This window comes from Meleagris gallopavo, chromosome 8 (genome assembly GCF_905368555.1).
Source record: "Meleagris gallopavo chromosome 8, MGAL_WU_HG_1.1, whole genome shotgun sequence".
NCBI lineage: Eukaryota > Metazoa > Chordata > Aves > Galliformes > Phasianidae > Meleagris > Meleagris gallopavo.
In genome coordinates this window covers 28,781,242-28,832,023 of record NC_139411.1, presented here as the reverse complement: position 1 = coordinate 28,832,023, position 50,782 = coordinate 28,781,242, and the positions used below count along the sequence as shown (strand labels likewise).

Below are 50,782 nucleotides of genomic sequence, written 5' to 3'. Positions count from 1 at the left end.
TTTCTTAACGGGTGAGTGGACAAGGAATGAGGATGGAGGAAGAAGGGAGGTTTCTGAAAGCACCGTGCTGCATACTGAAAGCCAGTTTGCATCTGTAATTCGCAGATGGTGACTTCATTCTCAGGTCCATTGGCCATTTGAAAATGGATCCAATGCGATTTCTGTGCCTCAGAAGTATGATATTGCTTAGTTGATACCAACTGTACTTCTATTGACGGCGTAAGATCCCAGCTTGATTAGATAGTTTCCCATTTTCCAGCATGGACTTGGTTTTCAAGTTTTAACATTTATATTTAACATTTCTAATCCGAGATAACAGCTTTTGAAGGATATTTTAAATGTAAGCTAGCAGTTAAAAAGCAATTGTAATACTTAGACATAAACAAAGAGGGACCATTAAAAACAATTTGTCTCTCTTCGGATACATAAATATTAAACTTATTTAGTTAATTCCTTATGGAAACGTACAGACTAAAAGTCAGGATTTCTTTTTCTTATTTTGTTTAATCTGTTGTTAGGGGAGTGCTGTGCAAGGTCTGGCTGAAGCTCACTTGGGATACATTGCCCTTTTGTATAACACTGGATGTGTTAGTAAAGCTATAAATAATGATGATGAAGAACAAATCTCATCTCTCATTCCACATTAATAAATTAAACGTTGGATTATTTTGCATTAGTGCTGTTTTGTGGGAGAGGAGTAAGACTATCTTTTAAAGGAAGCTATAACTCTCTTGTCTGTTCTGTATATTGAATAGTGATGATGGAAGGCTACCACGCTCAGCACAGTCCAAGTGAGGACATTGTCTGTGCAATGCTTATGTAAGTATCAGTACATTCCATCCTGTGTACCAATGTCTAGTCTGCGGAGATTTTTGTAGTGGGTTTACAATGAGATTTATAGCATAGAATAATGTAACTGTTTGAGTTGGAAGAGACCTTTAAGGGCCAACGGATCCAACTCCCTTGTAGTGAACACGGATGTCTACAGCTCCATCAGGTCCTCAGAGACACATCCAGATCACTCCCTCAACCTGCTGACCATGCTTCTAATGCAGCCCAAGCAGCAGCCCACGTGGCAACACAGATCAGGCTTTGCTATTCACAGCAGAGAAGTACTCTCCATAGCTAAATGCTGGTAAGTTTAAAAGTAAGCTTCTTAAAAATCTTCTGGGCACATTACATTTAAAGAAAGCCCAACATTTCAAAGGGAAGGAACTTCCTTGGGATGGTTCTTGCCTTCAGCCTTAGAAGCAGGAGGTGTGGTGGTTGCTATGTGGTTGTCTCCTGGGGACACCCACGCCAGGCTGGATGGGGCTCCGAGCACCTGATGGAGCCATGGGTGTCCTTGTTCACTGGATGGGGGCTTGGACCAGATGGCCTTTTAATGTCCCTTTCAACTCATGATTCTATAAGTCTATGATTCTATATTTCTGCTGTGTGGTGAAGAGGAACCAATTAGAATGAAAGCTGGGTAGATTTCATTGCTGAAATAGAAAGAAAAAGAGAGAGAAAAAAAAAGAAAAAAAAGCCTGCAACACAGAAACAACCCAACAGCAGAAAGCTGACGTTGGTAGGACAGGATTCTGATTTTAAAGGATCTGTTTGCCCAGCATGCTGTAGATCCTTTTTGTAATAGGATGCTTTGTTCACTTCTCCTTTGCAAGCAGGAGCAGTGTCAGGGTGAAATGGAGGGAAAAAAAAGAAAAAAAAAGAAAATGGGAGTTTAACAGATGGATTAGCTACTGTTAGGTGTGAGACAGATGTCAGGCAGAAGCCAAGAGCTTCAGGCTCTTGTCACCTCTGCTCTTTCAGTCCCTCTAACGTTGTAGCATTAACTTCAAGGATTAAACTAAGCGCTTCCATTGGAAAGTGCCTGAGGAAATGCAGTGCCTGCAGCACGTGGCTGCACAGGTTGCCTCTCTTGTTATTGGGGTGTGTGTCTGGCACAGGGCCTTGTGGAGACCATAAGGAAAATGCCAAAATGTGTCATGCCACCTCTTTCTCCAAATGATTCATTTGGTGCCTTCCGAGGTGATGAATGTCTCCTCCGATAACTTGTTGCTTACATTATGAATTCCTTGAAAATTGACTCCCTGGGACATCTTTACAGAAAACATCAAGTGTCTCCATTTAAATGTAATGAATATTATGTCATTTGCCAAGGACTTCTACAACACATTATGAAAATCTGTCTCTTTGGGGCCAGAGGTTTGTCTAAAAAGCCAGGAGCCTCGTGGCATCCTTGGAGAACTGCTCCCAACTCTCCAGCTATGAGTGTTTTCCCTAATAAGAAGTTTTTTCCCATTAAAGCAGCTTATACATAAACTTACAATTCATAGCTTAAATATATTTTGCTAACTGTGGATTACTTGGTGTTTACTTTTAAAGAACGCGGAAGCACAACATACAAAATGGCAATCCTTTTTTTAAAAGAGAAGTCTCCTGCATAGCAATTGCATTTCAATAAGCATTCTTCCATGCACTGTTTTTAAGGAGGGTTTACATGTTGTTGTAAAGGAAGTCATTAAACTTGTGCAACAGAAAGCAATTTAAAGTCTTTATGCAGTTTACAGTTTTGATTCCTTTTAGATACCTGCTCCAATATTTTAGGATTCAAAAGGTACCACAATTTGATATTTTAATTTGTAAGGTAGCATGGTGAGATCACAAATTATTTTCCAAGGTATGCGAGGTCAAAGTATATACTCTTTTGTTCATGACAGACATTAAAAAAGGGTTCTGGCAGGAATGAGTGTTCCCTAAAAACAAATAAAATAGCTCAAACCTTTGTATGGAACAGCAATGCAGCTACACTTGGTCATAGAGCCTCAAGCACTCCTTTATCAAACAGGTGAGCACCAAATTCACTTTTATTTCTTTATAACATGGAGGACAAGAGAATGGGAATGGTATTCTAACAGATGCTGTGTGCTATGAATGTGGAAAAAAATACTGACCCAATGAGAGATATGGTCTTGACTTCTTTTGTGCATATGAACTACCTGACATGTGAGTGCCAGCTTTGTGTAATTCCAGAATTAGATATTTCTTACACTTTCCTATTTAAAGACTTGAGTAAATAACTATTTCTTAATTTGTTAAGGGCCCAGTTATTGTTGCTTGATGTTACTGAAGTTTGAGACTGAAGTTTGTAATTGGCCTCAAATCAGTACACAGAATACTGTGAAATAGCATGGATTTTGAGAGACCACCTGAAAACAGCATCCAACAGCAGCAGGGAGAAATAAAAGTCCATGAACAAAAAAAATTCTGTGATTTGGTTTAAGATTCAGTTGATGGATTCTGAAAATGTTTTTTCCTGCAAGTCAGTGTCCAGTGTGATTGAAAAAACTCATTGTTCATTTTTGATGGCATAAATTGACTATCTCTTAATAAACTAAATATTATGGTAGGGACTTATGCTTTAAAACTTTGTTTTATTGGAAATGATTTCACAGAGTTAAAGCATACTTTTGATGCTAGAATCATGCATGATAGGGCTATATTTACTAATGAGCTGTTAGTTGTTTGGTTTTTTTTTAATCCATTTCACAATTTTCTGTAGTAGTTGGAAGTTCTGAACATTTCACCACATTCTATTTGGAGCATTTTTTTAACACTTGTTCCAGTTCTCTTCATTCTTACGCATGCCAATGTGCTGAACTTCTCCACAAACCAGCGTGACTCTCCATATTTGGAGGCTGCTCCTCTTCTTCACTTTTTGGCTGTTTGGGATGGGGACTTCTGACCAAAGTAACGAAGTATGTGACGAGCTGTCTGCCAAAACTGGGATCACAGCAAGTTTTTGAAGGCTCATTTGAAAACTTGAAATCTTGAGCTTTGGGAGGATGAGTACAAGCCTGAGCAGAGCAGATGCAGTGATGGAATGTCAAGATGGGAACAGAGTTTGTGAGTGTGGGTGAGGGTTTGGAACTACGTTGTCACTCTGATCTTGGAGAAAGGGAAGGAAATAAACGGATTTCCAAATACATATCCATCAGGATGGAATAGGCAGGATGCTTTTCATCTGCAAGTGCTTGAAGCTGTGCATTTCCTGCTTGAGCTTAATATGCACAATTTGTTCAACATCTTAGCAGAAGAGCGTTAAACTTGTAGTTCTTATTGATAATGTCATGCGAGACATTAACTTGTCTGAAAAGCTCCTAGGTTTGGAGATGAAAAAGTTAAAAAACTGTGCATTCCCTGTGTCCTTCTAAGAAGCTTATCATAGAATGGCCTGGGTTGGAAAGAACCACAATGCTCATCGAGTTTCAATCCCTCTGCTGTGTGCAGGGTCACCAACCACCAGACCAGGCTGCCCAGAGCCACATCAGGCCTGGTCTTGAATGCCTCCAGGGATGGAGCATCCACAACCTCCTTGGGCAACCTGTTCCAGTGTGACACCACCCTCATCTTGCAAATGCAAAATACAAATGATGTAGCAGAGTAGATAGCTGTGTTTTGCAGTTGTACATGTGTATTAATTAATAAAAGCTAGTGCTTGTGTTGGAGAAAAGAATATTTCTGTGAAAAACCTAACCCAAAGCCCCTCTCACACACAGCACCTGTCAAAATCCCAGGGCTCTAAGGTGTTCAGAAACAATGAAGTAGAAGAAACCCATTCAGCACTGATGATCTTTAGCATCTGGGAGTTACGCATTTAGGTAACAAAATGAAATGCTGATTTTAGAAGGAGAGGAAATAGGACAGTTTTTAGATTGATCAAATACTAGTAGTATACAGGGCAGCTGCAGACAGGAACAGCATTTGCTGTTCCTCGCATATAAAAGGTGAGGAATGAGTGTGCTGTGTTGCTGTGGCAGGCATGAGAAGCAATAACCAGTGACTTATTCAGGAGGCAATAGATGGCTAAGCATCACAGTGCTAGGTGCTGTGAACACAAATGGGAACAGATTTCTCAAATTTTTCAAGTGCCTGGAAAAAGAGTACACAGATCTTTCCCCCAGACAAGTTACTTGAATTATAAGCCCTTGATTTTATACATATATATGTATGTATACATATTTACCCAAAGGAAAATTCACAGGTATGTAAATTAATAAACCTTTCACTGCTTTACTCGATTCTTCCTTTGACTCAGCTCCAAAAGACAGACTGTGGATTTTAGTCTGACCAATGGCCGATGGAGTCAGTGCTTTGTTGAAGGACTGTCACGGAAATGGGGAGTGATGCAGCTCCGGAGGAGGCACATTAGGCTGGTAAAGTTTTTTCTACAATCAGAACCTTTTTTTGTGAAGTGGTAATCATCAGGAAGGAACACTTGTTGCAATATGTTTTGATGTCGTGGGAAATACCTTCCCCTGTTTTCTTCACCTTAAAATGTTGCTGGGAAGAGAGCACACTAATGCCCAGCTGAAATATTTGCTGCAAGCCCAAACGCAAAGTGATGCTTTTCAACACTGAGGGGTAAGAGCATCACTGACAAAATTTCCAGAATTTTACCTTTTTTTCCCATCGCTAACCTAGGAGTGGTACTGGGGGAGCTGGGTCAGTCTGACAACCTAGGAGCAAGCTGGCCATCTCTCAAATGCTGGATATTAATTATTTAGACCATAGGAAAACTGAACCCCGTGCTTCCTTCTGGCATGAAATCTCTTTATTTTAGATGTGGCTCTGGAGTTTTCACTGTCTATTGCTGCATGTGAGGAAAGATGGCAGGGTATCTGCCAACAGCCCCAAATCTCTGGTTTCCAGAGCACTTGTGATGTGGGCTTTTGTTTTGTCTATAGGCTTTTACTAAATGGAAAGTTATGGAATTCTCAATAACCTTTTTTTTTTCTTTTTTCCCCTAAAGTTTGATATTAATGCCAGACTTTGCAATTATACTAGGTCAGACTAAGAACTAAGCTTAAAAGATTTTTAAACTCTGATATTAGGAGTTATTCCCATTTTGGACTGGTCTTAATGCATATCTTAGATCCAGTGCAGCAGACCCTTACCAGACCTGTTTTCAAAGTAGCTATTAGCTTTGTTGACAAAGGAAAATTTAGGGCTGAGTATAAATCCTGTTCCATAGGAAGGAAATATTTTGGTTTTCCTAACAGTAAAGTTACACCAAAAATGTGCAAGATCTCTGAGAGATGGCTGCAGCATCAGTCTTTTTTCTGAATCCTACCCCTCCCATGGCTCACAGGTAAGCAGGTGGATATATTGATTTCTCTTCAATTATTGGAATACTCTCAGGTGCTGGTGCACCTGTACTTCCAGTTTGGCTTCAAACCAAGATAGAATGTGCATTTTTGCAAGCTGTAAACTGAAGAACAATGTGCTTGTGCAATACGCCATTCTATTTTCTTTACTAATATCATAGCTCATTGAACATATTTTCCAGATACACTCACGGATAGTTAAGTGTGTGACTCGATAACTGTGCTTCTTAAATTCAAGAGTCAAGTAGCTACTTGGTATGCCACACTTATCTTAAGTAGAATTTGATTTTAAACATTTATCTTCCCTAGTATCACCTCCTATGTCAAGGCACGTTTAAATCACACACTGTTCCTAAATCCCCTTGTGTTTAACATGGTGTCAGAGTATGAAAGAGTTTGACTAGCACTCTGTTGTTTGCTCACTTTTGTCATTTCCAGCTGCTCTGGCATTGTTTTGAACACATCAGTGAAGCTGAGAAGGAGACATTTTAGCAAAGTAAACTTTTAATTTTTAAAAGCAAGGTCAGACTCCAGGGTTAGCAATGCTAGAAGACTGCAACCTAAGATGGATCCAGTTATGCGAAATCATGTGTTGAGTTACAGCCTCATGTCTCCATTAGGCTCTGTGAGGTTGTGCAAGTAGAAATACAGAAGAAAAACCATCCTGAAATGTCTTTGATTTCTCCCTTAGTCAATACAGTGGAAGATGCAGTGCTGGTAGAAGTGCTCATTTTTACATCAGTAATTCAAAAGGAAAACCCTTTTTCCAGGAACATATCATTTTGGTGAAAGCAGCAGACTCAGCACGGGGCTTTGGAGGGATTTGACATCTTGCAGCATTGAATTGGTTTTACAGGTAGAACGTTTAGGCACTACCTCTAGATGGAGAAAGAATTCCCATTGAGAGACAAGAGGTGACCCACTAAGGCTGAGCAGATTTTACTGATTTTGTGTTAGTATTTAAATGCCATCACAATTAAGGTATTTGTTTGTTTTTATTTTTGTTTTTGTTTTTTCCAAAATCCTCACTTATCTTTATTTTTTCTTTATCTTTTCCTTCAGATAATTGGAAAGCATGAATTGATGCCAAACAGTGGTTCCCAGAATAGCTAGTGCATTTGAGGTCAGGTTGTGTTTACTTGGTGAGGAAGTCAAGTAATAAATTTGCCAAAAAACCTACTTGACTTTTCTGGGTGAAGGAAAAAGATGTGATGCTATGCTGTTAATGTCTTTGTTCTCAAGCCAAAGCACTGTGCAGTTATTTTGTATTCTTCCTCATTTCAGAGCACATCAGAACTTACTGCCAATGTAAGTTCTCAACTTCTGAGTGAACCTGAGGTGTACAGTTTCATAACCCTGATCATTTATTTATGTTAAAGCATTCTAAATAAGAGAAATGGACATTCTGTTCCATGAAGACAGGAACATAGAAATCTAGTTCTGAGTATGTTCAAACAAGTTTTGGAATTGATAAACAAAACTACTGAGAATTTTCTTCACTCACACAGACACAGACAGTCATCAGCAGTTGCTAAAGAATTTCTACAACACTTGGGGCAAGTTGTGGCTGGATCCTCTTAGAAACTTCAATCTCTTCTAGTAAAACTACTGTAGCAAGGAAGCTTTAACATTTCCATAATGAAATGGGAACTTCACCATTTGAACAAAATATTAGGCTGTGGTAAATATATTTTTGTACTACGAGGAAGAGAACATATGTTGGCTTTTGCAAAGCATTTCTCTTTCAAGCAGCCCAGAATTTCTGTTTCAAAGCTGACAAATTTACCACAGTTGTTCAAATGGTTTTGAAAGAGTGACGCTTCCTACGGGCAGAACTAAGGCACTTGTATGTAGGCTTTGTGCTATTCCTTTGTGTAATTAGCAGAGTACAAGGGAATTCACTGTCAAACTAACTCTCAAACAGCCTAATATTACTCCTGTATTTCTGCTTGTAAATATTATTCAAATATCATTGAATCACTGATGAAGGAATTCAGTTCTAAACCCTAAATTCCATCCCTCTCCAAGATCAGCTCTCATCTTTTCACGATGTTTAGCTCCCAGGATATCTGCTTGACGTCCCACCACTCGCAGGTGAACTCCTGCTGCAAGCTCTCCCTTCCATCAGTAGCATCTCCCATCTGGAAAGCATTCCACTCTGCCTCTTGGTGGTCAGTGCCCATGTTGGGTGAGAATATCTAATATATTGACTGACAATATTGTTTTGCAATATAAAAAGGATACTGTTGTCAAAACCTGGCTTGAGACACTGAATTTACTGTGGGCAAATGGAAAACAAAATGTATGGGAACTGCTGAATCACGGCCTGAACCTCTGATTGATCACCTGAGGCGAGCAATGACTCGGCCCTGAGTCAGCCCTGGGAGCACAGGTGAAGGCAATCCTCCTGTGCTGCCAGGAGGCGCAGTGCTTGGCTCCACCTCTCCTAGACCCCGTTTAAGAGGTGACTACTAGTAGGGAACAATCTCTTTGTGGAGATTCCTCCTTTTGGAATTTTCCAGTGAGCCCAGGACAAGGGTAAGCCCTCTATTTACTCTTTTTTGGTGTAATAACCTGCTTAGCCAAACTCTCTCGTATATTTCTTAATTATAACTTCTGTTTATTCATTGATTATACGCAAAACAGAAGGCATTCAGTGTAAGAAGTCCAATACCAGACTGAAACTGGGGAAGTTCCCAACCAGTTGTGGAGTCCAGTCCGAAGCCTGCTGAAGCAGAAACTAGAGGACTGAGCACAACAAAAGCTGGATGGGGGAAGACGTGAACGAAGCTTGAGAAGAGCACAAACTGTGCTCTGATTTCCATATAAGCAAAATCTTGTTTTTCATAATATTGAATGAAAGTAAGTAAAAAGTATTTTATTTTGGTTTAAAAGAGCAGAGTTTGGTCACAGTATCAGTGGTCATTAAATATTTTTAATCCTTACGTATTATCTTGAATCTATCATTATTTAACCGCTCTGAACTCCCATAAAGTAAACTGATACAGGCTTAGGCTATAACTTGTAACTTATGTTTAAAATCTCAAGTCACTGAACTGAAGCAAAACTCGTGGTTTGAAAAGACGCAATATTTTCACACGAGGAAAGCAAAACAAAAAGAGAAGAACAAATCTCCTTTTGCAATAGACTTCATTATTTGGTTTTTCTGGACTTATGTTTTTTTCTCAGGGAGACTTAGGGTACTTAATGTACAATAATTAAAAAATTGAGGATTTATTATGATACTTCAAAATATCATTAAAGCTTATATAAACCAGAGTTCAAATTGCAGTTGATCTAGATCCTTGGAGCTATTTAAGCTAGAAAGAACTCATGAGTTTTACAGCCTACGTTTTTATAAAGCATATTATCCCAAATGGGCCAATCTGAAAATCACCATAGTGAGAGTTTGTTATATTTGGCTGGGATCTGCAATTGTTAGGAGTCAATCCAAAATTCGGTGAAGTCATGGATTTTCATCAAGTCAGTATAGATTAATACGGACTAGGTCTGTTACACTTCATCTAACAATGACCTTTCTTTACATGTATGTGCATTCACTTTCTACATTCGGTTGCCAATATACGTATTTCTTAAGCCCTACAGAGCACTTTACTTGGGAAAAATACCTTGCCTGTCAGTCGTTCAACCAGTGGTTATAAGTAGTCATGGTAAATTCTGTTCTCTGAGACTAATCCAGGCAGAGAAGTGCAAGTATTGAGGCATCCAGTTTTTCCAAATAAACTTAAGTTTATTTAGCTATTTAAATCATATGTGAATTTTGGAAAAAAAAAAAAAAAAGTGCAAATAAGCTTAGGCAGTTTCTTAGCACTACTTTTTCTGAGAAACTATCGAGCTAATTTCCACCAGAATTTATCATCACGTGCAAAATTGCTGCAGTTAAGTAAATTGCTGTTTGATGTATAAAGGGGTGAATTGTTCTTCTGAAAGCAAGGTAGTATCGAGTTTGGCAGTTGTTATACCAGGTTATATGAACTGTGAATGTTCTACAATGTTCTCCCGTACCTAATCGGCTCTAACTGTTGATACGCCTCTGAATGAGGCTTGTAAATGGCGGTCCCAGGAGTACCAGCCAGCTCTGGAATAGAAGTTCTGATAATCAAGTAACGTATATGCTCCCTGTTGCATTTAAATTACACCACTTCTGTTTCTCTAGATTCCCTTTAGAAATAGTTGATTGGCACCACACACTTTGTGTACAGCTATAGAGTTTTAGATCCAGCGGAGAAGTTTTTTTTGCAACTACTGCAGATTATTCATAATGCAAGTGAGCGTGAGGACAGTACTGGGGTATTTAAGATGGCATTTTGATTGACTGGGCTGAAATAACATGTAGCCTATACTGCTTTTATATATAATTAATTCTTTCATTACACACAAAGAATTTTCCTGTTTTGTCCTTGTTCGGATAAAGGGGTATTGCTTGCTTTTGCCTCTCACCTCAGTCAGTGTGGCCTGTACTAAAGGATGGAGAAAGCCATCACATCATCCCCCACCCCCATGACTTGCGTCAGCTATATATGATTTATCTTTTAATGTGCTGAGGCCCTGCTCAAGGTAATCTTTCATTGATTTCACTGGCAGATTTTCTTACAGCAAGAACATTAATGGGAGGAATATTAAACAGAACATCCTTTTTTTTTTTTTTTTAAATTTTATTTTGTATCTCTTCTTTAATTTTCATTTCTGTCTCAGTGAGACCGTAGACATAATTTATTGAGATACAGTTTATACACTCGTTCCAATTCCACTTTAATACCTATCATGAATGATAAATAGATAGGCTGGCAACTGGTGTAAATTACAGGAGCACAAGTATTGCATTATCCTTTCTTAAATATTGCCAGCCCCAAATTACTTAATGGTACCTGGGGTTAGCAGGACACTAAGTGCTACTGTGGTCTGTAAGGAACGTACGACTGAAAGTGGGGCAGGTCTTCGCACCATAGGTGTGTAACATGATGTGCATTATATCATGAAATGTGATTCTTCTTCCTGTGCTTTGCTTCTGACTTTATTTATGGTAGAAGCTTTTGCACTTAGGCACTGGGTTGAGTCATTTTTTTTATGGTAGGGTCACTGTTATCAATGGTTATTTTTCATGCACATTGATACTTGTAATATTTTCTGTTAACTTCAAGTATTCATCCTTTTTTGCTACAGAGGGACGTTGATAGTGTGTGACTTTAAGAAACTGAAAGTCAACATAAATCTTGCCTTAATACTGTGGTCTGTGGAAGGTAAAAAGTTAGTATACTCTTTTCTTTTTGTACCTTAGAAAGCGTTCTAATTTTATCATGTGTCCACAAACTTGATGTACACTCTTGAAAATGCTTGTATTCACAATTATCCTTAATAACAGAAAAGGGCATGTGAAATCAATCAGTGCTGCTGTTTTTGCTATTTGAGTTAAATGTCTAGAAAATGAGGACCTGAATTAGGATGCTATAGAGAAATCAGATCTTTATAGGTATTTCTTATTTATTGTGATAGTTGACATGATTAAATACTTTAATTAAAAAATATTTTTTGTTTACTTTCTGGGAACAGGCATTGTTTTTTGTTTGTGCTGTATGACCTTTGCTTGAACTTCCTTACCAAATTCCTATCTCTGGAGTAGCTCTCTTAATGGTTTTACAAATTTTTGAACCTTTTTCCTCGTTATGTGTGGTTATTGAGCGCAAAATCAAAAGGCAGTTTTGCTTGTCGTACATGTTATGAAGCAAGATGACCTTTTCCTTTTGGATTTTTTGCTAAAATGCTTGGGATTTGTATCTGCCAACTCATGCCAGTTCCGGTGTGAACTTTGCCAAATTTCCTGAATGAAAAAAAGCTGAGGATAGGAGAGTAACTCACAGAATCAGAATGGCTTGGGTTGGAAGCCCAACCTTAAAGCCCATCCAACCCCAACTCCTTACCATGGGCAGGGACTCCTTCAACCAGACCAAGCTGCCCAAAGCCCCATCCAACCTGGCCTTGAGCACTTGAGGGATGGACCATCTGCAACTTCTGGGGATTTGCAGATGTTTGTTTGCTTTGGGACCCAGTCCTGCTGAGTTTTTCAGCTCTCAACCAACTGTAACCCTAAGAAAATACAACAGAAGGCTGAATTTCAGCTCTACAGCTGAACCTGAATCTTCACCCAGTCTGGCTAGGGGATGAGGCCTTGCTGTGGGATCAGTCCCTATGGCACTGCATGGCTCTGAAGAACGTACCAGGTAATTCTGCACCAATCTCAGGATCTCACTTCAGAGCCATCTGCTCCATTTGTGTTTTATCTGCACGTTGACCATCACTATATCCAACTTTCCTGGTAGCAGGAATGGCTGCTTGGGGAATGTGGAGGCCGAAAGTAAATTTTGACGAGCAGCCAGGAAAAGCAAAAGAGACTTATCCCTGGGATCTCTGTCCATCTTGCAGGGAGGTAGTGCCTGCCAGAGTATCAGGCCTTAATTATACTGATAGAAATATGGTAATGCTGATAAAAATACGGTAATACAGAAAGAAAAGCTCAATATTCTGTGGGTTCAAGTTCAAAAAATCACCTTGTCCTGGGGAAGATGGCTTTCCTCAGACAGAAGTATTTCCACAGTTCAGTATCCTCATGTGAGGCTCACCTATAAAGCAGTCATTTCTGGCCCGTTCACAGTCATTGCCTTGAAGAAGGTGGGTTCTTATTGTCTGTGCTGCGCTCATTGCCATGCAGACTGAATGCCTCTGCATCAACAATGGATCTGACTTCCTCACATCAGGTGCCCTTTTGATAAATACTGCTGTTGCAGTGTGTTTGCACAAGGTGAAGACCTATCACTTAAAAACATTTACTTGATATATTTACATATAATTCTGCATTCTCCCAAGACCTGTTGGCAGCATTATGTTATTCTCCAATGTCAGCTGTTACAAGGTTGTGAGCCCCGTGGCTTTTCAGTTCTGCGTAGAAACAAAGTACTTGCAGTTGCTTTGCCATTTGGCTGTCTTGTTGCTTCCCATCAAACAAAAAAAGCATTTTTTAGATGTCATATGTGCGTCACCATCAGATTTCAGAGCTATTAGATTGGTGCTACAGGTAGATTTAAAATTGTTGCTCCTGCTGGTGTGTACTAAACCATTAGTGAGGCCTTTGATGTTCTACCTGACTGCTTACAAACTGTTGCCACCTCAGTCTGTCCGCATTTTTGATGTTCCAAAATGCGGAAAAGATAACCACGTATCATTAGCAACCTGTTGCTTTCAAAGATTAAAAAGCTGTGATGGCAAAAGCGACTTTCCTATCTGCACTGTTATCTTAGAGGCATGTTAGCTGTGCTGTGCACTAAGATTTGTCTTGCCAGCCATTAAAATAATTAATCAGCAAAATGGCATGTTAATGAGGACTGTGGAGATGCCTAAATGGGTTCATAGAAATGGTCCTCTATGTCTGAGCGTGTTTTTTCTCTGTTCTTCCTTGCAAGAAAGAAGCTCTGTGCGTTATTCCACTTACATTAGTGTTTGAATAAAATCAGAAGCAGATCCTTTAAACTGAGGCAAAGTGTAATATGAATGAACAGTTTTTAGAATGATTGTTTTATTTGTCTGAGAGGGGAAAAAAAACACTTGTGAAAATCCTGAAATATTTCCAAAGATTGCTTTGGTTTTGGTGTTTTTGGTGTTTTGTTTGTTTTTTGTTAAATTAGAAGTGACTCAGATAGGGCTGTGGTTGCAACTAAATCATCTGTCTCTGAAATGCATGCAGGACTGGATGATAGTTTGGGAAAGAAAACCCCCCTAAACGCTGATAGGAAAGTGCTTGGAAGCAAAGTGCTTAGTAACAATCAGAAGAGATGACAGATTGTATTATTGCACAACAATAAGTCTTCAAGGTATTAGAGGTATCAGTTTACAGCCCTTTCTATACCATCATTACCTGCCACAGTCTGACTCTAATCACAGCAATAGAAACTGGGGTAGCTCCGTGGGTGTTTGTGACTTTCTCTGAATATTTATGAAGGTTATAAATGAAATCAGGATCTTGCTCTCTGTTCTTAGCCCATCTGTATAACTATGAAGGCCAAATGAAGCTTTTAGTCATTATACTTAATTGGATGAATGGCCTTCAAAGCTGTCAATAAGTGGTGTGTTCACAGTAAGGTAATTAATAACGCTATTTCCTTTTGGAAGGCATATCATTAGCCATTATTTCTCGAGATACAACACTGATGTCTATTCAAAGAGGTAATTGCAGGTTACCCACCAATTCCCCACCAGTGACATCATCTTTGCAAACTGAATCTCACAATCTGTCACTTTTGAATTCATAATTAGGATATTTTTCTAATGACAAGTGAATGTTATTGAAAGAAATACCTACTTTTACAGGAACAAGCGCAGACTTTCTGAGGGTGAGGGCTTGCGACACGCAAGGCTTGTGAGCTGTTAGACCAAACATCTGGGACCTCCAGAATGGCCGCATTGATGGATCCAGTGAAAGTCACAAAGGCAAACTGGCAGCTGTATCACTACCAGTTGGTCACCAGCAATTGTGACTGCATACTTGAACAGACATGCCAAAAATATTCTCTGCTGTAGAATTTATTTGCTAGTTCAGAAGCATTTTATAATAGAAGATAAAGAAAGTCGTTGGATTGTCCCCATTCGTTCCCCTAGAAAAAAAAAACAAACTACAGAGTGCAAATGATATTTGTCACCCTTTTTTAATTAGCTAATATGCTATGCGTCATGGTTTACTTCTGACCCCATTCTGGAAGGTTAGAAACATAGACAGCAATGGGATACTTTGGTTCTTTTAATTTGTTCATCTTATTTTTAAATATATGTATACAAATAGCAAGGATCTTTCACCTGGAGATGAACAGCGCTTGCAAGTACTGTAAAACTATACAGATAAAATATGTTGCATTTATGTCACTGCAAAATCCTAGAGTACATCCACTGTTTTCAGATGTCTCAGAGTTACTCTTCCTCTTGCATTGGCTGTTAGGCCGTCTTCAGTGTCTTGGGAGCTTCACGAAGGTATAAGCAACAGCATGCTTTGTGCACTGACTTTGATCTGCAGACTTCAAACAAATGTGCTATGCAAACGTTTGTCACAGACCCAACAGTCTAGCAGGAGCTGGAACCCATTTTACAACCAAACCTAGCTATTATGATTCTTTTCTTGTATCCTCACCTTAGCAGGAGCAGGAACAATTTAAATGGCATTGACCCTATGTCAATGCATGTTCAGGTGAATCAGACCAGATTTTGGAGAGTTAACAGCATGGGTAGTCGCCAAGCAGGGTGTACCACTGCGGTCAGGTCCCAGCCAGAAATAGCATTCAAATTCTTGACCCAGGATGGGGAGATTATTTTTTCTGTCAGAAGGCTGTAATGTAGTGGAAACTACAGTTTCTTTCTTAGTGGTTGAAGATTTTGGTGCTAAGCAGTTTCTTCTGGTAAAATATTTTAAGTAGTGACATAATTTCCTTTGAATAACTATCATTTTCAAGCCCAGTAAAAGTGAGAGCTTTATGGGCTGTATTAACTCAAACAGCCCTTTGGAGAACATCTAACGTTTTATGAATGCTTATTGTCTGCTTTTTCTCCCTGCTTTTAAATAATGAAATACCTAACACCTGCAAATGAGTAATGATGTCGAGAAAGAAGATCTAACACTTAGTGCTGCCTGGAATATCAGGCATCAGAATTTCTCATTTGTAAACAAGGCTTCTCACAGGGGTTGCAAATATCAGTCGTCATCTCCGAAGCTGCTGCAGGAAGCATTCAGACCGTCAGTGGGTGAGTGCACTGTGACTGATGGCATGCTGGAAGAATTTGCCTCAGTTTCAGGCCTCGTGAACCGTAGGGAGCACGTCTGCAAATGGATCTTACAGAAGTACAATGTGAAAGAACTTAGAGATCATATAAACTTTTCTCATGGGAGCAAAGAGATGTGGTGTTTCAAATTTAACACAATAAAAATTGTGTTTGGTGCCTGATCTCTTTTTTCCTTACCTGACTATATTTGCTGTCTAACTTGCTGTGTGGAGCTTGCTATGGCACTTTTCTTCGCCCCAGTGATCTTATCGCTCTTTAATCTTATTCTTTCCTTTCACACATCCCCTGGTAGTATTTACCTATTTACAAATCTGTGGAGAATGCTACTGCACAGCTGCATTGAAAAAGCAGCATTAAAAATAAAAGTTCTTGACTTACTCAGCAAAAGGAAGATGGATTTTTCTCTGTCCTAATCCCTTGAATATATGACAAATTATAATGCGGACTAGTAAAACAATTAAGGCATACTTATTGAGAAGTGAAAGTGTGGCAATAAAAGCTTCTTTGAATCTTGCATTTTAAATAGAGAGAGCTGAATCCTAGAACTCTTTCTTTGGTGGAAATACTTGTGTAAGAACAGATTGTGCCATACCTATCTCTATCAAAATGCATTTTCTAAGTGATAGGATAGATAAATAAAGTAACGAAGACAACGAAGCTTGACTTTTCTGGAATGAAGCGACTGTTGGATGATGGAGGTTCCCACAGCCCTATGGGAGGAGCTGAAGCCCATGCTGATGATGGTGGATGAAACACAATGCCAGAGCATGCCCCATACAGCAGCTGACTTGGCCAGTCCTTGCACAACTCCTCCCTTTTTGCTATAGGAAGAGAGCACATCATAGGCAAAACGCAGGACCAAGGCTGTCAATGCAGGGCCATCCTTCCTTTTTTTGCCCAGCTGAATTAGCAGGATAGAAACAGGGTTGTGTTGATTTCCCTAGAGGAGGACTTGTGTTTGGGCAGCTATGAAAGCTTTTTCCAACTCCTTCAGCAGAGATTGTCACAGGACACTGGAGTACTGACGTGGTAAGCTGTTGAGAGATTCTGCCATGATGCAATGAGCTATGGATAAAGGACCTTGAGAGCTGTCTGAAAATCAAGGTACTGTAACACATATCTGTCCCTGCTGCTCAGTCTACTGATTATACAATAGAGCCACTTACAAAGTTGTAAAGCACAAGCAATATCAGCATTGCAAAATGAAATAGTTATATAATGCATATTTAATTATATATTGCACAAATAATGACGCTGCCAAATGTTAACTGTATTACTCACTAGAGGGCAGATTATAATCCACTCTTGGTGCTTTCCTGCTCGCTGCCTGTGTCACAAGGAGGCAACAGCTCTCAGTGTCTTGCAGGCAGGTAGAGGCACAGAGAAGCAATCTGAGGCCAGTGAGTCTGGTGGCAGTCGCATTGTCTTGTTGGAGCAAAGGAGAATCATCGACTGCCCTGGCTTTAAGTAATAATCTGGTTGGTTGCTCCTTCTGGAATTGCACATCTGTGATTTTTTTTATTTTTTTTAATGTTTTGTATTTATGGCAAAATTGAAACATAGAAAGCTAAGTCCACCTAAGGCATAATGAGAGCAATTGTGATGCTTACACTTATATGCAAAAATGTTTGCAGAATCAGGATATTCATGATGATTTTATAAGCTCATAGGTATTTAATATGCACTATATTTCCACGCCCTCTTTTTTTTTTTCTTTGGAGTTTATGTAAAAGTATATTTTACTGTAAGGCTTAATACATTTTTTCCCAGTAGAAATTTACAGGAATCTATATTTTAAGCTTACTTGAAGTACAGACCCACTTCCAAAATATTCAGTCAGCTTTGGCATTAACATAAATTTCTGCCTATTTATGTCCAGAACCACCATGGGGGATCTGCTCTGTGCTATGTAACTTAAACAAACCAAAAAGACTTGAATGAAGTTCTGAGATCAAGGCAGTTCTTGTCTTTTCTTCCTAAGTACAGCATACTGATAAAAATCAGTAATGTTTCAATCCCTTGAATTTTTAAAGTAGAGAGAGACTAAATATAGTCATGGAGGCCTCTCGCTCAACCTGCTGACCCTGAACCAAGTGACTGTAGGTTGCACTGACAAGAGTCCCTTTGTCCTTTTCAATAATCAGACCCACTGAGCCAGGTAAATCTTTAAACAAGATGAATGGGCATCATTTTTAAAAAGTAAAATAATTCACTAGGCTTCGGGTGTGTTTCTCTTTAATTAGTTTGATGAGCACAAAGGCTGAGGCCTTGTCAAATACCCAGTATTAACTTTTGATATTGACCCATAAGTGGAGCATTGCAGAGGTAAGAGCACGGGCAGGTGAAAATAAGTAAGATGTTTTCTGTAAAAGACTTTTGCCAGATGAGAGGAATCATTACCGTGATGATACTTCTAATTATAACATCATTAGGGCACTACTGCAGGTTCCCATGGCACGTGAAGTTTTTCAGCATCTTGATCCAAAATGGGTAAAATGTAGGCATTAACCCTTTCATTGGAAGTAGAGTTGAATATCCAGGCGAGCTGAAAGAACACAATTTGTTTTGTTTTAAAGTTAAGTCACAGTATTTTTTTTGAGAGTTCTGGAAAATTTAGCGGTAGTAAAGAATACTGAAAAGTAATTCACCTGGTCCTTCTGCATTCTCGCCAGAGGTCACAAATGGAGAACTGATGATGTGCGTTTCTCAAGACACCAAAAAGGGAGAGATAACGTACTTTGTTGTTGATCTAATTTTTGTCTGACTGGAAAACAGGAGGCGAAGTTTCTGGCACAAAGTTGTTGCCAAAACCTTTGAAGAATAGCCAAAAGCAGATAACAAACAGGCCTGCACACAATATTGCTCAAAGTCGCATTCAACTCCTTAAGCAGCTGTTCAATCTATGAAGTGAAAAATTCTTCTATTTTTGTGTAATTTTCAAACTGCTGATGATGCTGTAATATATCCTCTAGGTTTTTCTCTTTGTTTAGGCAGCCTGGATTTATACATTCAAATCTTGGCTCTAGAATGGTTCCAAGAGAACAATCATGCATGCAGATGCCACCAAATTAATATGCTATTAAATTCTATGATAAAACTACTTAGTGCTACAATGCTTCTAGAATTTGTCTTGCAGGTCCAAGTTGATCTTGTATGTAACTGACCTGGAAAGGAACAACATTTCCTGGTTTTGTGCGGTGCTGTCACTGTGTTTGTGTTGCTCTGAACTGAGTCTAGCTCCTGGTTTGCTCTTTAGGAGCCAGACAGTTAAACCACAACCCAATTCTGCCACTCTGGAACAAAATGACATCATCTTCAGTGTTTCAGAAGCAGAGGAATTGAACCTTGAGAGTTCCACAGATTCAGATTTACAGAATGTTAAATGAGCACAACCCCCCCCCAGGATCCCAACCCAGTAGGGTGTTCCCAGGCAGGGGCTACTCCAAGCTTAGGCGTGCATAGAAGATCCCACATGAGAAGCCTACTGCCAGAGATACCTAAAGGAAGGGGATTTTGAGCAATGCATTATACTTGAGGCAGACTGTGAATGATGAGTTTTCCATTGGACGAAATTGCACAGGGCAGGTAGATCAGAGTAACAGATAGAACAACAACCAAATATGTTCAAAGCAAAAGGACAAAAAGGGCATGAGAGAAATTTTAAAGGAGGAGGAGGCAGCAATAACATTATTAATATATCCCAGTGTTCTGAAGGAGTGGCTTTTTTTGTGAAACCCAGCAAGTTGTGACACTGAACAATGCCACTGCCGCAGCACAATCTGTATGATGCAAAGTGGGGATGTGGCTTGAAGATTTTGTGAATTCCAGAAGCTCCTCTTTGATGACTAAATAGTTATTAGCTCTTTGAGACTGAGTACCATTTGGGTAATTGGCAAGTGGACTGTGACCTGAAGGACTGATTAAACTGGAGGGAAATAATTCAAAATTCTTTTCAGTTTTCCTCCATACTGCTTTTGTTTCATGTTCAGACAACTCAATCTAAAACATGAAACATTATTTTCATAAGAGCAATCATAATTGGCATAATTTGAAGAAAAAAAAAAACTAGTAGCACTTGCTAATATGGGCAGAATTCAATTAATAAAACACCAAACCACATACTGTGGCTGATTTGTTTCTAAAATACACTTGTGTAATTTAATAGACAAATGTGTTGTCTGTAGTGGTCATTATTCTAAAAACAGCAGGGTTTATTCCTTACATTCCATTTTTTAATCTTTGGCTTTATTGACGCTTTGAAAACTAGCAGCCTAACTGGTTGTTCCTAGGTAGGAATTCTGCCCAAAAGCACAGTTTGTAGAACTGTGCTCATTTAAGTGATGTTACAAGGTTGTCTGACACATGCAAAAAAAAAAAAAAAAGAACTTCTCACATGACATGAGAAACATTCTCCACCTGTGACTTCCCATTAGCAATGTAAGTATGTAGATTTGTCATTATTCAGAAATCAGCCTGCAGACCCAAGATGACCTGTGCTTCACCTCACCAATCCTGCTCCTGGGGCGTCTCGCATGAGGGTAGGTGCACTTCCATTTCAACCCTAAAAGTGGGACTGTTCATCTTTCTGAATCAGCTACATGGGCTGAGTCCCTGTCTTCCACTGCACCAAATCAGTTTTCAGCTGAGCTTTGTTATTCAGTGTGCACCTTTATCATGTTCTGGAAGACAAAGTGCTCAGGCCATGTTACGTGCACGTTTTTGTGTAGTACCAAATAGTGTTTTGTGAAAGCCTTTTAGAATCAGCTTTTTTCTTGGAGTGGTGTCAATCTTCAAGAATTTTTAAATATTTTACCTAACCAACTACTATTTATTCCTTTTGAAAGAAAAGCAAATGGTTACGTGAAGCCCTGGCCATTTTACACTTGCGTATCCCTACACGATCTCTGCTCCATAATGCACACAGAAGACGTGTGTGGGCTTTGCTCTGCTCCTCCCCTTCACTGCCCACTGAGGGAATTCAAGCATGAAAGAGCTGTCCTGGTGCACACCCACCTCCCGACATGGAGAGGAAATCCCAGGTGAGTACTTTGGGATAAGAGCCCTGAGGAGGTCTTTGGTTGGCTTTGGTTTTCATACGTTTGTGACGTGAAATAACCTGAAAACATAACTTAGCAGTTTAGATAGATCTTTGGTGGAAAAATGCTTCAGTTAACATCACATATAATAATGGGTAAATATCTCAGTGAAAATCTCTTTTTAATCCATTTTTTGTCGTATTGTTTTGGGCTGCAAAGTAATTTGTGTGGTATTTTTTCAACTTCCCCGTTTGTCCCTCCTTCTCACCACTGTTCACCTAAACTTATTTCCAGGTGGAGAATCTGTGATACTGCCTTCTTCCTGGGCTACAAAATGACAGCACTTATTATCTGTCCACTCGTCTGTTCCTGTTTAGTCAGTAAGTGGAACATTGCCTACGACTTTCTTCAGATAATGTTCCTCTTTTTCCACATTTAGGGGGCCTCTATTGTGTGTAATCTCGCTGCAAGATAAGAGCTTAATAAATAACTCTTTTTATAGTTGTTTTTTTTTAATTCTGTATGTGTAGAACACCTGTTCTGCTGATGCTTGTAGATTTTTTAGGTAATTTGACTTTAAATTTTATATAAAAAGGAGATATTAAACTTCCTCCTGACATAATTAGAAAACTAAAATGTAAGTTTGCTCGCTGAAAACTATATCTTGGAGTTCTTTTGCAATACAAGTTAATTAACTGGATTTAGATATTTGCAAGACGATATATTTAATGGGATTACTGCTCATATAATGTTCTCAGTGACTGATTTGGAATCTAAGCTCAGGGAACAGAATACTGAATTTCCAGCTCTTTGAGAGTTAATGTTGTGTTAAGGAAAAGTACAATTTGAACCTCATTGTTCATGAATAGCGAAGTTATTCCGGTGAAATGGAGCCGGTGCCTACAAGGGCTACACGAGGCAGATGCTTGAGCGGCAGCGCAGACAGCGGCATTCCTGCGAGCGCTTGGCTACAGATATCCCCGCACCTGAACTCCTGGCAAGTTCAAGGCAATTGCGTATCTCATCACAACATAATGGCCCTTTATTCAGCCCCTGTCTCCCAAGTGGGATCAATTAGATGCTTTGGTCTGCAGGCCTGAGAATAAACATTTGTGTTTTCATTTATATTTAGAGTGAAAATGAAGACGCGTGGCCGTTCTGCCCGCGTCCGTTGTGTTTTGAAACAAAGGTTTAATTTGTTCTGTCAAGATATTGATTGTCTTTTTAATAGGAAAAGGTAGAAAGTTAAATGACAGCAAGCCCTTGGGAAAAATACAATAGCCCTGCACCAATAAATCTCGCATTAGCGTCTATCTTTTTATTAAGGCAAATATATTTCTATGTGTCAATTTGGTTCACTACAATGTTAGAGTTTCACTCCTAACACAGGTTTTCTCTAATGAATACGGTAATTTAAATCTTATGATCAGAGTACTACTTTTAAAGAAACTTGAACATTTTTTGTTTAAATGCTATTAACCGTTTCAATATTAGCTCAGCCAAATAGCTATTAGATTGGGAAATTTATATTCTCACTTTAAGGAATGAATGTGTAATTCTACAATGCTCCTACTTTCTAAAACTTTTTTAAAGTACTTGGCAAGTAGAATGGTGATTTTTGTTGAACCTGTTAGATTTTAAAATTTAACCAGCATTCCAAAGCTCTGGTGAGTTCAAATGCCTTAACGTTTTTATTTGTGGTTGTAATTTTATTTTTAAGCATTGATAAAGTGAAGTCTTAAAAATCTAACTGGATAAAAACATCTAGATGACAGTGGTTCACCCGGTCACAAGTTGGAAAGGGAAAGAAAATTCCATGGAGAGAAGGAAACTCTTATATACCTGCATACGCCTTCCTAAGATACAACATAAAATATTTCTGAAGTGATACTTGCCTTGTTGTTTCGATCTTGATTTCTGGGGGAGGTTGTTTGGTTTTGGATATGACTGTATGCTCTGATCAGAGGGCTTTGGTGACATGAAACAGAAGAAGAAAGAAATTACTGGTATGTGACAGTGTCAAAACTGACCTGCCAAGTGAGAATTTGACATCTGATGTTTTACATGGCTGCTAAGTTACAAGTATCTCATTCTAGATATTTTTAGTCCTTGAATAAATTGCTTTTATTAAGATAATTTTGGATCCATTCTGTTTATGTGACTGTTTTCCAGGCTTTTCAAGACAACTATGAGATGTACCCTATGATGTGAGGAATCACTAAACAGACCACAATAGACTAATAGTTCACAGAAACCTCTTAAAACATCCTCAACTCATATATTTGTGAAGAGTTTGTGATCTTGGGTTATGATATTCTATGATTTTCCAGCGAAGGAATTTGAATCGTGCCTTTATTTTCTGTCCTGTAGCAAAATGTGCTTGTTTCCAGCCAGGACTTTCACTGATGTAAACTCAGATACTGGTGTTCCTGGATTGAACAGCAATGCAACCCTATGAGGGGGAATTCCATAGCTGAGATAGAGCTTTTTTTTCTCAGTATGTGTCATGGAAAAGAAAAACACGATTATTTAACAGCTTTCTTCCAAATGTGAGTGCATCTTTGAGTTTACAATGTCATAGTATTTGTTTTTAAATCCATAGGTATTTAAAAAAAAAAAAAAAATACAACCAATTGTGGAACTAGCAAGATGATGGTTATGAGTGCACAGCAATATCCCATGTCCAGGAACTGCATCTGCAGCATCAGCATGAGAGGATGAAGAGATTTCCGGAAGGTAGGATTCAATGAACCCACTGCAGTTTGTCAGAACTCTACAACAAGCAGTCCCGGTGCTTTTCTTTCATATTGCATACATGAAATTAGTGCTCTTAGTGCACACAGAGAGCAGGGAGATAACAAACTACTGCTTGGATAAAGCAGATTTGGTCTATATATATGAATGAACTCAGCCAAGCATGGATCTTCTGATTGAATGGTGTTGGCATCAGTTGTGCTTGGGAAGTTTGCAAACAGTTACAACAGCAGTGAAGAACTTATTACAAATAAGTCCTGTAAGTCTGGGTATTCTGCTGTTCACAAGAAATATAAAATGAGTGCAGACTGGAGGAACTTAGATGAAATCATGCCCAAGACATAAGAACACACCGTCTGTCAGAACTGAAGTACTTTACAAGTCAAGCATTGCCAGCCAGAACATCTGAAAATGTTTTGACAGTATCAAAATGTATCTTTTGGAATGAACTGATAATGCTGTTTTGTCTTTCAATCCAACTTTATTTTTTTCTCTTTCAGCTCTCTGTTTTATTGAAAGAATAAGTGGAACTGAAGCTAAGTGTGGCAGAGCATGTGTATAAGTTAGATTAATCTTTCTCCTAGTTGCAGAAAGCAGAATAGTTTCCAGTTTATCTTGACAGATGTATTTTACAACTATCTTCTATCTTATGCCTTAAATCTAGAGGGAGGTGAGAAAAATACAGCATTCTGCTATTGAAAAGGCAATATCTAAAACTACTCAACAGTTTGTTGCTCCATTAGTCCAGGAATAATTTAGTTCTGTACTAAAGCAATTTAGAAAGCACAAAAATGAAGCTAGAACATTTCTAAAATCACTGTCCACTACACGCGTTGATTAACAGTGCTCTGCAGGAATTAATTGATATAAGGGCAGGCCCTGGCACTATGGCACAGTGGCAGCAACACTCTTCTCTAAGGGGGAAATTGCAGTGCTCACATGAGTTGACTGCGCTCGCAGCTCCTCAAGTTGTGCTACAAATTGTTTTTCAGATGCATCATCTGTCCTTGCAGAGAGCCACTGGAGATCCTTAGACCAGGCCTGAGCACAGCTAGGTGTTGGCTGTTTCAATTACAGCTCAAATACACCATGCAGATGGAGGAGTGCATTGGGCATGCATTTGGCATCCCAGGGTGGATGGCTTTTCCCAAAATGAGAGCCTGTGGAAAGCTGTTTTCATCTTCCCAAGCTTCTGACCTGATGGACTTCAGCACAAATGCGTTTTCAAATAATGAAACTGCAGTTCACTTTCTGGCCAAGGTGAACGAGCACACGTTAACTCATTCAGAAAGGAGATGAAAAGCTCACATTCAGGATGCATTAATCTGAAAACAAGTGTACTTTTGTGTCTGGGGAGTATTATTTTCATTGCCATCAATTTAGAACATAGATAGACTGTGATTCTAGCTTCACTATCAGGTTGCCCCACAGGCTGAGACCCCTCACCAGGCCATTCTGTTTAATTTAGACTAATCTAAAGCTAAGTGAAACTTTGTAACCTCTCTGATTTCTCCCTATAATCAAGAACACTCTGATTTCCCCTTCCCCCATGACCCAGTCTGAGTGGCTGGGAGATGGGGGAGAGGTACGCAGCAAAGCGAACTCCAGGTAAAGGCAGCAGCTATTTGTGCCAGCCTGTCTGCCTGCAAGGTGTTTGCAGGTGGCAAACACGTCCAACCACATCATCCCTAGCTCTTGTTCTGTTTGAATTTCTCTTTGTTTTTACACAATTCTTGTGAAGGCAAAACCCTTTACACTTTTGCATGTGAGTTTTTCAAGGCATTGTATATGTCAGGGGAGATAAATGTCCCATGGAAGTGACTGAAATCCTAATGCTGCTCTTCCACCATTCTTGTCCTCCTAAGTTTGGGTGGAATTTGATGGAGCAGAGGCTGTGCCCTATAATTTTAATGTTGAGGTGTTTTTGGTTGGCGTTGTTTTGTCTGAGGCATCAGTATGAACAAGAGAATCCGTTTTGGACAGAATCCAATGTCAAAAAGAATTTAGCAGCTTTGGCAAAATGTTCCATTCTGTCTGTGGTTTACAGATTCATCCATATGTGAGACCTTAAAGAAGTATCTTTTACTCTCTGTTGCTATCACCTCTGATAATTAGACTTGGCTTTGCTGTTTTTTCTCTCTCCCCATCTTTCTTCTTTTTAAACATCTCATGACTGCTTTCAGCAGATAAGTCAAGTGGAGGAAAAAAAAAAGATCCAGTAGTGGCCCTCAACTGATAGGCACTCAGCAAGCAAATCAACAGGTTCCCTTGCTAACGAACCAAGCTGACATCTTGTTAATGTTCTTAACCTCTTGTTTGCTAAAGTGAGTCAACCTGCCTGTGACTCAATCTTTTACAAAGCAAAATTTGTAGTCCTATCTCATAGGCAAGAAAAAAAATGATCTGCAGCAGCCCCAAGTTTAAATCAGCAAATTTGTTTCATGACAGCAGAAGTACTCAGGTGCAGTTATCCAGGGGGAGCTCAGGTGTGCAGGGCTTTCAGTCCACTCCTCTTCTGGCAGTTGTTCAGTTTGTCACTTACTTAAATACACCAAGTGTAAGCAACATCAGGAGGAGGTTATCAGAGGACAAATATAATTTTTACTGCCCTCTCTGATGTAACTGTGAGTCAGTCATCTCATGGTCCTCATAGATGATTGGTTCACCAGTATTACTGATCTCATTTTGGTCTAATGACAGAGACCATAGAAAGACTCTCAAAACTTCCCCTTGAAGCAACCATTCTACTAATTAAAATGAAAAGGGCCTGATTCTGTTTCTCCTAAAAATATAATTCTTTTTCTGATTAGAGATTAAAAAAAAAGGCAAAAATGAATATCTTATTTTTGACTGTTGGCTCACAAAACCTACATGAACTTGAGTTTTATGTGTGTGAAACTGCCAAATTGGAACCAGGGTAGAAACTCTCAAGGGTCTGAATGTTGAGCAAAAAGAGACAGATGAAACAGCTGAGTTACTGAACTGAGAAACATATGTGCTGTACTTACATGTTTACCAATGTTCTAAAGATTTTCTGATATGTGGCTGCTCTCTTGAGTAGCCTGGAGTTATAGCAGATCTGTAGATCTGCAGGAACCATTTTGATCTGTCAATTACATTATGTGCTGTTACAAAGAAGTTTGTAAATGAGTCTTTGCTCCTTAGATGGAAAGCATTTTGAAGGAGTTCTACCACCTAATGGTTAAGTAGCACACTGCTCAAATAAGTGTTATTATGTATGTGACCAAAGAGCAGAGCAGCCTTTCTAAAGTAAAGTATTTCTATTATCCTTGAAAATTTTTCTTAATAAACAACAAATCATGAACGTCACAAACAAGGCTGTCTAAAAATACTTTAGAGGTTGATGTAAACATTGCTGACTGATATCAGAGGAGATGGTTCCCATCAACTTTTGGGAATGCTGAATCTGATGTCCCTTTACAAACACCAAGATGCTCAGGACAGACCTTCTCCTTCGTTGTGTCCATGGAAACCACTGCAAATTTGACAGCTCTGGCTCCTGGTAACTCCTGTGGGCTCCTCAGGTCCGTAGCAAGGACAGCTGCCCAAAGCCAAGGTTCACCCTCATGGTAAGTGCTCTGAGAAGAAACAAATGGGTCTTCTGCTTCTCTGTACCTCCATGCTATTTCACTCCTTTCTCCTCTTCCACTGCTTGTTCTCTAGAGGTCAAGATGACACTCAAACCTCCTCTAATCCTGGCCTATCTCATTCCAAACAGACAGTTACGTGTTGTTTTTGTGTTCTTCCTATCTATTCCTCCTACTTTTCTTTCAGGTAATTCTACTTGTTGCTATCATGGTTTTTTTCCCATAAATATTCTCTTTCAGCTCATGATATCTCTTTTTGTTGTCAGAGTCGTGCATTCTGCCCCTTCTCACAGTAATCTTGTGACCCTCAGGTAATATACAGTACTAAAATAGATGAAGTCCTTTCTCTTTTCTCAGCCAGCACCCAGTTTCCAGCCCTCCTAACATTGTATGCCTGAGGTCAAGTTAAGATGAGTTCCACAGAAAAGATATTACTTTCTCATTGGTAATTTAAGATTGAGACTGAGAACCAAGAGTACAATGGTTTAAGAATAGCTCTCCATGTAACAAATGCAGTTTGACTGCCAGGAGCACAGAGTATTTTGTCAGAGACTCAAAAGTATACTGAAAAGAGTGAAAATGATGCTTCTGCATGTTTAAATACAAACATTTGACTGGATTTTTTTTTTTTTTTTTTTTTTTTTTTTTTTGCATGGGTACAAATAAAAAAAAACTGAGTTGTTGGTCAAACAATTTGACACTACTTGATTTTAGTACTACTGAAAAATGCAGGAAAAAAAGGGAAAGGTCTGAAGCTCACAATTTCATGTTTACTAACTTCAGGGTTAATTTTGGAGATGCGATTTTCATCACATAAGAAATTCTGAAATTTCAAAACTCAGTCACAACTTTGAGATGTTGGTATCTGTTCAGGTCCCCCTGACAGAAGTGCTGCTGCTGCCATTGCTAACTTCTCTTCCTATCCACAGGACCTGCTTACCAGGCTCTTCCATCTAGGTCAACTGGCATGCAGTGTGTAAGACCAAGAGCAGTCTGGGATTTACAAATCAGTTACATCTAATTTACTTATGCAGATATCCTTTTTATTTCTCTCATGCGGGTTAACCCACGGAGGAAAATGCTTTTCTTCATCATGATATACTGCACTTTCAAAGCTTGGCTGTCTACTTGACTTCCCACCACTCTGCTACCAAACGTGTGGTTGTATCTGTTTTCAGACAGAATTTGTGTCCAAACTCATTTTCTTTCACCATGACATAAAAGTTGTCCTGTTTCCTAACAAAAAGTGTTTGATGTTCATGACACTAGGGCATCATGTCCCTCTGCCTTCCTATCTTCATTAGAATTTTCATCATCCAAAATTTCAAATCCATCCAAAGGTAAATTAGATACAACAATGCAAAACAGTTTTAAATGATTTTCTAACTGAATACAAGCCAATGGATGTTTTTGAAGTCAAAAAATATGTTTTAGTATTTTAGATAGAATATCTGTTTTTGTAAATATATAGGGCAGGGAGATGCAGTTATGCCAGAAGACATCTTTCTTAGCTGTCTTAACCACCCATCCATTGCTGCAGTGCTAACCAGTGTTGTCGTAATTGCTCCACAGTCACAACTGTACCACTGTGCCATCAGCAGCAGCACTCTGTTAGTAAAGACCATACACATATTGTGTTGGGTCTCCTAGGAAGGTCTAAAGAAAGAAAGCATTTGATAGAAATGATGTTTAGTCCTGAACTTAGCTTTGCATTGTGGTAGAATGAAAACTAAAGCTCACCTAAACACAGAAGGAAATGCAGCCAACCACAGCTGAAGGATTAGTAAAAAGTGTTAAAAATATTATATGAAAGTTTTAATTACACAGAAAAATTACAAAATGCCCAGTAATTACAGTATATTGATTCCAGTTTTTTTTTCTTGAAATGCTAAAACTATTTCAACACACACAGAATCAATAAACATAATTAAAATATGAGCTCATCAAAACAGTAATTAAATGTACTTAACAGCTTTTGTGGCTTTTCTCCATATGGTTACTGTGGGAGTGTGAATCTGGCTTGCTAGATAAATGTAACAAAATAAAGTGAAAGCCTGGGAAAAGATTACTGTGGTATCATAAGCAAATACAATAAAGTCTAGCTCTATAATAAGTTCCAATAAATCTAAAAGTTGACAAAGGAAGCAGTGTTTACAATTATTAGAGAGAAATTCTGGATGTTTTATATTTTTATAGGATTAACACTATCATGGTCATAACATAGAAATCAAATCAAATCTTTGTTCCATCATTAAAACTGCTCTACCACAATGCTTTCTGTTCCACGAATGATGCGTGGCATGTTTCTGATATGCTGGTGTTAGTGACAGACCACTTGACAGCTGTCAGTCAGGGGGCAATTGACATCAGAGACATGGTACAGCTGCTCTGAGCTGCCCTTTGGAGCAGCACAGTTCCTCAATGAACAGATAAAGAGCATGGCTGTCAAGCAGAAAGTAAATTAGATGCTTGGAGCAGAGCATCTTCACCCCTCTCCCTTCCTCCTCCCTGGCTACATGAACAGTGTCATGAAGAATAGAGAAAAATCTGCGAGCAGTACATAAAAAGGACATGCACAGCCCTTTCTGGAGTTCTCACCACATCTCTGCCATGTCCTCCTCCGAGGTCCTTCAGAAATAAACGCTCTTTTTGCATCTCTGTGCTAATGTCTTATGTTGTTTCTTGGAAATAAAGGTGTGTACCCTGGTAGCTTATGACTGCCGTACACCTTAATGTTCTAAAGAACAGAACATTCGGTATAAAAGCTTTGTTTAAATCCACCACAAAATCCCCAAAGCCAGCTAAACTCAGAGAACGAAATAAGACAATACATTACAATTTCCACTGTATTTTTAGGAAATCATGAGAGCTTTTCTTACCCAGATCAGGCTTCACATTACAATGTATGTACTTCTCCATCATCCTGTAGGCTGAGAAAATAAATACCTTAACACTGTGAAGCAGGGCAAGAAGGCAAAGTTCTCCTGCAAAACTGCATATGTATAATAATTGTCCTCTGCTCCATAGCACATCCAACCTGATGACTTTGCTGATTATTTGATGCCTTATTTTCTTCTTTCTATGTAGGGTGGTGAATACAGAAAAAAGTCTACTGTCCAGTTGGACCAGGAAGAGGAGTATAGAAGTTTTCGGTGGCTTTTTTAGAGGTGTTTCACAGCCAGGAGTGTTACAGGTGTGGAAGACCTTGTGCTTTTGAGAAGTCTGTGCCACAATGGGGTTCTGGCATCCCTCAAACGAGGTACGTGCTCTTTGGCCATAACGCCTTCAGGGAAGCAGGCTTTGTTAGCTCAATAGTTGTGTTAAAGAAGGAATCCTACTCGTGTTGCTGATGGCTGCCTTTTCCTTCCTAGAGTAAGGCATAGAAACACAAAGGTTGGAAAAAAACCACTAAGATTACCACGTCCAACCCCAGCCCACCCCCACCAAGCCCACTGCCCACGGCCCTCAGTGCCGGATCTCTGCAGTTCTGGAATACCTCCAGGGATGTTGACTTCCCCACTTCTCTGGGCAGCCCATGCCAATGCATTGCCACTCTTTCTAAGAAGAAATTGTTTCCTATTATTTAATCTGAGAACAAAAGCCAGTGACACAGCAGAGCTGCATCCCCACCCCATTTATAATATCAGTACATTTCAGGAGGGCAGGAAAATATTATTGCTTTTACATCCGCTGCTTTCAGTTCTTCCTCGCTTATAGGTTTTCTTTCCATCTATGTTGTTTTGTTTTGTTTTGTTTTGTTTTGTTTTGTTTTTAAAATCCCCCCTCATACATTTTTCTTGAAATGATTCATCTTGATTTTTTTTTCCTTGTAGATGAAATCATGTCATCATTCTACAAATAGGACCTGGTCCATAACACCTAAAACTACTGTTCCACAGATCTTTTTAAAGCTTAATGTAGGACTCAAATTGTGGTAATGGTTTTATGTTATTCCCCAGTGACAGAATTACATTGGTTTACATTCCTTCATTTTATCATAAGAGCTAATGAAAAGGATCCCCCCCTCTCCCCTTCTAAAGGCAGAGAGTTGCTCTAAAGATGCAGATAGAGGTATGCAGCTCATTCACCCCAGAGTTATTCAAACAAAACCAAAATCCTTCAAAATCCTATGAACTTTATCAGAGTGAAGCACTAAATCTATTGGCTTCTGTTTGAAAGCTAGTCAGTACATTTCTGTCCTTAGTCACCACTTTGACAATTTGTGCTAGCGCTTTTACACCTGAAGGACTGGGAGTGATAATCTGTTAATGGGCCATAATACTAATTGTTTCCTCCTTCTAGCTGTGTACAGCACCCTATTGCCTCTCCAGGACAGTGCTATGAGTTTATTGGACCCTGCATTCAGTTTCCACATCTTGTATTATGTTGCCAAGTAGGAGACAAACTGTCTAGTAATTAAGACTGCTTTTAAAGTTGAAGATGGCCTTTTGAAAGGCCAAGATTGAAATGAAAGATTGAAGACAAAAATATCTTTAATGAAAATAATCAGAAGGGAAAAAAGAAAGTAAAAGGTTTATTTTAGACTTGGCCTGAATATTGAATTACTATGGGCTTAAAACATTCAGCAGGTATTAATAGCTAGGAAACAAATATCTGGCCAATTAGGCCCTGCGATCCATAGCAGGGAGCTTGATCATCCTCAGAAATAAGTTTTGTAGGCATTTTGTTTTTTCTTCTCCTTATTCAGCCAGCTAGATATAAGACCACTCCATCTTGCAAATATATACTGGCAAAGGAAAATCTGCTTAGCAGTCTGCGAATAGAGCTTCCTTTTTAGCAAGTTTCTATAGGAATTAACTAGGCAACTTAAAAGCGGATTTAAAAACAAGAAACAAAACAAATAAACTGCACTGCAGTATATTACTGCACTGTGAGGGACACTATGATAGGGCCAACCTATCACTTTTTCATTACTTTTTAACTCTGCAAAGCCCCAACAGCGTGAGCTATAGATGATGCCCTATTGCATAAGATGGTAAGTTCTAAGCAGGAAGTTTTCCATGAGTCCCCAGGGGGAGAACAGTAAGATTTTAGATGCCTGCATGGCCTTTCTCATCATTGCTACCATGTGCATTGGTAGTAGGGCTTTTCTGCTTACAGTACATTATGCTGAATTAGATCAGGCATCAGAAGTTTTAGTTCAGGTATCTCGTGGTCTCATTTTCTTCTGATAAGTTTGTGCAGAGATTGTGTCTTTTATATTAGATGTAAATGGTGGAAACAGTAGCTAATTCTGTGACAGGAAAGATGAGGGTGTAGAAAAGCTGATGATGCTTCTGCGGGGGAAGGAGAGTCATTTCAGCACACTTTTTAGGATTATTTCCCTTTTTCTGATAGCCTGAAGAAAACTGGGCTAGGCATTTCCAGGACTCATTCCTTATAATGAAATAAGTATTCTTGTGTTTTTGAAGCATTATTTTTTATTATTTACTTATTTATCTCCAAAAAACTGTAACCTGACTCTCTAAATCTGACATATAGGTAAGAAAAAAAAAAAAGAGTAACATCTCCTAGACTTGGAAGAAAAAATGTAGTAATAAAATTGTGATCGTTAGAAAAAGTATAGTGAGCATGTATAATACATTCCTGAGTTATGAATTTGGGCATGCACACCTTGCTAAGCACAGGCCCCAGTTCTGAACTTCGTGCAGCACTGCCAGCTCCCACATGTCATGCACAAGCATTGCTCCTCCATGCATGACTGGTCCCATTGGCTTCAAAGACACTACTCATGGGAGTAAAGTTACTCAAGCATTTAAGTGCTTGTTGGACTCAGGCCAAAAGCTTAATCTCTTCCATTTAATACCCTTTTCCTAGACTGATAACAGTCTTCAAGTTTTCAGTATCATGTGCAGGAGTTTAAATAATGTAAAACCAAAGCTAAAAAGTAAAATAACAGTATTGTAATTTAAGGAGTATCATGAGATAAACAGCATAGCACAGGCACAGTTTTGTTAGCAGTGAGTGGCAACGTGGAAGGCTGTTGTACGTCGCTGGTATGACAGCACTCAGTCTCTCAGGTTCTGAGAAAGCAAGGTAGGGATCTTGGGCAGCTCTGAAAAGGTGAGCACAAAGTATCGGTGTAAAGCAAAGTGTAAAAGATTGTGTTTTATCTGACTTGACCACAAGGAAACAAAATTTGTTATGCTTTTCAGTGTATCAGCTGAGGAGGGCAAAAGTTTTCCACCATAAAGCACAGAGAACTTTGGCAACATGACCATCAATATGCTTCTGATTGTTTGAATTGTGATTTTCCATCAACGCTGGAGGATTCTGACCTTGTCCAGTTCTTGTGATGTTACTGTCCTGTTTGTTTCAGATGAGCTCTGAAGGACATTGCTAATCTCTATTAGAAATGTTTCATTCATTTTCCCATTACCTTCCAAAAAGAATATTACATATGCAAGATGATGTTCCACTATCTAAAAGGTGCTTGGTTGGGTGTCTTTGTTTACACAAATACAATTCACATGCATTATAGAGTAAGGAAAAATCAAAAAAATGTGCTGGAATGGAAGGCATGCGTACTTTGAATCTTATTTATTCCCTTTGTCTTGATGGTCCTTCCAGAGATAAGCTCTGCATGGAGTGGGAGTGTCAATTTCCTTATCCTGCAATTTTCCATGCCTCTCAGATGCACTGGGCTTCTCCTGCCTCCCTACAAACCAAGACCATGAATTTTACCTGATACTCTCTTCAAGAGGAGTTAAGAAAAGAGAAATATGATGGACTTGGAGAAACTTATCTATAATAATATTCAGATATGGAGTTTTGTAAGGACTAATTCTCAATTTTCGTACTAAAGAATATGTGTCTGAGCAGCTTCTCTGTGAACTAATGAGGAGCCAGAGTGTCTGATAATGGTAGCAAAAGCAGCTATGTGAGGAAAGAGGTGGTTAAAGGAAAGCGTGGAGGTGAGAGCTTCCACAGTTGTAGTGCAAACAATGGACTGAGGGCCCAACAGAGCAGAAAAGGCAGAAATGGTCTTTGGTGACAAATTCTAACTTGTAAAAGTGCCAGATTACCACATAAGCCAATGTGAATTTAGGGCAACAATAGCTCCACTAGGTTTGGTGTCAGATCAACCTGTGTGAGGGAGAACACTGCTGGGATCCTGGCATTTCCCAAAGGTGTTAGAAAAGGGAAACAATTTGTATAAATACAGGAATTCAAGACCAGAAACAAAATACTGACCTAATCAGTGAAATGAGCATCGAAATCAGTCTTCATGCTAAAGCTAGAAGGGTCTGGCATATCAAATAGAGCAAGAATATCTTCAGGAATATGCCAGAAGCTAATTGGTTTAAGAAATCTGGCTGTATATAGAGACCATTACTCATAGATATCACGTTTTTCTATTGCACAAATTATCTACAGTGCTTATGGTGTCTGCTCAAGGAAAAGTTTATTTTCCTTCAGTCTTTTCTTTTCCCCTGACCTCAAAGCACTAATTAACAAAGTATTAGCATGTTTCTAAAATATGACTGAATTCATCCTCTTAAGAAAATGTACTGAAGAATGTACCCTATTATTAGAAATGACAGGATGTATATAGGGCCATATGTTTTCAAAGGGTTTTCTGTCAGTGTTAATCAAAACGCTGGAGAACTTATGAACATACAGAGCAGCACGTCAACCATATGGATATCTTCTCTTTAATAGTGAGAATTTGAATTAATAATAAACATTGGAGAGTAACCTAGAGTGAGACAGAAACAATAATATTAAGACCAGAACAAGCATAATATCATATCAGTCTGAAGACTCCTGGGTGTTTTAAAAAATCTTATTGTGCATCAATGGAACTACATTCATTAATTATGCCTAATTTAGTATGGAAAAGTAACTCCAAAAATGCCATTTAGATTTGCTGTTTTTTGTAAAGGACAGAATTTGTCTCATACAGCACGCTCTAGTAAACATCAGTGTCATGTGCTGGTCTGACTGGTAGAGGTACATTCATTGTTGTAGTCTACTTGTTATTGTAAAGGCACTGGAATATTTGTTTGATGAAACATGCATGCACAAATCATTTCATGGACTATGTGAGCAGATGGAAAAAGAAAAAGTGGAACCCCTTCCTAAGTTGGCTATCCTGAAAAATGGATTGAGACTCCATTATTTTGAATAATCCTCCAAGGACTTAACATCATGGAATTACCTGTTTTTACAGATGGTGACTCTCTAAACTAAATGTTAGGTTTTATTTTCACTGTTACCAGCCCAGCTTTATTTCTCCTTAGTTAAAAAAAAAGTTATGTTTAGAAGTTTGACTGCTCACATTGAGACCTAGAGCCTTTCCCTGCTGATAAGCACAATCCAGTCTTTGCAGGGTGAAAAACTGAATCTTCTACCAGAGATCATGAGAAGAGGAAATACAACATTCAGTCTTTGAAGCTATAAGTTGAGACTTCCCTATTACACAGTAATAGATTTTATTGGTAACTATCCATCTGCATCAGTTACCCAGGCTAGGAGAGATATATTTTCCTTGAAATTTCTATTTTATTTTTCCCTTGAGTCCATTCTGATTTTCAGACTTCCTCTTCGGATCGTTGAGAAGTGTGTAAGTATGGACAGCACCTTTGGACTGTGACGTGGTTCTTGCACCTGCTCTTTGCTTTGTTTTTGGAGTAGCCACAAGGGACAAATGGCAAGGAGCAGAGTTCTCCCCTCCCTCCCCTCTGTAGCTATTCTATCACCTCCTGTAATTTTGCTGTCAGCATTTGTTCTGCTACACAACAGCCTGTGACTGTCCTGCAGACCTCAGGGGAGCATCTCCAGTATGAAGGAATCAGTATCCACCTGCAACATATTGGTAGAAAATGTATAACAGTTTTAATTCAATTTAATCTAAGGTTTCCCTATCAAAAGAGACATTTTGTTTTAAATGAAGCTCAATGACCAGGAAACCTGCACAAGGGTTCTATTAAGGGTTATGGCTTCTCTCTTTCTGGACGATCCACATTTCCCAATTCCTTCAGACAATCTCTACTCTAGCGTGTTCATTGCTAAATGCACATTTGAAGACTTTTTTTACACCTTACCTTTTACTTCTGCTCTACAACCTCTGCAGAGGAGCCTCAGAGCTGACATGTAGCTCCCGCCAGGGAGGGATGAAGGGGCCTTCTGTTGTGCAGATGTTGGCCGCAAGAGTGCTCTTACCTCCATATCAAAAGAGGAGGTGTTCAAACACAAACAAATAGTATAACTGCTAGTCAAAAGAGAAAAGGGGCAAAAAACATGCTTGTTAAAGCTTCCAGGTACCCTGGCAATTAATGTAACCACAGCATAATCCTGATGAGCTCTCACGTCTCCTGTTACGCTTGGTACGCAGTGTTTGTTAGCATTTGCTCCATCTGCTCCTATAGTCTCCATCAGCTGACAGAGGGTACGGTTACTGCAGCCATTAAATGTTGATGATCCTCACAGGGTCCCAGTTGCTTGTGGCAGGTATCCATTATGTTAACTGTCCCTTCCCCCACAGTCTGTCGTAATGCTTTTTCACTCATGCGTTTACTAACAGCAAAATTGTGGCTTTTTTTATTAAGATGCTAACATCAGCATGACTTTTAGGTGCAGTAAATTACATTGGTTAGTCTTCACTTGCCTGAATTGAATGAATGATATCTTTTTTCTCCTAGTGTGATATTCAGAGTTGTAAGTGCACTAACTTCTAGGATACACTATCCCTCATTAGAAAGGACATCTCTTCTTGTCAAACCAAACCTACTCTTATTCATCTAAAAGGAAATAATGCGCTTTCCTTTTCCTTAAAGCCACTTGCTGATAGATTTAAGTGGATAAATATATTCAGCAGTCTTTGCCTTTCCATTTCTCTTTTGCCAGCAATGCCAAACAGACTGTGAAAAAGAGAATTAATTCATTATCCCAGGATATTCATGAAGTTCTCTAGGCTTCTGATTCTTGGACTGCAGGTCATTAGCAATCATTAATTTTTAAAGCTACTGGTGACATCCTCTGAAGCAGATATCATTGAAATAAACAGGTCTATTAATGTGGTAGTAGGCTGCAGCTTGGGAATGTGTAAGTGTATGGAAAAGCAGAATTTTAGCTCTGCAAAGATCTTTAAACTGAGACAGTGCTGGGTAGGTATGCTACCATATGGCACAACAGAGGGCATGAGGATTAAAACTGTGGGCTCTGAAATATGTCAGGATGACCTGTTGCATCTTGCTCCTGCACTCCTGGCAGTTACAAAGTGATAGTTACCTTCTATGTGGCTTTTGCCACAGAGCACTGGTGGTCAGAGGGAGCCTACAGCTGTCTGCAAGAGGTCCTGCAGGCACGTTTGTGCCTAAAATCCTTTCTTTATGTTGGAGTGTAGAACATGTTGTGGTTTTCCTTTTTCCTTCCTAACAAATACGCAACCCTCCCCGTTTAAAAGTTAAACATGTCTAGACTACCCCAGAAATGACTTTCCTTTTGATGTGGCCATGGAATGATTAACTCATACACTGCTCTTAACCTGAGAAAAGATATGAGAGCATAGGATGGCTGTGTTAATACTCAAGCCATATGTCCTCCCAGAAGTACGGTACGATGTTGATCATGACCTCAGAAGAAAGCAGGCCTGCTTATGGCAAATATATGGAATTGATTAAATGAATAAATAACCCTATTATTTAGTTTTGCATAAAAATATGTAGGACCCAGGTCAAAGATAATCCCTAATTTTTCTATGCATAATAGATTCCAAAGTGTAAACATTACCAGTAGCATGAACCAGACTAGATGCTTTATGTCAACAGTCAAAGGTGCGAGTGTAAACTCAGAAATATTGATAATGTTTGTGAATAACTTCAGACTAAATTATGCTGGAGTTCCCAAGCTGCTATGAGTGCCTCTGTTGTTTTAACACTCCATTCTCTGTTATGAGTTCAAAGACTGACCACAGTTCTCGCGTGGACAGTGTCACATTTGGTGTATATATGATTAATTTCAGAGCTTATGCTTCTGTGTCAGAATAGCAAAAAATGTACTTCCTTAAAGGGACCAGAAAGTTAAAGTGCCTTTGTGACTGTCTCATCAAACAACTCAGGTCAGGCAGAGTGATGCTCTGCCCGGTGTGCCTCGTGCTGCATTTGCCCGTTTTGCTTCACGTGTCACAGGCTGAATGAGGAATAAAAGCTGGGGGCTGTGGGACAGGGCTCAGCTCCTGGGGAACTGACACAGAGCTTTGATTTTCTCTGAAGCCACAAAGAGATCTTCAGCTGAATTCTCCGCTTCTCAGATTAGCTATGAGCATAATAGGTGTGAGAATAGCAGAGCACCTACAAATTATTCTGCTTTGAAGAAATGGCAGATTTTGCTACTAAGCAGCCCATGCTGCAAATGGCCTTCATTCCAGGACTCATTGTGTTCTGATGAATTTGAGACACAAATCCAAACTTCCCAGCTGCTTCCTATATGCAGCAGGATCCCAAACTCATCCCCCACACTGAAATGTTGCGTTTGATGAAGTTCAGACTTGAGTTCTGAACTGAGCAGCTCTTTGCAGTTGGATCTTTTATCTGCTGAGTACACGGAGGGGAAAAGAGAGCAGTGCATCTGGCAGTGCACTGGAAGCAGACCTTATCTAATAACATACAGGCTTGCGATTCACATGTGTGCAGAATGCAACCCAACGTGCCCGTAATGCGGGGGGAATCCGAACTCTGCTGAAATCAGTGGGTGCCTCTCCACTGACATCAGCTGATTTCTGGATCAGCTCCATAATAAAGCACTAGTCTTGCCTCTCTGACCACAACAGTAGGACAGCAGAGGTCAAGGATACTCATACTTACAGCAGAAGCCCAACTAATAGGCACAAGAGGATGTAAAATGATGCCTAACTGAGGTGGAGGGATACAGGGTCAGCTCCCCCCTGCTCATTAAATCTGGATGTAAGAAACGTCAAGGAATTGCTGCATCTCAAAAGTTTATCCTAGCAAATAATAATGAGCTTTGCAATTGAGATTCAAGACTTTGTATCGGATGACAGCCATTTTGGTTATTTAGCAGTGTCTTCAAATTCAGTATTTAAATGTGATTTCATTTCTGTCTCTCTCTAATGTGACCTCAGGCAATGTTTTTTAAACTATAGTGTAATACATGAAATACAATAACTATTTCCTGTAAAGACTTAAGTGTTTTTATGTTACGCAGTTCTGTAATTAACATTGGTGTCCTGTATGCTGTAGGTACCCACAGATCTTTTTTTCTGTCTGCTGGCAAATTATGGCATGGTGTTTGTTCTGATACAACTGGGATTATATATTTATGGTTCCCCAAACTGTAAATATTTGCTGGAACAGGCTGCCCAGAGAGGTTGTGGATGTCCCATCCCTAGAGGTGTCCAAGGCCAGGTTGGATGGGGCCCTGGGCAGCCTGGTCTAGTATTGAATGTGGAGGTTGGTGGCCTGCATGTGGCAGGGAGGTTGGAGATTCATGATCCTTGAGGTCCCTTCCAACCCTGGTCATTCTGTGATTCTGTGAAACTGTACATCATGTGATTAATAGATTTATATATTTATTAAGGTGAAATACATTGCAATATATTTGCAAGACGGACCAGATCCAAAACCCACTGAAGGTAATGAGAGAATCTAGTGCAACGTATTGTATGCATAGACGTTAGCCCTGAAGTGACCTGGCTGTTGGATGAGATGACTTTTGAGGGCTCCTTTCAACTTACTTTTCCTATTCTACAAACTGTAAATAAGAGGTGTTTAGAGCCCTACAAGTTCTGCTGCAGAGAATGAAGTTATCAGTTTGGCATTAGGTTCTCAGTGCCCTGTTGAGGGAAGGGGATAGGCATGCCAGGTGGGGCCAGCTGACTCACACAGGAAGGGGGCACAACACGATGCCACTGCCTTGTTTGTTTTCCTTTTTCAAGTGCTCACAAGCCCTAAGGAATCACATTGCCTTGCAGCTACTGCACAGCCATGAAAACCAGCTGAAAACAAAACCGAGCCTCTTCGGAGAAAGCCCCACAAGTGACCTCTTCAGCAAAGCAAACAAAGATTTGCATTGGCTTCTCTTCTCCCCAGCTATCACTTACACTACATGCACACTGTTGTTCCTCCTGCCTGTGCCATTGTACCTCCCTCCTAACCTCCTGTTTTCATCCTGCAAAAGCTTTTGCAAGGAAGTCAGCACACAGCAATGGTGTGAGCTTACAGCACATTGGCTGCTTTGTGCTAATTTCCCATTAGTGCACATAGGCAGTAGATTGGTATGGTGCCTTGTATGTTAGTGGGTACTCAAAGGTTTGCAGCTGGACCAGAACTGCCTGACGTATCAGTTTATAGTGCAAGGAGACCATTACTCCAAATGAATTTGCTATGGGACAGTAAAAAGTCTCTGTTATAAATAGGCTCCTATAGACAGGATGATGTAACATTCATTATAAGGCACTATAACTGTGTCGTTTACATTCTTTGGTGTGCTGTCCCATGCATAAATCCCCAATGCTCCAAAAACCAATGCATTAAAAGTTAAGGGTGAATCCAATCAATAACCTACTGCATTATTCATGGGTTCAGTGATGCAGAGTTAATCCTTTGGGACAATGACATTAGGACATTTGAACAAAACGTACATCATCCTGCCTAACACCAGACTGCACAGAGGATAAAACCCACTGCTGTAATCTTCATCCTCTTCCTCCAGGGAAAGAGACATTCCTGTTCAGCACTGGAACTTCTGGAGACGATAAACACAAGCAACCCATCCCCAGCTCCATCCTGAAAACCTTCGGCATTGGCACTCAGCACCTCAGAACTGTGTGCACCCAATGCCAACTCTCCATCATGGCAGAGGAACAATATATTTGCTCCAAGGTAAATCGATCCTACTGTAGCATGTGAGATTTTCTCCACGTTGGTGGCACTGCAGAGGGGGCCATGGTCTGACAGAGTGGGCTCTGGCTGTGGGAAGGGGTGGGAGGTGGAGGCAGCAGCCCCCCCTCCTCGGAGCTGCACTGCTTTCAATATGCAATTATTCTGTCCCTAAAGGTAAATAGAGGGTTTGTGTGCGAGAAATATTTCTGTAAAATAGTTTGCAGCTGAAAAGATAACACTATTCCCTGCCTCCTACTTGGCTGTACAATTTTAATTATGTCAGGGAATCTCTCCTATTTTATATTCCATATATATTTATGGAATAAGCTGTTGGCAAATAGGACATTATTTCAAATAATTTAATGTATTTATTAAAAGAGATTACAAATCTATCCAGGCTATAGTCATTGCACTTAGGGCAACTATAATGGCTATATTATTGTTCCATTTATTTCAAAATATCTTTGGCAAGGACTGCTCCTCCATGATGAGCGTGAGAAAGAGACCGTCTGATGGTCCCTGTGTTGCTGAGGGCTCAGCCGTCCCCCTACCTCCTGGACCCATCCTGATAGCTCTGCTCCAGAGATGAGAATAGGGCTGGGACAGAACAGCGAGACCCAGGCTTGGTTATTTGATTTGTACTACGTGATTTTAGCCCAGAATGGAACTGAGATACAGAGCTGGCCCCCAGGAGGCAGAGCCAGCGAGAAGCTGCAAAGGTGCTGATGGACTCAGGGCTCCCATGTGCCCCTAGAGATGCAGCTGAGGAATCCAAGGGTGCCCAAACTGGTCCCTGCAGCAGTGCCACTTTTTTTTAACAGTCTCTCTTAACAGCAGAAATACAGTTGTTGTTGGCTCTTGTCATGCTAATATTTGATCTCTCCAGTTTCACTACTGAGAAACAAGGTGAATCTTTCATGCCAGTGGTTGGAGATGCCACGCATTTACCTCCTAGTATTTGGATCCACTGTGCTGCAAAGAATGAACCAGTCAAACCCACTGTAGAGGAAGGAAAAGAAAGTGAAGCCCCGAATGCCAAGCAGAATCTTGCTGAAGACCACCGAGGCGACACAGCATCAGCAATTGGTGACAAAGCCCATTGCATCATCACAACCAAGCCAAGGGTGGAAGAACGTGACACCGATCTGTATTTCCAACAGCCTTTAATGGAAAGGTGGTCTGCACTCATCAGCACTGTTGTTATTTCTACAGCCCCAAAAGAGCAACCTACTTGAGTTGTGACAGAGCTGCTCGTATAACCAAGGGTATATGCTTATGTAGCCTGCTTGGGAATGTAAGCACATTAACCTATAGACTAAGAGAGATGACCATATTCTTGTAAATGAGCACAAAACATAGGTAATGCCTATACCTTCAAACACCAAAGGATGAACATGAACAGTCTCTAGAGCCACTCCAGAGGTGTCCTGTGCTGAGATACGACTACTTCTGCTGACCACTGCTCACATGCACGTGTCACAGGACCAGTCAAGGTCACAAACTTAAGCGTATTTATACCACTTGGTAAGAACAAAGCTGTAATTATATTTTGTGTGTTTTCTGCCTTCCTCAATTGCTGCCACTGCTGCTTGTTTGCCACAGCGTAACCCATGGCATATTTTATAGGTTTTCAACCTTTGCACACAATGGATTAGAAAGAAAGTCAATTATGCATAAGATTGAAAGATTTATGTAAATATAAAACCAATATAATGTATTATTTACATACAGCCTGTACTTACCCTAAGTAACTTCTGCAGAAACCTGGGCTATCACAAACAGCTCACACCTAATTTCTGAGCCCTATTCCAGAAAAGAGGGGAGGATTCTGGCTACCTTAAATCAGTGCTAATATTTTCTAGATGAGAGCATATTTGTATAAGAACATAACTCAACATAACACGGATGGACAACAAGCAGGATAAATCTCTATCATTTATTACATTTGCTGAGCGATCAAAGGTGTCTAACTAGACATTTTTCCTCATTGGTTGTTTGCATTAGATATGCAAATCTCCTTTCTTGCAGAGCCATTTCTGAATATATTTGCGAGGCTATTGATGTCCATTACTTCACTTAAATATAGATCAGAAATACTGACAAATATTTTCATTCAAAGAGTTTGATCATTTTCAGATTACTCTCCATGCTAGTAATTAACCTCAGTCAACACCCTTCCATAGCACTTTCAAACACAGTTCCTAGCAAACATAAAGTTTCATAAATATGTACTAAATAACCTTAAAGCCCTTTATGAATAATTATGAGTTTTTAAGTTTTTGTGAATCTGCATATTAATTCCACACCATAAATAATACATGAAGCAAAAATCCAGCTTGTTTGGTGTCTAGGGACAGAGAAAGAAAAGGAGGGGATAATTATCAGTTTAATGTGGGAAAATACTTAACCTAAAAGATTATCTTCAAAACTGATGACTCTATAGGTTTGTATGTATGTGTGTATAAATACATATACATATAAGATATATATGTATGAAGATAGGTATGTCTGCAGACATGCACCCAGTCTGAGAAAGCTTTCATTTGATGCATGTTACATCTGTCTCCTCTGTGCCATGCTGAGCTCTTCAAGTGCAAAGCGATGTGATGAGCTCAGCCTCCACACAGCCCCTCTTTCTAGAAACGTATGTTCCCCCAAAGGTAGAAAATTAATGAGAGGCTGCTGACTAAAATTACTACATTTTGCCTTCCGTGGGACATTATGGATTTAAAAGATAAGCAAGAGTGCAGCAAGTCCAAAAACAATTTCATTTCGTTAATCCTTTAAGTGCCTCGGGATGAGCAGCCCATGTCCAGCAAAGGTGATGCTTCTGTATGCCTACTGCACAGCAGTGCTTGCACACTCTGCTTCTTGGCTCCACATGGAAGGCATCCAGTGGGGTGGGATGATGTATGGCTGGATGGTCTTAGGCTGACACTTCCTGGATGCTCACTGACAGTAATAAGAAACATAAGCGGTGTGCAGTAACAGCTTGTAGGTAAAGCAGGGAGTGTGTATAGGATTTTTCCTCTTTATTCCATACAGCTTACAGCAAAGAAAAGGCATTTTCTGTTCAAATGTCTTTGAACAAAACAAAGCGGAAACTATTATGTTTCAAAACCAGGACCCAAGAACATACTTGATGTTTGCCTTTGTCAAAGGAGTACAACAATTTATAGTTTGGGGAGAAAATCATTGCATTCCAATTCTATATTTTTCAGTAAGGAATTCCATTTATTTTTTACATCTTAATCCACCTACATAATGAAAATAGATTTCACTTCTCATTTCAAGTCCTTCAGATCTATTTCACTTCCCGGTCATGCTCAGCGCTTGGCTAGGAGAATAAAAGGCAGTATTTCAAATAATAGCAACTCAATAGCAAGCCTGTTTAAATGCAGAAAGAAGAAAAGATAAAGCAAATTTGTACAAGAATCTTTAGACATAGGAGCACTCCCTTGTTCTGTCGCCATTTCCCATCCCTGCAGCATCAGTGGAGCAGTGCTGGTGGTGCAGGGGTGCTGCCAGGAGCAGGGTGAGGGGTTGGGAATAGGATCCCACAGAAGGAACTGAATCCAAAGCTCAACTTGAAACTGCTCAGAAGGATTCCAGGAGTGGGTGAGGGGCTCCTAGAGGTGCCGGCAGCACTGTCTCATCATGGCAGCCTGCTAATTAACCGTGATGGGTTTAAAGCTTCAGCTGGAAACAGCTTCTGGAGAAATGGATGGAGCACCCAGGTTTGTTTAGTATCCAAAAAGGGACACAGAGTTAAAAGAATTGTTGTAAAGGCCAGCATTCGGTATTATTTTGCATCTGTCTGCTTTGTGTGCCATTTGTTAGGAATTTATAAAGTAACTACTTTCAGTATGCGAGAAAAAAAAAAACACCTTTAAAATATTGAATTGTGTCTGCTGTGCCTTGTGGAAAGGTACAGACTTCTCATTTGGGAGTTGCATTGTGTGGATGCAAACCTGTTGATGAGTGGTTTAAACTAATTCTCATGCATGTTGGACTCACAAATCCATAAACTTCAGTAAGAACTCAGCTGCAGCTGATGTTATTGGTTGAACTGTTTTCATCTCAAGCCCGTTCTGAATCCCCAACAAAAATAGTAGGCCAGATGCCCAGACAGCAGCTAGAGACCCTCATTAGGCATCATTTGCATCCTATTAACCACTGAGCTGTGGGTCATTCGCTGCCTGTCAACCATTCAAGTCATTCCTTTTGTGTTAATTAGTAGAGAAATAAGGAGTTAATGAAGATCTTATGATCTGTGATGATTCATCTTTGTTGTTTCAAACGAATCCCTGCTCTCCGAGCACTCCAATAAGCTCCTGCACACCGAATAATAGAGGAATAGTGGAGGGAGCTTAGGGCGGCCTTTGGAGTGCCGTTCTCTGGGGACCTTTTGCACGGTGGGCTTTGTTAGCTAAAGATTAGAAGGAGTTAATTGCTTCAAGATTGCTCGCAGATTAGGTTACATGGTGTGTTGTATCTATGTAAGCATATGTCAGGTCTAGTTAAAAGATAGAAGATGCTTATTTTAATAAAATTATGAAAGGAAGAATTAATTTGTCATTATGGTAGAAATCTTATTTCTACTCTTAATTTGAGCACTTTCAGATAAATGCAGGGCTAGTTTCCCTCTCATTTTTCTGGTCGAAATGGGAATGCTGGGCAGGAGGGGTCCCAGGCTGGGTCCTAGGTTTCCTGCCCATTTTGGGGACAGCACACCATGGCTGTGGAAAGACACAGATGGAAAACCCAAATCAACAAACAAATAAGCAGTAAGAACAGCTCTCCTCCCCCAAAGAGTTTTCCTCGAGGTTTAGGAAGAAACGATTCCTCTTTCCACACCAGTTCTGGTGTATGCATTTTCACAACAGGGTTGATGGAACATGCACAGACCTTCATGACCTGGGTATATGAAAAGACAGCAGAAGTGAAATATCCTTGGCTGTAAACAAAAGTAGGTTGAGAAGGAGCGCCTTCTTGCTGTAGAGACTTGCTGCTCTTATTACCATGGTGGCAATAACTTCCAGAAAGCTGAGCTCCAGCAGCTGGCCTGCTGCAGAGGGTCTGTGTGACCACTTCTCCTCCTCCTCCTTGTGGATTTATGAATGGCACCAAGTTCTCCTAAGAAGCCAACGTCTTCCTTTGATTAAAAGTAAAGAAACAAAAGAATCTCCAAACTGAAATTAATTATTTAGGTTTGCCAAATATTGGGAACATTTTTATTTAGGCTTTTTTTTTTTTTTTCTGCCTGTACACATATCGGATGGAAAATTAAAAAAAAAATTAATTATTCAGCTCTGTACTAAAGTGTCTGTGAATGCTGAGGTGGTTTAGCAAGGAAGAACAGCCCAAAAGAGAGGCAGGGATCTATGCAAAGTGTTTTGGATACATCCTGAAAAACGTACTTCTCAGCTCTGCTTTAGCTCTCACAAATGGTTAAAGAACAGCTCCTTTCTTTTTTGTGAAGGGATGCCTTGCAAATTGCAAAGATCTATTTGGCAAAAAAAAAAAATAATAATAATAATCTTTTACATCTTATTGTGAAAACTATTTATAATTCATGTCTTCCTGATGGTAAACAGAAGCTCAGTGCACATCCTTGGCTTGTACAGAGGTTTTGCACTGCCCAACTGATCAGTGAGGATGGAGGAGATGCTGTGATGTGTGCATGGATGCTGGGATGCTGTACAGGACGCTGGGCCTCATGGCAGTGACAAGCTGTGGCAATGCTGGTGCTGCGATCCTGCTGTCACCTGTAAGGAGGAGGAATGCAGCCAGCGCTTTTCTGGGCAAAACCACATCCCCAGTGACAGATCATTGTAGCATTTACTGAATAACTGCTTGGATGATTCATTACATTAAAATCCCTCTCCACTTTAATTGCTATAAATGAAGATACAGTTCATAGTGTTTGAATGTTAAAGGGAAAACACCCTACCCTGCCACAATGCGTGCACACCAGAGGAAAAATGAGAGACCAGCACGAGAGGTGAGGAAATAGATGTGACTGCGTGGCTTCAGAGAGAGAATGTGGATATAATTGGAGGCACTGCAGAGTCACAGGGAAATGGACTGGGAGAAGAGCCCCAGGCTGCACTGCCCAGGTCCCATTCAAAAAGCATCATGCCTAAGGAACTGCATGCAGGACCACTCCTCGAGCATCTGCTTAAGCCCATCCCAGATTTCAGTGGTAGCAGTGGCAGCCATAGAGGTTTTTTTCAACATCAAACAGGAGACAGATTTTTCATGGGGGCAAGAGGGGGGGAAAGATAGAGAGAGAGAAGAGGAAAAAAAAATAAGCAGAAGTAATTTATTCGGGATCTTTGAGAGGATAATAGCCAATTATTTGTTTATAACACTGGTTAAATTTTCATTAGGCAGATTAATGGAATATCATGTACTGTCAACATTGGACTGAGGGGTGGTCTGTAAGAGATAAACGGGCAAACAGTCGGTGTGTCTCCCTGAGTAAATTAGTTTTTGCTTTCCTGTTTTTCATATGAAAATGGAAAGGTGGACAAGGTGGTGCATTTTAAAACAGGTCTCAAGATGGACCAAATCAGTTAAATATGAAAGCAATTCCGGTAATAAATACATTATAATAACTTAGCATCGTGCCTATCATTTTGATTTCATGAAAGTCTGGGATAATGTAGATTTTTAACCTGCTCTCTTAATACACATTTCCTCTTCCTGAACTTCAACGTTTCTTGCTGTGAGGTGAAAGCATATTACTTTTTTTTGCCTGATTTTTCTGTGTAATCTGTTCGGTATTACAGCTGGTAAGTGCTAGAGGCTCACAGCTCTTTCTTGTGAATTCTGGTATTATCATCCTGGATAGCATGAACAGTCCCCTCTAAGTACTGCATTATCAGCATCAGAACCCCTGAGTGGTTATGGTTGCATATCGTGCTCTTTTGAAGTCAGAATATTTCTACAACACTAAACGTATTAGCCTGGGATTTTCAGACAAGCCACAGAGAGGCAGACACCCAAATTTCAGCTGGACTTGGGCCCAGACATCCACTTAACCTCTTTGAAAATCTCAAGTCCTTTTGCCCAAGAGTAAAGCCAAGTGGATGTCTCCTCAGCCTCGCCACCAGCACTGGCACAGCCCAAGTAGGTGGGAAGAGGTCTTCCCCAGCTAGCCAAAGGCTCTGCGGGACACTGAGAGGTGTAGGGAGCTCAAATGCATTCCATCCAGGCTTGGCAATTAATGATTACAGAACACTGAAAAGGCCTCTTGCTATACGGAATGGAAAAAGCATTTATTTCTGATGATAGATGACTATGGCAGTACCATGATGGAGTCTGCTTGTGGACAAATGATGAAATTTCTCTTTTAGGTCCCAAGACAGCTTGGTTTTGAGGCTGAAAAATGCTTCCAAGTATATATATCATTCTTACACTTCTTAAAATGATAATATTTGTATCCATCTGTACAAAAAAAAAAAAAAAAAGACCTGACATTTTGTTTACAAAGTCCCTAGGTACGTACACAATGCTAATAAATATTCTTAGGCATGATATGGGGACTCACATGAACATGTTACCCTGACCTCATCAGAACATCTGTAAAGGAAACATATCTGTGCATTAAGTAACAGTTCACTGCTCCGATCTGAAACAATGCTGCTTGGTTTTGTTGTTTCAGCCTTTTTCAAAATCCCCCTTGGAAGTCAGTGTTCTCCATTTCCACTGGCCAGCAGGCTCAGTGCACTCTTCTGCTGCTGCAGAACATGGTACTTTGCCATGTGCCATTATTGGCACAGGCTGCCCAGGGAAGTGGTGGAGTCACCATCCCTGGAGGTGTTCAAGAGCTGTGGAGATGAAGGATGTGGTCAGTGAGCGTGGTGGGCATGGGATGGTGGTTGGAGTTTATGAGCATAGAGGTCTTGTCTAACCTAATGATTCTGTAGTTCTATCGCATGGTAGATTTTTTTTGCAAGAGATGTTAATTAACACATATAAGGTGTTTCTGGTCTATAAGCAACTTGTATATTATTGATGGCTTTAACTTTGTTTAATTCTCCTCCTGAAAGTATGCTAGTCCTGTTTTCAAAGCAACCAGGAGTTTAGTTGTTGAGAATCAGAGACGGGGCTTTGCTTGGTGTACAGACACAGTCATCCAGTCCTGCAGGGAGCCCCGATGTACAGGAATGGTTTTCACTTTGAATAGGAATGAAGGTCAAAGCTGTGACATTGGAATTTCATCTGAAGAATGTTTTGTTTTTAAGACTGCAAAATGGCCACTGTAAAACATTCCACTTGATCATGTCAGAATGTTATAAGAAAAGCAGACATATTTTAAATTGTACAGTTAAAAGATGAAATGGTCTGAAGATATTGGATTGAAGCAAAGTAAAACCAGAGTGCTTAGTGAAATTTGAGCCTGTTTTTATCAAACTAAATTTTTAAAAAATCTCAGTATTGATGGAAAAGCATTTTATGATTGGAAAGTCCCTCTGAAAAAAGTCAGTAAGAGTTATTGGATCATTGGTTTCACCAGGCTGAAAAACACTTACACACTACAAAGATTTTTTTTTCTTATATAACCATACTCACTACTGGAATCCATTCAATTCAAGGATTCTTATATCCCTTTAATTATGTCTGTGTAAAGGTAGAGTAAATGACATCAAAACAAATCCCTGGCAGTGATGATATATGAACTATGCTGAATGCTGTCCTGAAGTACATTGTCTATTTTTATTCTATTGTTTTTTATTTTAAATTGTTGCAGTGGTGCAGGATCTGTGCTGGCATCTTCAAGGAGTTAGAATGTCTGCTAGCAAAGTTATGGATGTCTGTAATGGATGGGATTATCTCTACTACTCATCAGTGCAGAAAGAATAGCACTAATAAAGCAAGTAAATTCTCATCTTGCAGATGTTTTTCTGTTTCATCTTGGAAGTGAATCTGTTCACTCATAAATCTTGCTTTGGCTTAAAAAGGAAGAAAAAAAAAAGAGAGAAAAAGAAAAAGAAAGAAAAGAAAAAAAGGAAGAATTTGTATTCTAGCAAATCCTCTCCATGGAATGACATTCATCATTTTCAGCAAAACAAAATGTTACGAGAACTGATAAGCTCTATTCTCCTCATATGTATATATAGGATATGTGAACTAAAAAAAAAGATAAATGTATACTCAATTTCCAATACTGTGAAGCATGAACTCCACCTCACAAGCAATTCCCAAGGGACATAACAGCAGCCAGCAAAGGTGTTATTCCAAAATCGTCACCATAAACTCTGTTATCATTGTGCTTAAGAAAGAATTCACCAAGAAAGGAATTGATCCTCTCTCTACATTCTCCCACTGCCTCTCCATTTCTGCAAATGGAAGATACATGTGTGTATGTGGAAGTATCTGTTTTCCTAACAAATAGTCTGTGTGATAAATTCTTAACAGTTTTATGAAATATTTCTATTTCCTTTCCTTGCTGCGAGGCAGACTTCTCTCACAGACGGAGGGATATAACTAACAAAAGCATCAAA

At 39.6% G+C, this 50,782-nt stretch overlaps 2 long non-coding RNA genes across 2 annotated transcripts; both read left to right on the top strand.

Annotated features, from left to right (window-relative positions):
* The first annotated feature begins 15,009 nt into the window (after positions 1–15,009).
* On the top strand, positions 15,010–21,426 carry LOC146543888 (uncharacterized). The gene is made up of 2 exons (XR_014884802.1): positions 15,010–21,046; positions 21,338–21,426. It is a non-coding gene; the product is annotated as an uncharacterized LOC146543888 (long non-coding RNA).
* Positions 21,427–23,561: 2,135 nt separating this feature from the next.
* Positions 23,562–50,166, top strand: LOC146543887 (uncharacterized). The gene is made up of 4 exons (XR_014884736.1): positions 23,562–27,387; positions 30,493–30,664; positions 41,101–41,270; positions 42,157–50,166. It is a non-coding gene; the product is annotated as an uncharacterized LOC146543887 (long non-coding RNA).
* The last annotated feature ends 616 nt before the right edge of the window (positions 50,167–50,782 follow it).